The sequence below is a fragment of the Pyrgilauda ruficollis genome, unplaced genomic scaffold (assembly GCF_017590135.1).
Source record: "Pyrgilauda ruficollis isolate IOZ18807 unplaced genomic scaffold, ASM1759013v1 scaffold43, whole genome shotgun sequence".
Taxonomy (NCBI): domain Eukaryota; kingdom Metazoa; phylum Chordata; class Aves; order Passeriformes; family Passeridae; genus Pyrgilauda; species Pyrgilauda ruficollis.
In genome coordinates, this window is record NW_024525823.1 from 9,970,612 (window position 1) to 10,042,700 (window position 72,089).

General features: G+C 38.5%; 1 protein-coding gene across 1 annotated transcript; it reads right to left on the reverse strand.

Moving 5' to 3' along the window:
- Positions 1–21,127: 21,127 nt before the first annotated feature.
- Positions 21,128–53,886, reverse strand: HS3ST5 (heparan sulfate-glucosamine 3-sulfotransferase 5). Its single transcript, XM_041478078.1, has 3 exons — positions 53,760–53,886; positions 27,735–27,873; positions 21,128–22,878 (listed from the first exon to the last, which is right to left on the reverse strand). Exons 2-3 carry the CDS (start codon positions 27,839–27,841, stop codon positions 21,948–21,950), a joined length of 1,038 nt encoding a protein of 345 aa, XP_041334012.1. The 5' UTR covers positions 27,842–27,873; positions 53,760–53,886; the 3' UTR covers positions 21,128–21,947.
- Positions 53,887–72,089: the final 18,203 nt, after the last annotated feature.

Below are 72,089 nucleotides of genomic sequence, written 5' to 3' on the forward strand. Positions count from 1 at the left end.
TGATTGAGCTACTTTCAAAGTATAAACTATGGCTTCATGTGGCTGTGAGTAGACATGTGTGGCTGCCAACTATTTCCCTCCAGCTCTCCTTGTGTGGATTGAAACATTTGCAGTTCCAGGTCATAGCCCAGAGGCCACAGAATATAGAAAAGACAGGCAACATTTTTTTTTTTTTTTTTCTCAATAAATGTATATGGGCGGGAAAGGACTATCAGCTGTGGAGCAGTATAATTTCTGCTTTCCCCTCACAGTCATAAATTTGTGACTTGAGCGGCTGGAGAACCAGGGAAGGGTTTTTTGTGCTAGATAATTACAGAAAAGACAGCTGAAAACTAGACTGAGGGTTGGTTCTGATGGAGAGTCACAATAACAATAAGGTAATTCCTGAGACAGTAAGGAATTAAAAGTATTTACTTACAGTTCTAGAGATTTTGTTTTATACCATAGAAGACTAGCTTTGGTTGCACCAGTTAAACAATAATTAATTAAATTTGACATAAGTCAATTAAATCCATTCTGTCCATTTAGCTGCAACTTCTTTTACTTTCAAGCAGTTGCTACTCATGTTGTTTTTTTTTTTTAATTGAGCAAAACCCACTCTTCTCAGTCAGCAGATTTTACAGCTGTACCATACCTACAGGTAGGTAGGTAGTGTGGGTTCCAGGAAACTCCCTGGTTTCACTGACAGTGTCTGCCCTCCAGTTTCTGTTGAAAAAATATGCAAAATTACGAAGGTTTGCTCTTAGATCCCTGGTAACCATGGTCCTGAATGACTGAGCATTCAGTCCAGCTGCTTAGGAGGAATAAAGAGCGGTACCTGACTCCAAAGATTCAGGATTGAGCAACCAGAGAAGGGCAAACCTGTATGTGCAGAGTCTAGTGCAAAACTGTAAGGGCCTCCAAAACACAAAATGGAAATTCTGTGCCAAGAAAAATAGCATGAAAGGGTAGCTTTAAGGGCTTTGGTGGTATGACAAAACTGGGCCCAAGTATAATTTTGATCTCTACATACTGTGCAAAATTAAACAGAAAACCAAGTGGTAGATGTTGTGTCAGGTAAAGCTCTGTGGGTTCATTTACATCCTGAAAGAAGTGAAATTAAAACCAGGTGAAAACAGATAATCATAATTCTGAAATATACCATGGAGTCCCAAGAGCGGTCTGTCTGCCATTCCCATTTTTGCCTCAAAGTCCTTTTATCCTCTTTGATATTTTCTCCTGCTTTTGCAACATCCGTGAGGTTACTTTTGGCATGTTTTGGCCCTTTGCAGTGCCCCTCGTATCATCCTGGTCCATTTTCTTGTTGTCACTAAATTTCACAATTTTTTTTTTTTTTTCAGTATCCATGCTATGGCTCTGATATTTTCCCCTCAAAGATTTTTCTTCCTCCTTGTTTTTTTCCCATGATTTTGCAGTATCTGTGAGATTAGTTTTGGCATGTTTTTTTATTTGCATTTTACCTCAAGTAATCCCTCTGTATTTTCTTTTAGTCTCTCAATGTCCAAAATTTTCAGTTTTTTTATTCTTCACTTGTATTTCCTTCGATCTTATCTACTTTTGAGAGTGTTTGTCTGTCCTTCTTTTCTGTTTCCAACTCTTATATGGAGATTGTTTCAAGGATTGGGCCATATCCCTGTACTTTATGGCATCCCATGCCTTTTTATGTCTTTGGGTTTGGTAAATATTTTTATTTTTTTTAAGTTTCCATGCCATGGAATTGAGTGACCAGATCTCTGAAGAATCTTAAAATATTATTTCTGGTGCTCTCAAAGATCTAGTGTAGTATACCAATATGCAGTCCAGACATTAGATTTACAAAGTATGATTATAGTGAGCAAACATTCAGCCAGTGTGTTCCTCTCTGTTTGTCTCTTCCATGTAAAGTGAATTCAGAGACCTAGCCTATGTTCCTTTTAATAAAATAAAAAAAAAAATTTAAATAAAAAACCCTAGATGTAAAAGGAACAGAAGACATTAATTTCAATATTAACAAATCTAGGTATCTATCCCAGGGAGTACTGGACTCCTTTAATGTCTTACTAAGTGCTAGAAACAGAAGAAGAAATCAAAGAATAAATAACATGAAAATATGGATAGTGGAGCCTATAGGAGTCATACAGCCTTTTTTGTCTTTAATTGCTATGAGGAGGTGGAAATTGTCACAAACTGCTAGTATTTATTCAGCAGGAATATTATTTTTTTTTTTAGGGGAAAGTTCTTAGCAGATAAAATTTTTATTTAATAATAATTATACCATCTCAGTGTGCCTTAATGTGGACAGGCAGAGAAATCTGTAATGCCACTGAACATGGGCAGAGGGCATTGCAGAGGGCATCTTGATCAAATCCTAGGAATCACAGACACCTTTTCTTGTTTACAATAATTTTATAGCTGTGTGACTTGTCCTATGACAAGTCAAGTTGAAGGGACACAGAAGATACTAGAGGAACAGAGAAGGGAACGAAGTCAACTCCCATTCCTGATGATGATGTTCTCACTCATGTTCGCCTACTTAGCGACGACTGTTTGGTACTGAGTATTCACTCCTTTCCCTCACTCCTCATTGTCGGGTGTCTTCACACTATTAAAGATGCTCCAAAATTAATTCAGGCAGGTGACTGACATTTGTCATATACTATTCATTTTTCTCCACCCCAAAATAATGATGTGCTGTGTTTTGTGTGATATATACTGTTATTTTGATTGGATTTGGGTTTCTTTATACTGAAAACTATCTATATTGGAGAAGTGAGGTTGAAGAAATGCAAAATTTAAGGCTAAGGGTTGTCATATCTTGATAGATTTCCTTCCACAGTTTTTTGACACCATGCCCTAGACCTCCATGACAGAGTGTGGTAGACTTGTTCTCCTCTGTCCCTTTGTCTAGACCCTGGGTATTTTCTAGTCCATCATCTCTTCTGAATGTGGTACTTGGCTGACAGTGGACAGTGGGGCTGCTGCAGGGGTGTTCTGCTAAGAGCTCCTTGAAATGACCCATCTAGCAGGTATCATTTAAGCTGTGATGAAGGGTGGGGGGCAGGGATGAGGCAAAACACAGGCTTTTTGCACTACTACAGAATGTGGGTATCAGATATTTTATGGTACAAGAATTGGAGATTGAATAAAATCATACTTAAGTCCTCAAAGTCACTCAAATAAATTTTCTACTCTTCTCTGGCTTATGTTTCTTTATTTAAGGACAGTCTCATGTCTACATGAAATTGCTTTGCAAACTATATCTCAGCAGTGAAGGACTATTCTGAATAAAATCCCTAAGATTTTGAAGGCTAGGATATAATGATTCTTCTAGTCAAAATGAGAAATCTCTATCTTGTATTGCAAAACTGTTTTCCCATTGTATTCCTTGAGGGGGAGCTCCAGTTAATGAAAATGATGAAAGGAGAAATCTACTGAAAAAACCCCCCAACTCTACAAAGTAAAGGAATATTTTCTAAAGATACTAATCAGCCAATTGAAGGAATGAATCTCTCTCTCTCTCATTTGTAACAGGTTTAATTTTCTAGCTGATGCACTGCTTTTCCAGCTGTCCCCCTTCAATTAGTACACAGTAAAGATTTGTAACCAAGATTTCTGCCCCATCTTCAGGGGAACACAACATTCTCTTGTACCTGCAGCTCATGCTCCTTGTATGCACAGAATTTCTCAGCCTCTCCCAGTCCAGAGTGCATGTACTACTTTTCAGTGAGTTGTTAGCTGCTCTCTGGGGAATAATAGTTTTCACTAAGTTAAATGTTTAAAAAAATTTGTTTTATGACACACAAAGAGAAGTGAATAAAATCTTTTATATTTTAGGATGAGTTCTTCATACCAGCCTTTGAGAAAAAGGTTAAAAAGTGCTACAAATTCTGTATGGAGTACTAACCCCAGTCATTTTGAATGTAGAATGAACTGCATTTTAAACTGCAGGTTCAGAGGTTCTCATAGTAAGGTAGAATCTTCCAGCTGTAATTTTTAATTCCTGGAACATGTTTCTCCTTTATTGAAACAGATTGTCTCCTTCCCCCTCTGTGCCACTTCCCCCCCGCCTCCTTAGGTTTGTTTTGTTTTTCTACTTAGAGATTCATTTTAACATGGAATTATAATTGCACTCTGTGAGTGAACAGCTACATGATTAAAACCTTACTGCCTTTGAAATGCAAACAGATTGCCCTTGCAAGTGTGCCTGAGCATCAATTTTGCCTATTATGCTTAGGAACAGGCTAAGTTGCTAAACACTGAGACCTCAAGGATCCCTGTTCTTGTTATCCTGTATTTCAAAACAGCAAAAAATCCTAGTATTTGGATAAGGAAGCCATGAACCAACATAACTTTAATTTGCCTCTACATCCTTTGCAAGACAACAGGACTAGCAACTACTTAAATAATTTTATGGCCTTTATTAGTCATGCAGTTTCTGTAAAGTTGTTTCTGGCAGGCCTTAGGCATCAATGACCTTCAGTACAGCTGGAAAGAAGGAAATCTTTAGTTCTGTAAGATATAACTATTTCTATATGAATAAAAGCAAGAAGACTATAATCTCAATATGCTGTATGAAAATGGATAACATTTTCATTTGCTTTCCATGTACAAATTTAAGGGAGTTGTGCAGTGATAAGGCAGCCATTAGTCTAAAGATTAACTTTTCCATCATTCTTCTGCTGTGCAGCATGTGGACAACACAGGCCCAGTTCCCTGTGATTGAGGGAAGCTGTCTCTCAAAGGGCAAAGAGAGGTTGTAGGGCTGGAATGGGCCAGGCTTTCAGGGTGACTTGGCATTGTAAATCTTGCCTCTTAGGCAAGTGTGCACAAAATGAGAAGCCAAAGAAAAGGAAGAAGCACATTGGCCCATTTGCTGATCAAAAGTTAGTTACTCACCACATGTAGCTGGGCTGGTAGTTTCTAGCTCCTACTGGATTAATGGAGTTCATGGCTGACCAAGCTGTTCCCTACTACAACAAGAATTTAGTCTCTGAGCACTGCTTACAGTTCACTCCAAGGCATCACCTCCTGCCAACCGCTGCTCAGCTGGAGCACAAGCTACTGCCTGAGGAAGAGCTTATCATCTGCTACTGCAGAGGTGGCAGTGGTCGATGTTGAGGTCCTGCAAGTGCTTTGAAAACAGCCATTTCCTTTTAGAAAGTGACTCCTGGTGGCAGTCAATGCTGTCAGCTGTACCTCTGCAGCTAAGTCATATGCTCTGAGTGCGGTGGATATTGGCAGTGTTAACAATAAGAGGGGAAGCACTACATTATTTGAAACTGAGACCTTGGAGACAGATTTCTGTAGATTTTATAGGTCCATCCTGTTCTGTAACTGTCTCAGCTTGATGTTTTGTGTTGGGAATAAACAGAAGAATGTTTCTATGCCTTCTTTGTGACTCAGTTAAGCATTGATGCTCTTGATCTGGTACAAATCTGGTAGATATTCTTGTATGTACCAGAATATGCCTTGTGCTGAATGAAGGTAGCCTTATTGCTGCTTATCCCAGTTTTTCAGCCCAGGATGGCTCCCCAAGGGATTCTTGGTTTTTCACCTGCAAAACTTCTCCTGTCATTAGCTCTGCCATCTTTTTTATATTATGCTAGTCTTAATTATGATTATGCCTCTGGTGCTACCTGTGATCATGGCCAAAAGACACTCTCATTCTTGGAATGTGGGAGAAGACTGAAACCTCCCTACTTCATCTCTTAGGGAACATAAAGTGGCCAAGTTACAGTTAAGAGTAGTGAAGGAGGAATATATTTGGCACAGACCTGAAAAAAAAAAAAAGGCTGAGTGTTTTTATTTGTTTATGTGATATGCATTTTATGTTAAGCATATTGCAGCTTTTCTGTATGATTTATACCCTGGTACTATACATATTATATATATACCAATATATATCAATAAAGCAGGTATCTGGAGACTGTTGCCACAAATACTTCCTTGCCACAAGGAGTTCTAGCTGCATGGACCATGGTGAGGCAGTGCTCTAGACTAAGACCTACCCCGATTAGATTATTGATAGAGTAATATAATTACTTATGTAGAGTAGTCATGGCACTAAACAGGTTTCTTTCCTTATTAAAAATTCTTGATTTATTATTATACCAATAACCTTATTTAAATAACGTATTATAGAACCACAGTCTTGCTCTTTAAGCTTCTAGAATTGAAATAAAATTCAGTACAAATATATAATGGTTTATTATTTCCTTAAACTTCATTTAAAAGGTACTTTGTATTGGCTGCTTTTCACCTTTCTCTGATATGACTTTTTGTGTTTTCTGCCCTTTATGTCCCACAAGGATGGGGTGTTACTTGTAAAGAATATATTCTGCTAAAGCTGCTGCTCTTCTACATTCATCAGTACTTCCTGGCATCAGTTGTTTCCCTGACAAACAACTCAGAAATGATGAATTACATGGCCAGCTTCCTCTGTAACTAATGTCTTAAGTAGATGAGTGATGCATCTCTTGAAGACTTCATTATCAGTAACCTAAACTTTTTTGTGTTCCTCATCCATGAACCAATGGGACTCTTCATTTGACTACTGGGCTGTAACAAATGCCAAGTTAGTCTCCTCCAGCCTCAAAATCCTGAATGTGTTTTGTGCAGATTATTGGAAAATTAACATGAGCTCCATTGGAAGTATTCAGCTTTGATGAAAGATCTTGACAACCATGCCTTGGGAGTAGTTATACTGGGCCTGCTTAGGACATTTCTTTCCACAACTATATCAGAAGGAAAAAGTCTCCTGACAATGCTCCCTAAGTAGAAACATGAAATGATTCTGTGATGACAGCTTCACATACAGTTCTTGCAATGCAAAGCTGGATCTAGTCTGGTCCTGGTGGTCTGCAGTGAAGGCTGGAGGATAGAATAGCATGTAAAAGCTAAGTGCTCACACTGGTAGAGTTGGCTGCAGCATTCAGAAATATGAGAGTTTTTGTTCTGCAGTACATATGTAGCATGGACAAGATTTTGACTTCATTTCCTTGGTTCTGTGTAATTACGCCTTTATAACCCCACCAGTGAGACCTTTGAGCACCTTAAGTCCCAAAATGCTAAATGTACCTAGGATCTGGCCCTGCCTCCTTGTATTTCACTGACTTTGATGCAAAACATCGCTGTGAACAATTCCCACTTCGCAGTTAATACAAATCTCTGGACCATGAATTCCTGTGTTTATGTATAATGCAGTAATAATAAAAATTGATAAACAATAAACCTATAAACTGGGAATCTAGAATACAAATATGTGTGCAAACAAGCATAAATTAAACAGAAACAAAAGGAAGCAAACACAGCTGAATTTTTCCTTATCTCTGTAGATGTATGGTTCATTAGGCATACTGTCCAAATAAATTTTAAATGTGTAAATATGAAAAACATAAATATATATTTTTATTTTAAATATAAATCTATATTGTTTCTGTGTATTAGTAGCTTCTTCATGAAAGTATGCACTGGTCACATTGCAAAAAACTTCTAAAAAATGTGTGGCTGTTTGTCTTATGACTACTGCCAATGTTCAGATTTAGCTATTAGCATGATGCTCAAAGATAAGAGAATCACATAATTGCTTAGGTTGTAAAACACCTCAGTGATAATCGAGTCAAATTCATGACTGAACACCACCATGTCAACTAGACCATGGCACCAAGTGTCACATCCAGTCTTTCCTTAAACACCTCCAGTGACTCCACCACCTCCCTGGCAGCCCATTCCAATGTCTACACACCTTTTCTATGAAGAAAGTCTTCCTAATGTCCAGCCTAAACCTTTCCTGATGCAGCTTGAGGCAAATGCCCTCTTGTCCTGTCCCTTGCTACCTGGGAGAAGATACCCACCTCCAACTGGGTACAACCTCCTTTCAGACAGTTTTAGGAAGTAATAAGGTCACCCCTGAGCCTTCTTTTCTCAGGCTAAACAACCCCAGATCCCTCAGCTCCTCACAGAATTTGTGCTCCAGACCCTTCACCAGCTTCACTGTCCTTCTCTGGACTTGCTCCAGCCCCTCTATATCATTTTTGTAGTGAGGAGCCCAGAACTGAACACAAGATTCAAGGTGTGACCTCACTAGTGCCAAGTGGTGGGGGAAAATCTCTTCTCTAGTCCTGCTGATGACGTTATTCTTGATACAGGTCTGGATGCTATCGGCTTTCTTGGCCATCTGGGCACACTGCTGGCTCATGTTCAGCCAGATCTTGATCAACATTCCCAGGTGCTTTTCCACTGGGCAGCTTTCCAGCTACTCTTCCCTCAGCCTGTAGAACATCCTGGGGTTGTGTAGGACCCAAAACTTCGTCTTGTTGAACCTCATGCTGTTGGTCTTGACCCATCAATCTAGCCTGTCCATTCCTCTCTGCACAGCCTTCCTACCATCCAACATCCCAACTCAAGTTGGTGTCCTCTGTGAATTTGTTAATGGTAGACTCAACCCCCTCATGCAGATCGTCAATAAAGAAATTGAAGAAGACTGGGCTGATCTCTGGAAGACACCACTGGGATGGATGTGACTGGATACCAACTGGATATGGCACCATTCATCATCCACATCAGAGATGGATCATTATCTCTTTCCTAGCCCTTTTTTAAAAGTATAAATTCTCCTGTGTATTTCTTTTGTGGTGACATTTTCTGACCTAATGTGACATTTTGGCACTCCAACCATATGTCTGTTTGACCTTATGAACTTTTCAGTTTATATTTCACCATCTGGCTCCAATTAATTTACACAAAACAAACTTTCTGTTACTGCTTTATCAACCAGATTCTTGAAGAAAAAAATTATCTATAGATTCACACAGGAATGAATGTACACACTCTTGTGTACACACACACACACACACAAAATTTAATTGAGGAGGCAAGGCATACTTCACTTTGAGTTTGTTCAACGCACTCTCACTGCTTCTATGAGTAGCTCAAGATTTTGACAGAGGCAATTTTGGTAGAGGTTTGAATTTCAGGGACTGCACATTTAAGTTGTTTTGCACATAATTACCTAATGCAGTAAGGGGGCAGAACAGGTGCCTTCTCTCGTTTGGCATCTGCTACCTTATCAGACTGAAGTTCAGCTATTGAAGCTGAAAGACGTTTTGGATTTTGGTAAAAGTCCAGCAGCTCTAAATGTCAAGACAAAAAAATATAAAACATATTTATGAAATTTTTTTTTCTGTAACACTAACACAGATTTTTGTGGCCACCAACTTTTCTGATTACATGTCTAATTTATTAGCTCCTTACTGCTGTAAATTGTCATGCTCAGATGTTAATGAATTTACCTAGTATAACCTCTACACAACATAAAATCTTAATTCCCACTTTGCTAAGAAGAAACTGAGACATAAATGACCTGCCAAAGGTCATACGGGGAGAGTGAGGCAGAGCCAGAAATTCAATCCATAGTGCCTGACTTTTCAGAGAGAGCTTTGATAGTAAGATGAGCTTTTCCTTTTTTCAGATCGTGTATCTTTTTTAAAAGTCAGTAATTTCTAGCTGGAATATCTAAGGTTTGAAACATAAATCTGTATTTGTGAGTTCTTTCATAAATATTTGCTTTTCAACTACTTCTTCATCTGCTGACTTGATGCTTCTTTTGAGATTTTTGTTGATGTTTTCTCTACATTGTAAAATACATTCCTGAAAGTGGCAATACCACTGGTAAAAATAATCTTCCTATATTTTATTTTGCAGTTTATAAACTGGCATGAATATCAGTTTCTTGGAACAGTTAGTTTTTTAACCTTAAATAGGCAAACACATAGGGATATTCATAGAAGTATTATTGTTGTAAAAATCTTGTAGTATATAAATACTAGAAAAATTTCTTCCACTTTTCTTCCAACTCATTACTCTTTACAACCATTGTGAAATTCTGTTATGCAGTCACTGAAATTTTATTATGTTATCTATGTCCTTTTGATCTACTGAAGATTAATGGAAGTCAACTGCCTTATTACCTTTCTAAGTGAGACATGATTATGCTTCATTCAGGAAGCATGACTACTTTTAAATCAAGACATTTGCCTTTTTTTAAAGTGTTCCCATCTGATGTCTAAAAAAATGGTATCTAATTCTTTACTTAAAATAAATTAGGCTAATTTTTCTACTATCTCTGTAATACTCATAGGATTTTGTCTTAATTATGACATTAAACTGGTCCATTCTCAGTCACCAGAAGTCTCTGTTGAATGTTGATTCAGTGGTCTCTTTTAAAAAACTACCACTAAATTTTTCATCAAATAGTTCCTACAGCTGCCTTTAGAAACCTTGTCTGCGACAGAACATGCCCTTATTCTTGGCTCATTTTACTGTAATAGAATGTTTGAGGTTTTAAAGTGTTATTCTCTATGAACAGGAGACCCTGTCATGTGAATCAGCTGAAAAGCAAAGGATTTGAAAGGGATATGAAGACTAGATCAGCCTCTCTCCTCTTGTCCTGCTTTGTCCTGCAATTATCATAACTTATTGTAGAGAAATTCACTCTACTCTTGGCTATTTGGTGCTATTCACAGCAGTCAACAGGGCTGCCAAACAAACCACTTTGTTGTGTTCTGTGTGATATGTTCTGAGGATTCTTCATGAAATAGATGATCTTGCTCCCCTAGAGAATGTGCACTTTTTTTTTCCCCCTAAAATTTTCAATCCAGTACAGAAAATTTTGACTCATCCATCATGTAAGGATCTTGGCTGTTGTGTTGATGGTTCCTGATATTCAGCATCTCAAGTGAAGCTGTTGAGCCTAAGCCAGCTGAACTGCCAGAAGTTTGGAAATCCTAGCCTTGCCAGCCTAACTGCTGTGCATAATGGAATAGCTCATATGCTGAAGATGTTTGCAAAAGAACAGAAATATAATAACCCCCAGACAGCTATGAAAACTACCCTGCATCCTTATAACTCATCATGCAGATGATACAGAAGGGACTTGCTCAGTATCATATAAAAAAGTTGGAAGGAGGGATGGTGAAACTGAAGGAGACATAATCTAAATGCTCTTGACACTGATGGAGTAATTCTGCATAGAAGCTGATCCTGATCTTTTTTTTTGTGTCAAGTTCAATCAATCAGTGATTTTTTTTTGTTAAAATGACAATAAAATACAGTCACTGGGTAGCAGTAACTGACTTTCTGATTGTTCATTCTCTCACCAATTTTTTTATGCTATTTGGAAATAGCTGGGGAAAGACTTTTACAACCATCAGTGTTGATAAAATATTAAATATCTTTGAGCCATTGAACTTTCTGTGTTTAAAAATCAAATTAATTATTAAATAATTGTGTATTTAAGATATATTAAAAAGATGAACCACAGGAGTTATGTTCAATTTGATGAGCTTTACAGCAGAAATGCCCTTGGACAAAATGATGACCTGCAGTGTTACTTATATATGTATAGATTGTCATTTTAGTTATGACTCTGGCCTTTGAATAGAAAACTGACACCTCTGCTTCTAAGTGATGAGCAGAGAGATCTCCCACCAGGTCTCCTAGATAATCCAGCTCTTACATTCTCATTATTATCACTATTATTGTTTTTGTTGTTTTTATTCTTAGAATTACAGCTGCATTAGTTCTTCAGAATTAGGACTGCATGCCTTTGTTACAGCTTAAAGTGATCTAGCTATGAACCCACCTTAGCAGCACTTTCAAAGCAGAGAAGCAGGAGGCAAAGGCTGCTCCAGAGAGACCTGTGTTCAGCTTGGCCACAATTACCCTTTCTGTGAAATCCTGACCGTGAGGTCTGCAGGTGGAGACCAAGAGTCCAGATTCCAAAAGCTGAAGAAATTCAAACCTAAGTATCCAGTTGCTTTGGGAGGTGCTTTTTGGGTCTCTCTGTAAGAGGTAGACTGAGAACAAGATTTCTTGGAAATTGTTGGGAACTGGGTAGAAAGCCCAGCCCTCACATCAGCAGTCACCTGATGTGGGGCAGATTCTTTGAAATGATCCTCTATGACTTATAGAGGGACAATTAAAAAAAAAATAAATCCAGTATTAAACAGAATAAGTCCACTTCAGGTAAGTAATTCTTATTTACTTAGCATATTATTTTCTCTGTTGTTTCATTTCTCCCATGTACCAGTAAAAAGTCTTTTTGATTTCTCCTGAATATTTTGTCTGTCATTTATTAGTTTTGTCTATTTCCAGTTCATACATTGTACTCTCAAATATGGAAATTGATTTATTTTATTGTCCCTTCCTATAGTAAATATATTTTTTCATATTTGCAGCCATAGGCTTTTATTCTTATTTCTTGCTAAATTGCATCTGTGATTGCTTCTATACATTCTTTCTTCTCAAAAATCTAGTGCCTTTTTTCTATTACTTTTATTTTTCTCCTTTTTTAAAATTTTTTTAAATTTTATTTTAAAGTGGCTTTTATCCTGAGAGACAGAAGCTGTTTTTCCTTCCAAGACACAAGCTACAGGATTATAGCAATGATTCATTTGGACAATTCAAGTTGGTTAGCTCCACACATAAAATTTCTCACCCACAACTTTTGCAGCCTCCCTTGCCTCCTGCAGTCTGACAAGTTTCCTATGTTAGAAAAATAACACAATCCTTGCCTGAAAGGCATGCATTAACTGTACCTGAGTAAAATTCATGTAGGTCAGGAATCACAGCTTGACCATTCCTGCTTTACAATAGCTCAGATTGTGTGGGGACATCTTCCTTCACTTGAAACCTTTAGCTGTCAACTGGAACAAGTTCCTTTTTACATTGTTAATTTCTCCTATGCTTTGATTAGGAGGACAATAAACTGTCATTCATGCTCATAGTACCTCTGGCTTGACATACAGAGCTGCCTTTTCTGCCCCCCTGGAAATTTGGTAACTCATCCAGTCAGAAACTGAACAAAAGGGCAAGATTTCTCTAATGTGAGAAGTCATAGCAAGTCCATAAATACTGCTTTACCCACCACACAAAAGTCACAGTGTCCCTTCTGTACTGCAAATCCACAACAAAATATATGAACAAACACCCTTATCAAAGCAAGAGATTTTTAAAACAGCCTTAAGGTGAGACTGCAAAAGACCCACGCCAGTGTCTGTCTCCCAGTGTATATGAAAGTCTTAGAATAAGGCTTGCTCTGCATGTACAACAAGGGAGAGACTTGCCTTATATCCCTAAAAAAGAAGACAAGAGCAGTCCCCCCAGGAACCACAGTTCTTTACTGAGCAATGGCCAAAGTGCATCAGCAAACAAGACTGCTTTGCCCTTGGTCTCCCACCATTGCAGATTTTGGTTCCTGCAGGAAAATCAAGGCTCTCTGCTAGCTGGGGAGAGCAGACCAACCCACAGAGTTGCGCTGAGGCTTCTCCTCATCTCAGGATCTTCCCTGTTTTCATCTGCTTGGTACAAGTCAGCACCATCTACAACCACCCACACAGAGAGACTGGATTGGTCATTGTTCTGGATTTGTGCTTCCTTTCCGTAGAGAATACTGGGAGCTTAATGTTGTGGGACCTAGAGTGAAAAGGTGCTGGGATAGATTAGGCAGAGGAGGAGAAGAATGGCTGCACATGTGTTCCCACAGGTGCTATGCTGGCTCCCCAGGGAGGTTTCTGTCAATACTCAGGCCATGGCAGCTCAACACCAATGGATTTTTCCCAATCTGGGTGCAAGCAGAAAATTTGCTGGGATACACTGGATTTGCTAGGACCCATGTCATTACAGAAAAAGTATATTTATTACACAGCCTTGGCCTGCCTTTCAGGATATGTTATTTTGAACAATGGCTCCAGCCGCTGTCACCGTCCCCTCTTTTCCACACCTGAAACTTTCCTCAGGAAACAATCACAAAATTTGCTTTAACAGCTATTTCCCAATGTCTTGGCTATACATGTGGCAGATGTGGTCTCTTAAATTAGAGGCAGTGGAGTTTTATTTTTGTGAGGTCTGATTCTGTCCTGGGTTTGACTTTCATTTACGTGGGAGAAAATTAGCTCCTTCTAGGTTCTCAGAATGCACTTACAAAAAACTTCAGCAGAAAAACTGGAATTAATACCATGTGCTACTAAACCTTCAGCTTGATTACACACAGAGCTGTACAAGTTAAAAGGACATCAGAGCTGTTGGATTGTAACTATTAATGTAACATAAAGGAAATGAAATGAGATCACCAGTGTTACTCAAATGAAATCTAATGCTGTTTTCATAATGCATTATCAGGTTGGACGATTGCTTGGTGGCTAATAGAGCAATTCCAGCACCCAAGCTCTTGACCAAACTAGTTAGAGTGCTTAGGTTTCCCTATGCCATGTGAACTCCTACAAAGTAATTACACCCTGTAGTTCACTATTCAGAGATGAAATATTGCAAAGGACCTGGTCTCATCTCTGTGCAGGAAAAAGTGGCAGTGTTGGTTTCCCTGTGCAGGCTTAGAGGGTTTTAAGGTGGCTGTTGACTTGCAGACCTAGACCGTGGTATTCACATGTGAAATTTGCAAGTTCAAGGGTATCACTCCAAGACATTTGGGGTAAGTGGGGAACATTTGTGCAATGTTTAAACTTTTTAACCACCTCACAGATTTTGTAACACAGGTTGTTTCTGCATGAATTAGTGTCTTCTAAGGATTCGGCAACCAATACAACCAATCAATCATGCCAGATATATGAGTATAGCCTCTTACCTCCCCAAGACTTTGTGGTGTCCATTCATTAGGCTTCTGGAGGAGGCTGTACAAGATCAGCTGGTGCTAAGCAAGCCTCTTTGCTAAGAGTCATAGCACACAACCTTGATTTGCCACTGTTTTGCCTTTGTTTAAGTGACTACCTTATACTTGAGTTTCCTGAACTTAGGGAAATTTCAGTGCTTGTCTCCTGTCCTCAAATATCCTAACTATGGTGCAAGCCTTTAGGTGTAACTCAGTGCACTTGTGGGGTTGAACAAGAAAGCTGTTAAGAAGAGTCTTATAAGCTTACACTTAGGAATATCCAGGAAAAGTAGGTACATATCATTTTAATCTACTCCTGTGATTATTTTTACTATTTTATGCAACAAAAAAATGCATTGCCACTACTTTTATTTATCAAGTTACTTAGTATTTTGTGCAATTCTTATTCTAATCCACTAAAATGGATTAAAAATAGAAATCTGAATTGTTTAGGTAGCTCCAAGTCTTGAGAAGATGTCTGCATAGTTATATTCTGTATTTCTTTTAATATCTAGGTGTCAAAATTCAAAATGAACATGACAGCTGTGAAATACTCAACTTCAATTGACAGCATTTTAAAATAAAGCCTGTGTGGCTTTGTAAAGGAAATTTTGCTGGAACTTGAATATAAATGAACCTGTATAACTAGCTCTGTTTGTTCCTCTTTTTTTGTTATCAGTGGACAGAATTGCAGGCCACTGTGACAGGGAAGACCACTTGCATAAAGGTGGAAACTTTAGAGCCCAGGAAAGAAATATAGTCAGACTTTTTACCCCATCAGCACTGAGTGGAAGTTTCTTCTCCAGTTAATTCTCGGGCACTTCAGAGCAAATTGATTGAAATGAGCCTGAAGGTGTAATAGTAGCTGCCCATCGTATGGGATATGCATTGCTAATTACTACTGATGGAAATGATAATTACTTCTGGCTACCTCTTGGAAGAGTAGACTTACCATTCACTTAAAAAAAAAAAAAGAAAACAGACATTGTTATTTCCTTCATCTCCTTGGAGCAGACTGGCTGTTTCAATGCATACCAAATGTGGAGTTTTTAAGACAAATGATGATTTCACTTCACTAGCCTTGTAGGTTTTGGCTGTATCTTTGCAAGACACTGTGCTGCTACACAGACATCCAAAGTAAAAAGGTTTTTTTTCTGTTCCTATAAAGTTGTATTACTAGGGGGGCTTTGCTGAGGAGCTTACAACTGGAGCAGTTTTCTGAAGATGAAGTTAGTAACAGTGCTGCTTTTAGTTCCACCTCTTGTGAAGTGCATATAACTTTTTTTCCATATAGTAGGGAATTGTAAATTAATTCATATGTCTCCATGGGTTTGAAATGAAAACGAAGCCTTCACAGTTCAATGAAGTGGAAAGCCTTTCATCAGAAGAAAATCAGCCAAGGAATTGGATGGCAAAGACCTCATACATTACAAAACAGTTGTTTGCAATTAAGGCCAGGGGTAAGATGTGCATGATTCTGTCATGTTTCCTTTTGTCTATTTAATCAGCCTGAGGCATAACATCAGATGGCTTGAAGTAGCATTGTTTCCTTGTCATATCCTATGTTTTGCTGTATATTATGTGTACTGTATATGTACTGTATCAAAGGACTACAGTGTGTTCAAAATATAGATGTTTCATATCCTGATCAATAATCAGGACACTTTCACAAAAGCATTAACATTCTAAAGCAGTGAGCACTGCTGCTGAGGGGAAATTATTTTGGAGGTTGTTAGGGAATCATGTAGGAATCACAAAGATTTCGGCAGAGTTAAATTCCTTGTACCACAGCCCTTCTCTGTGGTCACAGTGGCAAAGACAATGACAGCCTGTTCTGATATTTCTCTTTCTGTCTCACAAGACATACATTTCAGGGAGAGCTGCAGATCATTGTGCACCATGAGAAAAAGCTTTGAAACAAATAAGAAGCTGAATGGAGTCAAAGCTGAACTGAAAGTAAACTTGACATAAACTAAAGAGTCCAGTAATTTAGTCACCATCAGCTACTAGAGTCATGCCATGCTACTTCCAGTTTTACTAAAAAATCTCAGAACAGCAGGTAATCTTATTTACCATATGCTAAGCACGGTGCAGCAGATGGACCATGGCATTCTAGTCTTTTCTGTGCTTTCCTTGCACTTGTCAATTCAAGCCCTGGGAAAAAGGCTGGTATCCAGATTGATAACACATGGATGTTCTCTAAGGGCTTGACTCTTTCATCAGTGCATTATTGCAGAAAGGACTGAAAACCTTTCTCTATAAATATAAATGAAGTTAGGGATAGTTAGTGGTTCTGAAGATGGTTTATTATGTCTGTCTCAGAGTGTCAGAAGGTAAGTCAATCTTTAAAGAACAGATTACCTGGTAGGAGAGTGTTATGGACTATCACACGTAAAGTATCTCCTCAAAGAAACTCACAAACAAAGGAAATATCAGCTTATAGGTACTGATGATGGTTAGTCTGGGCACATGCCTCTTTCACTAGCATGCATGAGCCTTCAGTAACAAAATTAAGTCTTTATAATGCAATCTGAGACTCACTGGATCTATATTATTGTGTTTTAAATTGTTTTTTTCTTTGTGAAGCAAATTTTATGTGGCAGACTCTAAATTAAATAGAAAACTAACAGCAATGTAGCTAAGTAGACAGTTGGTGTTTTCAGAATTGAAGGAGTACAATAACAAAAAATGTCTGAAATTACTATTAAAATCACTTTTAAGAATTTGCCTGAAATCCTTGTCTTTGTAAACAAGCTCTTTCAAAAGTGAAATTTATCATTATTTATTCTGCTTCTACAGTCTTTTGCAAATCTGAGGACCAAGCCTGCTCAGGGACCTTCAATAAGTATAAAGTCATGTAGCAAGTATTTTTTCAAGAAACTTAGACAATCCACAGCATTTTCGAGGTGAGTTAGGAAGGAAGATAAAACTTCTATTACCATATCTTTATGGTTACTATCAGATTTTAAAGGTATTATTTCGAAATTTCTCTGATTCACTTTGCACATCTATTCTAGCAAAATGATAACATAAGAGGGCTTACAGGACGGCTTGGGAACAACACTTCCATGGGTTCAAGGTGTTTTTGGCTAAGTACAAAAAAGAGGAAGGCACACAGTGCTGTTACCTCTGAAGGCTATTCTCTCCCTCTGGAGACATCCAACAACTGCCCACCATTTCCAAGCATGGAAATGTCTTCATGTTTTCTTTGTTTTAATGTCCTGCACAAAGCATTAATTACTGGCCACTTCTAGTGACAGATCCTGATTTTAAAAGACGTTTGCTTTAATCCAGAAGGGATTTAGTGACATTACTCATGTTTTTAAACAGGTTAGTCTTCTTCCTGCCTAGTGAACTGAAGTAGTTCCACATGGAAGGGGCAGGTAATCATGAGAGTCAGTGCAAAGGAGTGGGCAAGGGCACATCGTATGAAGACAGAGACAGGGACCTGGCAGGCATGAGCTGGGTTGACTTAAAGTGCCATGGGATTGTAGACTCCTTCTACATACCTGGTTTCTGAAGAAAGATACCACTCCCTGTAACATTCAACTCCTGAGCTCCTCTTTGTGAAGAAGGGTCCTTTGTGAACTTTCTGGTCTCTAGTCTTCTCAGTCTGTACTGAAACTAGCAGCAGTGATCTGTAGCACTGCCATTAATGAAAGAACTCTCCTATCACAGGGTTCCAGTAAGTTGAGCAGGCTTCCAGCATGACTTAGATCAGCTATCCAGGGAGTAAATGTGTGTTCTGTAGTGCTTCCATACCCTGGGTTTGAGCAGTGGCTGGACTGGCTTGTGACACTGGGATTCCACTTTCTTTGTGGTCTGTACAACACTGAACCAATGGGCAGTACTCAATAAGAATTAAATGGTATAGAGAGATTTTTCATGGGGTCACAGCATAGTTGAAGAGGAAGGGAAATGGAACCCCCACTGCTCAAGCAGAGACACCCAAAACCAGTTGCCCAGGACAGCGTGCAAATGGCTTTTGAATATCTCCAATGATGGGAAATCTGCAACTTCTCCGGGCAACCCATGCCAGTGCTTTAACTGCACAGAATAAAAGTGTTTCCTGATGTTCAGATGGTGGTCCTGTGTTTTTAGCTTGTGGACATTGCCTTTTAAAAATCTTGGACTATTATAATGAAACATGTTGTTAAAAATGGTGTGTCTTTTTTATTCTTAGAGACTGTGGCAAAAAAAAAACAAAAACAATTTTACATAGGTTATATGCATTTCCATCATATCTATTCCACTTTCCTGAAGAAAATGCTGTACAGTTGGTTAATGGTAAATGAATCTCTGATCTTCAGTTATCAGTCCTTTATTTAACTATGTACTAATTTCTGAAAATACAATTGAAAATTCATCTCAGTAAATTGATAATCCATTATACTGCAAATTGTTGTCCTATGTATTTTAAATAGCAGCTGGGACAATCTGGTAAAAATACACAGAAATATTAGCTGTTTTAATCCAAACATTTACCAGAGCTCTGAGCCTGTGATTTTAGAGTACAGAAAATAGGAAAGATGCAATGTCTTTAGAGAACTTAAATGCCACAAGTTAACAGCTGCAACTTCATGTAGCTGTGCATCATTCTGAAATCATAATCTCAAGCTAAGAATGCCTTTCCCAGACTGAACACTCATGATCAATTTGAATAGAAATGGTTCACTCAGAATTTGGAAAGCAAAAAGAGGTTGAAGTGAATTATTCAGAAATTGCTCCTGAAGAGGAAAGTACCAGGAGGGCCAGGACTTCACAAACTGGTTATGAACACTGAGGCAAAATCCTCATTAATTTAGGAGAATGCTTTGGGTGATGTGTTGTATCTATATATTATGAATCAGTTTTGAAATTTTCTCTTCACTGGGTTATGTCAAATAGACTTGACAACATTGCATTGAAGGCTTAGTGAAAGTGAATCAGTCTCCTGCTCTTTTAGTCTTCTTAATATACATTATAATGCCTTTGAACCTCTTTCCTCCCCTGCTGTTCCTGACTATTCTTCTGTGCATTTTTGAACCAGATTTGTCTAAGATATAGCCTAAATTTATCCACGTCTCTCTAAAATTGCAAATGATAAACTGGAGTTAAGCCAGTTGACTTTAACAGGAATGTGCGTAGTCGTGCCTGGTAGATCACAGTCTCTGTGGCTCTTCTAATCAATGCAGAGAGATATGAATTTCAAATGCATATTTTGTGCTTGGAGGTAACTTTGACCCAACTAATTCGTCCCTTTCATTGAAAATACATCTCAGCCTTCAGTCAGTTTGCAGCCAGGACCATATGAAGTTTCACCCAAAGTATCACTCAAAGCTGCCTGGAATCTGTCTGCCCATCTGAAGACCATGAAAATGTTAAATTGGATAAAAACTACCTGTTCAACACTATTAGATAAGTTAAATATCTGCCTTTTTTGTCTGGAAGTAGGCAAGATAAATGGCTTTTATACAGGGAAACATTGAGTTGTATTGTAGCTACTGCAGAGAATTTCACATATGCTCTGCCGTGTTGTGCTGGCACGGCTCTGATGCAGCATGAAGAAAGGGCACATTGCTCACAGTGTTAACACATATGATTAAAGATACAGCAAGACAAGAAGCAGTCTCTCAGAACAGTTTTAAAAACCACTTATTTAGAAAAACCAATGCTTCCAAATCGCTGAACAAAATAAACAGCCCATGGGGAACACTTGATCTTCTTATAATCTGAACTACCAGCCACTCTGCTGCCATAGCCCAGAATATTCAGATGTTCTGGACACCTTACAAAATTTTGGTCTCCATCAACCTCTAGATAGTGGTTTTAAAGTGGTTGGGTTTTTTTTCTTCACTTCTTTTTTTTTTTTTTTTCTTGTTTTAAAGTACTTTTTAATTTGTTTTCATTGTTTTTTTTTTCTTATGAATCTCTAACACCCATAAAACATATAATACATGAAAATATTAATTTCCTGAATGAATTTCTTGTCACTTATTGAATGGAAACATGAGCTATATGTTTATCCCATTAATAACAATACTCTGGTTGTTTTCTCAGAGCAGATGCATGCATTACCAGCCGAAAGCGAAGGTGTCACAACTGTTTTCTATGACTTCTGAAGCATCACCACCTTTTGGTAATGAAATCACCAAAATCTTTCTTCTGATTTTGTTCATCTGCCTGGTTTTTTGGTTTTAATGAGGACTCTGCTTTTTCGATATACCTGGTTACAGTAGGCTTTTGCAGTCATGCTTTAATCTCATGAGCAACTGCATTAATTTTTGCAAAGTGCCACAACAAACAGCAACAATGTTCTTTGAGGTGTGTATTACACCAGATTCCTAGAAGTATGAGCTTCTTAATAAACCCTGCCTCACCACATGTATCACTTTTCTCAACTGTCTATAAACCAAACTTACCTGAGCAAATCTCTCTCACACGTATTTATGACCTGTCTAAGCTAAGGGACCACACTGACATACATCAAGCAAAGGTGAAAAGCCATTGCACATATAGGTAATTTTAATCCATTCCATTTTTAAATACCACAATAAATTTAATTTTCACAATAAATTAAATAGCCATATTCAGTTTACAAAATAGAATTACTTAGTGTGAAACCAGTATTTACAAACATTGTACACTATGTACACCATGTTTAGCTTTGTCGACACACAAGTATAGAAGAAAAAATTATTTGACCTTTTCTTAACACATGATTGACATGCTACAAGTGACACTATGGTCCATACAATAAAACAATAGTGCAAACTCACCACAGGAACTCTAAAACAATGTAGTTTGTATGAGATAAGATAGTAATTTAAAATAATAAGAAAATAGTACTATTCACTCTCATTGTAAAAATTCAGCACTGTGTTTAAAGTGTCAGTATTCCTTTAGCAATACATATACCAAATATAGCCTCAAGATTATGCTTTCTCACAGCTTTACAGACTTTTGACAAGAATTTTTATGGCATAAACTAATGTTCTGCTTAGATCAATAAGTATGTCACATAAACACCACTAAGCGAGAGGAACACTGACCCTTTTAACAGTGTCTGACTTTGTTTCCCTAAATACTTCCTTTCCCTTTATTATTATATCTTAAAAGATGCAACTATATTGACAGTAAATTTATGTTAGTTACTACTCTGTAGAAAAATTCGATCCCACCGTATATTTGGTCACACACTGCATTATGTACACGTATGCATGAAAAAAGTTACTTTGCTAGTCATATCTATGAAAAGTGCATATTTCAGCAGAGACATCCTATTGCATGCCTCAGGTGCAACAGAAAGTGTTGTATGAAGTTTAGTTTAGGGCCAGTTAAATGTCCTCCCCGTGATCTGGTAAAATTTTTGATTAAAAGGATGGAAGAACTTGCGCAATTTGGTAATGACAGAGGTGTCCACTTCTGGATGGATGCGTCCCTTGCTACCCGCCAGGCACTTGTTAAAGACAATGTTAAATCGCAAGCAGTAAAACCCTCTGGTGGCATTGAAGTATAAATTGTACTGACTTATCCTTGGAGGAAGATTTAGGAACTTCTCAACCAGCTGGAGTTCTGGCAGTGGTTCTGTGATGAGCCGGTCTCCATCCACAATATGGAACTGCTCGATTGGGAAGTATTTTAACCACCTCTCCAGATGTTTTGTGTAGATGCTGGTTCTCACTGCCTTGTACTTAGTGTTCACTTCGCAGGTATTAGGATCAATTGCCAGCTTCTCAAATTTATAGTAAGTTTTGTTCTTTCTTTCCTTGCCTTCCAGCACCTGAGTGTAATCAGAAATAGCTCTTGTGGTAGGTTCCCTGACAATGATCAATAATTTGATAGATGAGTTCATTTTGTAAATCCTTTCAGGTACTTCCTCGGTGATAAAATACGCGGGGCTTTTCTCAATTGTTATTTGATGAGGGTAAGAAAAAGGCATTTTTTTCCGGTACCACTCAATTCCCTTGGCATAGTTTTCATCATTGTCAAAGAAGTGAATCTCTTGAGAAGCTTTGACCACTGCAGGGTGAAGGTTCAGCATCTCCAGTAGTGCTCGGGTGCCTCCTTTCCGCACCCCAATGATAATGGCCTTGGGAAGCTGCTGAACCAGATTGTGCAGTCGAATTTGTTCCTTGGTGGCATTGCCCTTTCGAAATTCATGGAGCAGACCTCGCTTGAACTGCAGGGCTCGCAACGGGATTTCGTCCTGGCCGCGGGGTCCAAAACGACCATCAATGGGGCAGAGGGGTTGCAGTCTGCAAGTAAAATAAAAGGTACTTGTAAAAAGAGGATATCTCTCAAGACAAGTTTTATGTACAAGGGAATCATGCTCTTGGGAACATATTCAAATGTAATGTGATGTGCCCATCTTTCAACTCTTATTTTATTATGCCAGTGTGTTGTGATAAGGCACGAAATGATGACACAGACACTGCTGCTCTCGAGGGGAACAAAAAGAAGCACCTTTTCTGACTCCAACATTTATAGTTTTCCAAAGGTGACAGTGGATTGGAGGGTGACAGTGCCACCTCTCCAATGCCACTGGACAGACCAAGGGTCCATCAATTCTCTCCACCTCCATGAAAGAATGCAAAACATAGGTTATTTACAGAACTGTGTGTGAGAAAGTTTGTTGAAAGAATGTAAACATCAGAAGGCTTAACAAAGTCTTACAAAATCAGGGCGACACCTGTGGGTAAATAATTTGAAATTTTTTTTTAGCTGGGAAATTACTAACTTGTCCAGTCTGCCCTTTGTCAGCATAGGAACTATGAATACTGTTCTTGGGTCTTCTTGAACCTTGTCTAAACTTCCACAATCTTCATTATTTTGTGATGGGTTTGGCAGTCTTTAAGGCATTCTAAGATGAATTATATTTGGACATTTTGATCTGAAAATCTAGTTGATTTAAGTAATATCTTTCCCATACTTTTCTCATTCTAGCCTGAAGTCTTTCCATTGTGTTGATCCAGACACGGCTTTTTTAGTGAAGAGGAGGAAAAGGGATGAAAAGCAGATTTCTAAGCATCACCTTTCAATATTCCTCCTCCTCTTTACAATATTTCCAGTGTTTCTCTACCAGTCAGAACGAGAATGTTCAAGGTTCTGATTCAGATAAGATTAGCAAGGTACAAAAAGACTGGCAAGAAGAGTTTTAAAAAATGAATTTATTGCATTGTTGCATCAATGATTTTCTTATAATCAGTCCTGTATCCTCCCACTGAAGGGACTCCTCCCACTTATTTTTTGTTTTATTCTTTCTTCTTTTGCAACCGCATTTTTGTACTATTCTTTTATATTCAGCTACAATTATTTGCTCTCTTTTCTACTTTCTAATTCTTTGTTCTTGCATCGGATACCACCAGATCCAAGAAGTGGTTCAGTAAGAAAAATGTTAAAACTTTACTTCTACAGAGCCTTGAATAAACTCTTGTCTCCACTCTCAGATCAGCACTTTTGACATTATACAAGACAATGTTTCACTGAAGATTAAGTTGGTGTGTACAGAGAGCTTCCAAGGTCCTACAAAAAAATGTTATTACTAATTTTTTGGATCCACGCTTTCCAAAATTAAGGATATGTAAGAACAAAGGTTGCCTAGGCAATTTTAGTGTGAGCTTGCTGTGCACATATATTATGATACAGTTCTTAAATTACACAGCTGAATACTATTATTTTTCACAGAACCCCTGCCTTAGCCAGTATACCAGATGGGCAATGCTCATTAATAGCTGTTTAGGTATTCAGAATTTATTTTAGTTTCTCAGCATGTGGTCCCTCACTCATTTACTATATATTATTCAATCCCTGCTTTCAGGACATAATTATTTATTTCTTTGTGGATTTTCCATCCATCACTGCTTGTTGGGGTCTCTAATTTGACACTGATTCTAGGACAATGGATGGTTGGGGCAAAGTAAGTTTGATCCCCCTGGCTGACCTGTTAGCTGCTTCCTTGATTATCCAGATGCTCAGAGATATAGCCTGTCCAGACAGAGCCAAAGAAACAATCCAGATGACATTTCTGGGCTCATATGAGCTCTAGCTAAGTCCTGCAGACTAATTAGAAAGTGTGATGAAAAGTGAGTTCCTGTTATTTCTTTTCTCAAGTGTCTAGATTCTTCTGCCCCTTTGCTCCCTGCCATCTACTGAAAAAGCCTGACTTGGTAGCAAAGACTGAATCATTGAAATGCTGATGTAAATCTGCCCATGCTGGGGAAAAAAAAAAAAAAAAAAAAAAAAGTCTTAATAATGCTACAGTTTGGTCAGACTGTGGTGTGGCTGGTGAGAGCTTTAATGCATCAGCAAGGTGACAGTTAAAAACATAAGAAAGAGAAGCTGCAATTGCTGTCTCTGTTCTCGTCCCTCTCCTTCTGTGCATTTGTTATTTGTTTTCAAGCAAAAAGGATTCCACAACAGCAGTTCCAGACCCATCTCAACTAATTTTATCTTTTGCTCAAAAAGACAGCTAGCACTGCCTTCAGTGTAACACAACAGCTTGTCAAACAGGGTGGTTTCCCTTGAAAATAAATAAATACTCAAGATATCCTCTAGCCTAAGGGAAAAGATTGGATGTTGTTAGAAGTCCTTCCTCAGCCTTTATATTTCAGTTTTTTTTACTCTTTTCCCCTGATTCTAATTTCTCTAAACAATAGAAAAGTAACTTTTAAAAGATCTTGGCAGTGGTAAGTAAAGGGCAGCTCCTCATAGTTTAATCCAAGATGTTAACTATTTACTCGTACATTGCAACATGTTAATATTCTTAATTGTCTGAGTAATTTTCCCTTTAAAAAACAGTTATTTGCTAAGAAAGAATATATGGCACTTATTATATCATTGAGTTGCTCTCCCAAAACAGGTAATTTCTCAAGCTGCTGCAGTAAAACTCTACAATTATTCTTCTTGAGATATCCCACCATAAGCCAAGTAATCTCCAGGAGCTGTATTTTTGAAAAGTTTCAAAACAGCTGAAGTAGGTCTGAGCAATCTTTATGAGCTATCTCACCTGATCCAGAGTACTTGCTAATTTTCTTCCAATGGAGGTGTCACAGCAGCAAAAGATTATAAGCCTGGTTCCAGCAGGAGTATTTTGTAACATGGAAATCAGATCAGGGAGTCAGGTAACTCAAAGACTAATCCAGATATGCTCAAAATAGCCACAGAATCTATTTGAGCTTCCACATGTGAAGCAGATCCATGCACTCAGGAGCTGAAGGAAGGTGGCCTCCCCTGGAGGGAAGTGCTCATCTTATCAGATTTTATGACTCAATTTTATGACATAAACTAGTGGTAATTTCCCTTTGGGCCTAAGGAAACTCAAGACACTGCCATTGGAGAGCCTAATCTGAGGCTATTAAACATGAGCCACCCCCAGCTTGCTTGTTCAAATTAGATCAGCATAAATTAAGCATAAATGAATCTGGATTTCTTCCTGAACAGTTAGTTATTCCAAAGTTGAAGCCACTTAGCATCCTTTTACTGAGAGATTCAACAACTGTGAGGCAGAAGAAGATGCCTAGTTAATTCATCTGTGTCTTGTCCTTTCTGGTACTTCTTTCCCTCTCAGAAAAGAGTCTCACAGGACTGCTTTTTAGCAGTGTGGTATGTTTCACACTGGGTAAAGTAAGAGAACAAAACTGAATTTTACTGCCATTGGCAACACTTTGTATGAAACCAGCGGAATTCATTGCCGCAGGAGGTCAGCGAGTCAAATACTGTGGCAAGATAATTTTATAGCCATCAGTAAATTCTGTAGATGTGCAAGCATAGATAATAGGAGAAGGTTAATTAGACTTCATGCCTCTGAGCATAAAATATACTTTTGCAGGGACCAGTAAGGATTTTCTGCCTCCATTTACTGAATCACATTAGTCTCAGTGAAGATTCCACTTCTGAAGCATCAGAGATGGTTTGACCATCAGGGGAAAGAAGATATAAGTTCCAGGGCTTAATTTGTAATGCACTTGATCCTATCTGAGTACATGGTCTCCTTCTTCTGGAGTGGATTTGAGGAGAGGAAGAAGGCACCCAGTGACCGCCAATGGAGCCCACTGTTACCTAGCAATGGACAGTAGGTAGCTGTTTTCACTTTCCAAGCACTGCATATTCACACAGCATTCTGTGACAATTTTGAAATGAACTAATACTTTGCATCATTTAAAAGAAGCATAAGAATATAGCATTAACACTTGCAAACTGTCTACCTGCTTCTGGAAATCTTGTAGGCTTTTTTTCATTAATGCTTTCTAAACAGCTTTCTTTTTTTCCTTTTCTTTGTTGTTTTTGTTTGTTTGTTTCTTTCTTTGTTTTTAAATTTGTTGTGACTTTGTGTAGCACTTACCACAGCAATCCCAGGCCATTTCAAAGCTGACAGGAACAGCAGTGTCAGTGCAGGTAGCACTACTCTTGCACTGCCAAAAACCAGTCAAAACTCACCCTGGTCAGAAGTGCCAAACACTCTTTGATTTTCTCTACTGTGCTTTCTACTACTCTCCAGGAAATCATTTGCAGAGAAAACCCACTTATTTAGCACATTCAGCTACAGAAAATGCCAGCTAATTAACATAGTTAAAATTCTCAAACCCTGAAGCAATCTTTCAAATGAAATAGTATTCAAAATTTGACGAGCTGCTCTGCAGGCTCATACTTAATTTTAACTACCACTGTAGCACATTAATTGCTTGCTCACAAATTTAGAAAAGGGGATGTATAAATACATCATAACTGTTTTGCTCAAACTAGAGGTCAACACACAGATGTACACAGGCAAAATGAGCTACTGTAATGACATTTTTACTGGATGCTAGTTTATTTCTTCTCTGAAAACAAGTGTCAGTGTGTTCAGAATACAAATGGACAAACAGAAAAACTTTGACAGGGATGACTGTGACTATTTTTTTACTCTCTTCTCCAAAGTGTAGGAATAAATAATGAATACCACATTAAAATAGCCAGTCTTTCTGTCCTCCTGTACAAGTAAAATCTAAGGAAAAAAAAAAAAAAAAAAAAAGCAAACCAAAAAACAGAGCATGAAAGCAATCAGACCCTTGAAGCAGAAACTCAGACAATCTTAGCCCATTCTGCGTAAGACAGCAGTTCCTTAATGACTTACCTATCCAAACTCCCAACTCTGGCAACTAGATATAGGAGACTTCCAATAGCAAGGCTGCCTAGCACAAAGAGCTTCTGTCTCAGCAACGCCTGCTGTTTGAATAGCATGGCCCTCCATCAATCTTCAGGACTTCTTCAGTCTGCAGAGACAAGAACACATAAAACACTCATCAGAAAGCATAGTATGTGCAGGGCAGTGTTTAATCAGGTGTTGCAGCTGATTAAGCCACACTTGCAAAATCTTTGCAAAACTGCAAAATAGGTAGTTAAATTTCTATTTTTTTTTTTTTTTTTTTTTTTTTTTTTTGCTACCATTTTTTCAGACACATGGCAATGTATCTGGGGTAGGATGATAATTCTGGAAGTGATAGTTCATCTGCACCCACCATTACTAGGGCTGTTGGATAGCCACAATGTAGTTCTTTACTGTAGAAGCTCATGTTGTAATAGGATATTTTGTTAGGTAAATATGTTTCAATTTTAAGCCTTTTGGAATCAGACAGAGTTAGATTTGAAAAGAGATTTAAATTCTCTGATGTTAAGTGAAGCTGCAGTAATGAGGAGTTAGGCTTGCAGGTCCTCTGTACAGTTTATGAAGATATGTTTACTCTGTCTCTATCATTATCAAAGTGTATACTGGAGAGAAATCCAAAAAAGATGTCCTGATTCATGCCAGCAAGTCAACTATGGCAGAACTGAGAAGCAGGTAGCTGGAGTGGGCACAATAATGTTTTTTTGGCATCAGTGTATTCTATCAGCTGCGTTGGTGCTGGACATCAGTCTGGTCTGTTCTGTGGAGAGCCATTTGAGCTCCTCACCTGTGTGACACAGCCTTGACTGTCACCTCAAGACCTGCTGGGACACAAACCATCACCTTTGAAACAAATATGTCTATATCTCTAGTTTTTAGCAATACCAAAGCATATATTTTAATTTCTTTGTCTTATGTGCTTCAGAGACCTGGGAGATAATCTAAATCCCATAGATGAGCATCGCTTCAAACACTATAGTTATAGAGGCAGTCAGGAGTAAAAAGATGTGACCTTATGCCAAGAGGATTTAACCAGGAGGTTCCCAGATGAGGCAGAAAGAAGTGCTGAGTAAAACTGTCTTCAGTTTGACTCTTCCTCAAACATTACAATTATGTTCTGGACTGGATTACATGTATGGTCTGTGCAGATGTCTTTAGGAGACTCAGACTTGGATTCCTAATATGTTCTTACATGAACTGAGAGGAAAGATCAGCTCCTCCTTTCAGAGCACAGTCAAAGATTACATGTTTTTTTATTCTGTACCAGTTCTGAGCTTTCTTGTAGATAAGCAGGAGAATTGAGTTTCAATCATTTCACTGATTCAGGAGGGGTAAAGCCACACTATCTACCTACCTACCTAAAAGAATGCTTTCACCACCAAATGGTACAAAATCATAAATATAATTTGTAATCACCTGAAATATGTATTCAAAGTCTCATTCTCTTTATCAGGGAATATTTACTCTATCATGAAGTAGTTTGAACAAATACTTTTTTTTTTCCAAATTTTGGCTGGACTTATTATGAGCAACTTTTGATGTCAAGTTTCTTAAGTTTTACTACAGCAAAGCTTCTTCTGCAGTGCATTTCCTTATTTTCCAGCCTTAGGATTTACATAAAGCAAGACTGGGATATATTATTATAAGCCTGAAACTACATACAGAGGCAGAATTTTTGGTGAGAGAGCAAGGTTTGACTGGCCACTGCTAAACACAGCCTGAAAACATTTCTTTCCATTTCTGGAAACATCTTTTTCCATTTCTGCTCATGATATTAAATTTTTGGCCCAGAAAACTCTCTTAAAAATCCAGGATACATTCAGGGAGATAATACAAGCTGGAAACCCTTCCCAGTAGGCAGCACTCACGTAGCCTGCCAGCCCCAGTGCTGGCTGGATTTGAAGGTGCAGATGCAGGTCATTCCAAACTGGTTTTCTTCAAGAGTGGTTGAAGAGCCTTTCTGAAGCACATTTATTTTACTGCTATAGAGAAAGCTTTCTAATTTTAACCCACCATTTCTTGATAAAAGAGACACACAATGCTGAAGTTCTGACTCTGACTTGGTCTCTAAAACAATTCCAGTGCAATAATAATAACTCCTTTTGCAGCCAGGTCACAGCTCAGGATAACCTATCATGTAGGATAACTAATCATACAGAATATATTGCTTTTTATGTAGATAAAAGCAACTCTATAATAAGAATTCCTAGATAAGATCTTTATTGCAAAAAGAATAATATGAAACACGGACTAAAAGGAGTTTGCAATGTAAATAGAGAGACAGAAGAAATGTTACCATCCTTTAAGAAACAAGTGAGGAGCAGAGGTACAGAGAGATTAAGTGATTTACTCAAGGTCACACAGAAAACCTGTAGCACCAGTAAGATTAATCTGAAATAATTCCTTTCTAGTGCTTTAACTACATGGTAAACTTTTGCCTTTTTATTATATTCTTTTTTTCCGTAAAAAACATGCATAAATGAGGAATCCTATACATTGAGCAAGGAAGAAAATATGTAGTCAAAGATGAACTATTAAGAAAAATATCTGTATCAATATGTTACTGTATCTGTGTCAATATGTTATCTGTGTCAATATGTTACTGCAAGGCTTAGTAAGGCTGTGGAGGTCATCAGGCCACAACAAAATCAAATTAATGATGAGCTGTTTCCTGAAATATATTCCACAAGACCTCATGACCTCAATATGAATGTTTGAAATTAGAGTAAATACAAATAAACAACCAACCAAACAAACAAACTACAAAACAAACACAAACAAAGCAAATCAAGCAAATCAACCAACCAAAAAAGCCCAAACTAGTTCCAGTTTCATATTTGCATGTATCTAAGTACAGAAAACTTTTCATTACAGAATGACAAGTATTAAGCACACACTAGAAATGTAAAGATGATATTATTTATTTGTTTGTTACATTTTTGTTTTCATTTTTAGCATATAATTTAAAGGCTATGGAAGGAGTCTTATTCCAGAGAGATGGTCTCAAAAAAACTTTCCGTAGATGTTAATTTTTTGTTGAAAAAAACATAGAAAAATAATATTTTGACTCTAGAAAAGGTTACACCTTGCAATGGACGTACTGAGACAGCTCTGTGTGCCAGAGGAGAAGACTGAAAAAACATTTCTATTTAAGACACGGAGTTAATACAATCAGAATGTGATTAAGGTGAAGCTCCCTAAGGTGAAAATGTTGCTGGAGACTAACACAGCAACACTTAAATGAAATGGAAAGAAGAAATGAAAAGGAAGAAATTAAAATTCTGGAAAGTATTATCAGGTGAACAAAGTTTCCTGTAAGGAATACACACTTTTAAACTTTACAAGAAGCTGGAAGGCAAGATAAAATGTAATCCAAAGTGACAAGATTTTTAGCAGTTATTTCAGGAAAATAAGGGTGTTTTAAAAAAATTTTACTCTCTTTTAGGGACAAAAGCTGTCACAAAAGCTGCTGACCAGTGGGAAGAGGGTTGGTAGAAAGCTGCAGGCAGAACTTTCCCAGTAGCTAAATGCTGAACATAGAACCTCCCACCCAGAGATGACAACACACTGTTGCACAGTTCCAGTGGGCTTACCTTAGAAATATCTGTCTTGGACAATTTACTTAAATATGCATACAAGAGAGTTTGTTCCTCGCTATCTGAGAGTCATAATGCACAAAGAGCAACACAAATAACTGAATACATGATTTCTAGAAATGTGTGAAACACCATGTATATTTAAAAATGTGGTTTGTAAATTCTGTGTAAATTAAAAGTAAAATGTGGTTTTGTGATTTCAGATGTACATCTGATCTGAATTTTTAGACTGACATGGTACAGTTCAATAAAGAAACATGAAAAAAGTAGCCTTACCAGTGTATTGATGTGAATGCCTCATTTAACCCCTTTCCCTACATTCCCATTTTGCTGGTGAGAGGACCAGGATTATTGAGTGGATTGCCAAGATAAGACACTACAGCTGTGTAGAACTCTGATGATAATAACAGCTGAAAAATAGGTGGACTATTCCTGACAAGATTAAGGGATCGTGTATAAAGGTAGATAGTGGGTATGCAGGAAAAATAGCATAAATTTTTTGTGAGCTGTTGTAAAAGTTAGTTTTTGGTTCAAGTTAAGGGAAAGTCAAACGGGTAGGAGAAAACAGGAGAAGAAGCATACTAGCAATGATGGCATTACTGATAAAAATCTGAATTGTGCAGAAGCACAGAAAAGAGGATCTGCTGCTATGATCACTTATTTTAAGTAAACAGACAATGAAACAAGAAATCTCCAGGAACTAGTTTGCAAATGATCAAAGGGAAATTTTTGGACACAAGGAACAGACTTGAGAAGATGTTATAGATAAATGAATAGAATGTGGTTGATTATGGATGGAAGTATAAGAAACAACAACAACAACATCCTTTTTTTTTTTTTTTTTGCACACAAGCTGAAGAGATACAGTCCTGATAGAGTTATGTGATTAATCAAAATGAAGTACAAACCAAAGGCAAATATGCACAAAGGAGGCTGGAAAAATAATAAATAGGAAGTGGTTTTTATTAGTATTTATTGTTTGGTATGTTTCTTTTTTTTTTTCATTTTTCACACCAGCAGGGGTCAGCTGTTGACCAACAAATATTTGTTGTCATACACTGCAGAAAGATCTTTGAGTTTATAGGAGATTTAAATAGGAAACAAGTCAGGGAACTTATCATTGGGAATGTTTGCATTATGCCTTTTGAATGTTAACTACATTTTCTTTAATTTCTCACAGTCACTAAAATTCATACAAATCAAGCACCTAGAGTTTTTCTGGGGTATGAAGTCATATGGTGATTGGGAAAGGAGGGAATTTATGCCTCAAACTGTGTGCATCCTCACAGGCTCATGGTCTTAGTCATGGTCTGTCCGGAAGAGCCAGTCATGTTACTGCTCCTGCTTCTCCTCCAGGTCCTCCACACTCCCTTTTTTCTGTCTCACTGCTTAGGAAGTTCTGGGCTAGCAGCAAGGAAAAGATACAGTGCTGCTGTACTTTTTCCCCAGGAGCCTGTGCTGCAGTGACTTCCTTAATTGCAACAGAACTATTGCACCACTTGAACAGTATTAAAGAACTAGAATGATCATGATAAAACAGAACATGATTTTTCATTAGAGAGAGGATTTTTCATTCCTAATAGCATTGAATGGTCTAACAAGAGACAAAATGCTTCCCTTTTTTGACACAGTAAAATGAAATGGCTAATGGGAACTGAAAGAATTGAAAATATCATATATTTTAGGGAATGATAAAGTGCTGACCCTGCAGAAAAGGAACTTGGATTTTTTTTTTAAATTCCTTAATGGTTCATATTTTAATATAAAAATGAAATTTAATTCTCATGAGTAATTACAGTTTTCAATTTTTTTCTCTATAGCATAAGACTGAGATGGGATGAAACAAGATTAATGTACACTTGCTCGACTCAGGTTTCAAATAAAGAAAAGAAGGAAACATAACATGGAAGAAGTTCACAGATTCATATGTGTCCCTGTGTACTAGACCTGTCCTTTTCTTCTCATGACTCATATTGACTGAAAGAGCGAAGAAGAAAATGTCAGCAAAGCTGATGGAAAACAATAAATAATGCAGATAAACTCCAACATAAAGATTTCCTATACTGTTATGCTACAGCTGTGACAAAAACCTAAAAATACCCTTTTTTTTTGTCAGCTATTGTAGATTTTGAGATTTAGGACTGTCTTTAAGCTGCCCTTGAAGCCAGTTCTTTGTGTAAAGAAGTGGTGAAAGCCTTTCTCCAGAAAAGCTGCTAGACTCTGAGACCACCCACAAAATCAGCATCTGTATGTGGATACTAGATAAGAAAACATATGTTTATTTCTCAGAAGCTAGCACATTATCAGTGCTGAAAGAATATTTGTGACTCACAATCCCCCATCGGGGCTGGCTTGGGTAGCCAGATATCTGTGCTCTCTCGAGTCTATAGAGTGGTAATGACTATTTGTTTAGTCCACTGCCCACAGGACATTTCACTCCAGACACATTGAAGACTCACCTACCCATAACTGTGCTGTCTCTAGGAAGCTGCTGTGTCAAGTGACAACAGTACAGAAGGCCATAACCAGCTCTTTATCACATTCCTTTCTCAGCCTGACCCTTCCCTTTCTCTTTTTTTCTCTTTTGCACCTCACTGAAAGACATTGAGCAATATGGTGTTGGGAAGAGAGAAACAACTCAAAAGCTTGCTATTGACTTTGTGGTGCCCTGTGCCAAACAGATCTGCTGCCAGATTGTCAGAGCAGTTAGGAATCTCAGGCGCTTTGATGCCCTTGAGGTCTCAGGCACATCTGCTTAGGAAAACTGCCTTATTGCATCCGAGCCGGCGAGGCGGGCGGCCGCCTTCTGCTGAATGATGGCTGGGTTGCCATGATCCATGCTTAGCTACAGTGCTCCAGGAATATTTCCAAGCACATAGATCTTAATAGGACTTATTAGTCCAAAATACAGATGCCTGTCACCTTGCCAGCATCCTGAGTATATTGCCTAATACTGCTCTTCATACAGCATGAGATTAATCTGATAGGGTTGGCCCTTTTCTGCGGATTAATGGTACTCCCCCAGCTATTTCCCTCCTTTTCCTCTGAAATTATCACCTTCCTGGAATGATCATCTTCCTTGTCTGTTCCATTTCTCAGGAATTGTGGAGCTGATGACACTGAGATAGAAAAACCTGTGGAAATGCTGTTGTGGTTATAGAGAGGTTATAATAGATACTAATTTCACAATCTTTAAAAGACAATACCAGCCTTGTTTCTTCAAGACAGCACTAAAACAACAGTAACCAAAAATAACAATAATACAGGAAAAAAGGAAGTTGAGGAAAAAATTCAGTGACATGGAAGAGGGAAGCAATGACTGCAAAAATCATAAAAGAAATCATAAAAGAAGGCCAATAGTAGTGTCATGCTAGGAATAAGCAGTTTGCTTTTCAGCTCTGGGAAAAACTTAGAGAAGAAGATTAAGAGTCTTCTGAGAAAAAGGTAAGCAGGTAGATATCCAGAGCATTCTTATTTTGTCCTTCATTTAGGGTCCAGTCCTCATCATGAACAGTTTCACTGCATTGTGCAGGATAAGAAGGCAGAGAAGTATTGCTTAATATGATTTAGTGTGAAATAAAATTACTTTTTGTCATACTAGTAATTTTGAAATGTTCTTTTCCACTACTTTGATTCATGTCCATAGACAATGGCTCCTTTTTTTTTTCTTGGAAAAAATTACCCTTTCCCAAATAATATCACATCTGAAATAAGACATATGAAAGGCTGTTTGAACATTCCCTAATTAACTGAAACCGGCAGATAAATTAAATTTCTCTTAGATATAAGGCAAAATCCATGTGGCCTTCTGCAGCTTCTTGCAGCTCTGTTTTCTGGTGACTTCCTTTCAGAAAAGCAACAAAACTGAACTAAATTCAGAACATTACTAGGAGTCAAAAGCATTGATGGGAAAACTAGCAGCAAAAACTTAACTGAGCTGCAAATATATTTTGACGGTACACTGCATTTACAGTAAATCTGCCTCAGTAAATTTTTGCTCCTGGCTTTTAGTCCCCAATGAGAAAAAATACCATTGCATGAGAGTACTCCCCATGCCTCTGTGCAGCTCATATCTTACTTACTAAGTGCACTTACTCATCTCATTTCTCCTATTCCAACTCATATTCTGAACTATTCCATTGCTGATGAATAGACATCACACTGTCTAATATGGAGCATCTACATTTGTTCTGATCAGTAGCAGCTCTGTCTTTTACCCAGACCCTTAATCTGAAACATGATCAGCTCAGACTGCTCTCTGTATGCAGTCTAAATTTCAAAACTTTGTCATAATTGTCCCAAAGATTCAGTCCATTACCCACCTATATATGTCTAAGCTTCTCCTGTGTGCTCCCTCACCATTTTATCCCAGCTACTGCAGGGGTCTTTTCTCTGCCCTTGAACAATGTAACCATGCTCTGGTCATATCCATTCTGAACAGAGCTGCAAAGGGCAGCCTACCATTCCAGCTCTCTCAATACACCACTTCTGTCTAGGCACACTTTTACCACCTTCCCATTTTCTCTGTCATACCTTTCTGTCTATTTCTGTGTCTGCATATCCCATGGGGATCCTGCTGAAAGAACGGGGACAAACAGAATCTTAAAAACTTGACCCTGGAGATCGTTATTTTTCAGAATGCAAAGTCTTGGTGCTTCCCCTGTAAGTCCTGACCACAACACTTCCCTCAGAAGTGCTGCCGATTTTAATGTGGAAATCTAAATGAAAACATTAATGACAGTTTAGACAAGAACTTGCTAGTGTGCCTCAGTGAGAGAGGCAGACCTATTAACAGCTTTCTCTGAAAATGAAAGAGTTGGGATTTTCTGCTGTGCACGTGTTCTAAGGGCCAATCTTACACTGCTGCATTGACCTGAGTGACAGAATGTCACAGACATACTGTATGAAAAATCCTTTTGCCAGGATCTTTTCTCCTGAGAAGGTGGGAAGCTTCAGCTTCTCCATGTTTTGCTGCTTTGGAATGTGATTTGGAGAATTGTTTACCCAACATGTTAAATTGTTTTTACTTGATGACCAATGACAGCCACCTGTGTCAAGGCTGTGAGCAGTCATAAGATTTTGTTATTCATTCTTTTCCATTCCTTTCTAGCTTCTGATGGATAATTTCTTTCTATTCTTTTTAGTATGGTTTTAGTATATAATTTTAATATAATATAACATCATAATATAATAAATCAGCCTTCTGAAACATGGAGTCAAGATTCTCATCTCTTCCCTCATCCTGGGACCCCCAAACACAACCACAACAGATCACAGATCATTTGGGTGGAAAAGAAGGGGGAAACCAGAAGACACAGCTTTTACAGTGTTATGGTGTTACAGAGCTGCCCAGTGCTGGAGAGCTCCCCATAAATGAGCTCTCTGGTCACTAGGCAGTCCTCTTGTTCTGGCACAACCTGTTCATTCATTTTCCTCCCCTTGGGCAGCCTGAGCTGGAGCTTAGGTCTCTGTTCACTCTCTTACATGGACTCAGACTGGCAAATATTCCTGCTTCATGGTTTTAAATTCTAAAAAAGGAACATAAAAAAGTCAACTGAAACATCTTTGCACATACTTGACTGATAGGTTTTGGACTCAAGCAAATGCCAGCAGAGACGTGCGTGCTTCTGATCTTTGCTGTCCCTCACACAAGGAAAATTATTGAAGGGCTGCTCCTCTGCTGGCATGAGATGCTCCTCTCTCTGTCTGGGCAATTTCTTAGAGAATACTTTTCAGCATACTATTCATGATCCTTATACTGATTTCTTGTTAATTGTTAAGCTTGATTGTCTTGATGAACTTGTGGAATAGAGAGGATACAATCCTTTCTTTGTGGGGGCTTGTGACTTAGTATCACTTTCCTAGAGATGTGTTTTTTAAAATTAATTTTGATTTTTTTTCCCTGACCCATCATAACCACATGGACTGTTCATAATTTTGGGTATACACATATTTTGCCTGCATGGTAAAATATTCTAGAAATCCTGCCACTAGAAGCTGTCACTTGTTTGCCACACAGTTACTGGTGAATCAGTGAAAGAGACAGAAGGCATGGATCTAACTAGATGGAAAACTCATATAGTTTATCCAGGAACTTGAAATAACTGGCCTATGCAGTTCACATTTGTAAGGGTAATTAGTCAAGGTATCTCTGGTTTAGCTTTGCTCTTGATGCTCCTTTACAGAGCCTACAAGCTGATACCTTTTGGGATCAAGGGAAGGCTGGAGCCTCAACCCTGACTATTAAGTCCAAATATGGAAAACTGTAAAATTACAGTACAAAGTGTAACAACTGTAAAATTACAGTACGGTACTGCACAATTCAAAAATATCTTGGTTGGGTGAGAATTAACCCCAGAATATCTCAGCATGTTGTCTACTTGGCTGTGAAACATACAAAACACTTCCTCATGCTCTAAAGGACCTTATATTTAAGGAAACTGCCATATGAATGTACAATAAAGTTAAACTAGTTCTGTTTGTCCATGAAAGCATAGTTCCTAAAGGGTCCTGCTTACAAATTGTACAGCTACCAGAGTGAGTGACATCTTATGAATGTCTCAACAGATGGAAGAGTTGATCTAATAATGAAGAAGACAATACTCACAAATAATTTATTTGTCATTTGGTGGGGGAAAAGAAGAGTGAATAATTTATATGGTCAATATTATTCAATCATCAATAGAACTGGTAGAATAATTTATAAATTTACTTATGAATAATTTATTCATCAATTGATGGCAGGAGAAAATTAATGAAGTAAACAACATTCACAAAACACCCAACAGGCTCTCAGAGGCAGGTAGGACAGGCAGGGAGGAACTGGGAGAATGGATCCCTTTTGTCAGGATCAGAGCACAGGGGATCACCAAAGGGCAGCTGCCCCTCAGTGATTTCTGCAGCTTGCTGGTAGCAGTGACCTTCTTTCTCATTTACCCACCCCCAGAACAACAGATCTGCAGAGGTGCCCTGAGAGCACCGTGTGATTTCTTTAGGTGTTTGGTGACCGTGGGAAGCCATGTGGAAATTCCCGCTCTGGTGTTCCACCACGTCTGCTGTGGCGGCTCAGGGCAGACACTGCTTGCTCTGACAGATGGCAGCAGAGGCTGGGGGCCCTCTCAGCCTCCCAGCAGCTTGAAACTTGTCATGCAGCTGAGAAATCTGCTGGGCTCAGCTCGTGTGCTCGGAGTAGGAGGCAGAGGGTTTCCCTCAGGAAGCCACAGGACACTATCTTCTGGTTTTGGTTAAAAAATTAAAACTCCAAGGAATCTTATAGAAAACAATATTGGTTGTGTAAGTGAATTGTGCTGTGCCATAAAATCTGTTACAAATTGCTGACATGCAGAATTGAAAACAACCCTTTTGCCTACCATATCTCTTCAGAATGTGACTTCATATAGCTTCCACCACCAAAACAATTTCAAGGCAAATCTTATCTAAATGCAACTTTTAGATTTCTTTAACTTAGAAACATCTTTCCAATGTGGCTGTGGATGGGGGAGGTTTCATTCTATGTAATTCATACAGAAACACCCCAGTGCCTTCTGATATCATTCACTAGTTTGCTCTGGGTTTGCTCTGCTGTCATTGAATGAATCCCTAAGAAATCCAGTCTGAACATTAACCAACAGCCACCACAGAATAATTTTAAAACAAATCACCTGGAAATGGATTTTTGTGTTATAATCTCACATTGCAATAGCTGTCATAAAAATATAAAGTAGACATAAGGATGTGAGTAGAAGGCTTTTTTTTTTCTGTTCTCAATGTACTAAGTTTAATGGCAAATATATGTGCAGTTTGGGATGAGAACAGATGCCCTTTATGAATAGACTAAGTGGAGGAATCAGCTGGTTTATGTTCTCCTCTCAACTCTCACCAGGATTTTTCCACTCTGTTCCTTTGTTAGCTATAAACTGTAACTACTGAAAATCAAAAAATGAGGGAAGGTTTATGAATTATACACAGTCACAGTGTATTAGTCCTCCATGCTCATCCTCTTGGGAGACACTGGAGGAAAAGCTTTGAGCAATTTCCAAATTTTCAAATGTGTTCTCTATGTCTTTATCTCATTCAGTTTTTGATATGGTGCATAAATTATTTATTTGGACTATCATTATTTTGTTAGCTTGTGTTGTCCTCTGGCACCATGTCTGTGGAATGATACTAATTTTGCATTTGCAATGAACTAAACTTAAAAGAAATCAGTTCATTCTTCCTCTATTCAGCTCTTATTCTTCAAAATTATGTGAGACAGACTGAGATGTGGACAGAATTCTTTTTGACCTTGAATCCTCATTACTGTTTTCATCCTGCCATTTCACAAGATAATGTAAATAAAGCTAATTTAAGAAATATTTCTATTTTCTTCTCTGTCTCTGTCTCTGTCTCTGTCTCTCTGTCTCTCATGGAAGAAGGAAGAGGAAACAAATTCTTTAACGCCATTAGAGCTCAGTGAATTATGTGCTTTGCTAGTTAAATTCAGAGATGGATCTTTTTTAATACATTTTAAGTCTGTTACCTTCAAGTTAATTATTGAGGCTGTCTCATAACTTCCCAGTTGCAATAACATCTGAATGGAACACCTTCTCAATTACTTCCCCTTACCACATATAAAACAGAGACTAGTCCTTTTTCACACTCAAATGTACAATATTTTCTTAAGTAAATGTTTGTTATGATTGACTTCCTCCTTTGTTAATCCCATAACACACTTATATTCTTTCCTACCATCTCTCACCCTGCTCTGCTGATATAATTACCGAGTAGCAGGCTACCAGGAAAATTTCCATTTAACAATTTATATAGGTAGCTTTACATGTAAAAGAATGTGATAATGCACTGGAGCCAGATCATAGCTTAGCCTCATGGAAAACTTTGTCCTCGCTGCTTGATACAAGAGCAGACACAATTACACCAGTCCAAAATAATTTTACTTCTGCTGGAAAGCAGCACTGCAGTGCATCCCTTTCCTGCCCTTCTTCAGGGCTCTTGGCTGAAGCCCTCTTTCAGAAAAGGAGGATGATCTAGTGGGAGGGGGCTTGTGGTCATTTCTGTCCAGCTGTGGTTCACCTTGTGCAAAGGGGACCTGGTGATATCTGGTCAAGAGTCCCAGTCTGTGAGGAGGTAACCATACTGAACAGCTGGCTGGGAGACACTGTGATGGAGCTGCCTGTGCTTCAGGGCAGTGCCACATCCCCACCTGAGACCCCTGCCTGGATGGAGGATGGATGGCAGTGCCACAACTCCTTCCCCTGTGCTGACAGCCACTCAGGCAAACAATTTGCTCCCTGGTATTTCTGCAACAGGGCCCATTTTCTGCAAATACGAGATCACAGCCTTGAATAAGGAAACAGTATTACAGCATTACCTAACTCTATTTTGCTAATGTCAGCTATGGACTAATTCACTGATGTCTTTCAAATTTCTGTCCTATCTGCAGGTTCACTTTAATCCCTCAGTCTTTGAAGATGCTTCTCTCATGAGTCTATGAACATTCCTGCTGCTAACTAACCACTTTACTTGTTTCTAACTGTATTTGTGGGGTTTGTGTGCATTAATATGCTAATGTCCTGTATTACTTTCTTGAGCAATTCTCATTCTTGAGAATGGCAGGCACTTTTACTCTTCTGTGTTTGAATAAATTTAATGTATTTAGTAGTTCTGTGGTACAGATCACAACTGAACACCCAAGCAGGTGTGGTGATGCCAGTGCCCATGTTGTTACTATGAATAGAAGCAGACTTCTGGAGAGTGCACAATGAGATGAAGCACCTCTTACCTCCAAGTTAATGGTCCTAATGATGTCTATTTAATAGTTGCCTAACAGACTGTGTTTGTAGATGTCTTATGTTGTATTAGGTGAAGTAAGGAAGTCACTAAATTCTGTTTTATAAAGCATATGTATGAGTAGATAAAGAAAAGTATCATGGAGTTGAAGTTTAATATAGCAGACAACTTTGTTTGCCAATTTGTCCTTTCTCTTTGTGTTTGTAGGAGTTTTTTTTTTTTTTTTGTGTTTTTTTTTTTTTTTTTTTTTTTTTTTTTTTTTTTTTGTCTCTGACAGGTGCTGTTTCAGTACACCCACCAGCTAAACCTGCAGAAAACAAGACAAAATAGTATCAGCAGCAGCAGATTTATCAAACTATCCCATATCAGAGGAACCATTCTCATGGTCCTGGACCAAGGCATTCAGGCAAGTACAGGTGTCCTGCTGATTTCCTGCTATGGGGTGACTGCTCCCTGCTGCTCTCTGCTTCTCCCCAGTTTCCTGCTGATAGGAAGCCTGTCCTATGGAGAAGATGTGAGACTCCTGCCCAATCCACCCACTCTCCTGGGCCACCAGGGACAAGCCATACAGCTGGTAAGACCCAGGGAGAGGGAATTTCCCTGCACTTGCCCACCTTGAGTTCCCTAGGGGCTCCCTGTGGTATTTATATCTTCAAGTCATGGATTTCTACATGGACTCTTAGGCTAGTACCACATAAAAATCATCACTAAGCCTAATTCTGCCTAACTTACCCCAAAAGCTTCCATTCCACATCAGTTTACACAGTGCCCGGCTTCAGGATTTATTCACACTGCTGTTTGAAGAACAGGGCTGAGTAAAAAGATACCATCACTCCATGTACATTCACACTCCTTATCCTAAACGCTCAAAGCTCTAGCAAGGTCTGTTGGAGAAACCAGATGTATGAATGTATTTGTACCCTTTGATGCACCAGGAAAAAAAAGAAAAGGAAAAAATGTCATCTCTTTTATCTCTAAGAATGCTAACAGTTTTTGTTCAACTATGAAAATATCAAATATTGCTTTGAAATTAAGTCTGTGAGCTGAATATTATTGAAATACTAAAAAATGACCAGCATTTAATCTGCAGTGTAAATGTAAAAGAAAGAAAAATTAAACCATCGCTCCAGTTGTCTCCAACCAGTGAGAGATAGCTCTGCACAAGGCCGAGCATCCTGCTCCTTCCAAGGTCAGCCCTGGCACACAGAGCCTCTGCAAATGTTATATCTGTTATTGCAGCCTCTGCAAAGATATAAATGTTACACAACAAGAACAGCTGCTGGGCTTATCCCTTGAACAAACAGAAGTTAATGCAATTGAGTTTGCTTTTGGCCAAGAAAGGTCTGGCTTAATGCTTTAGACAGAAATGTGCATCAGATATTTCACACCACTTTAACACCTGGAATTCTACAGCAGGCTCTAGCCACTATGTTGCTGCATTCCTTCACATTTCCCTGCAATGCCCCAGTGTCCAAGCCTTCAGAGCTGCAATGCTGTGAGAATGCTGCAACCTCTCCTGCTTGTAAATGTCTCTCAGGTTTCAACTTTGAAAAGACGAACTCATTCTACTGACAAGTTCTTCCTTTGCTCAGGATAACCATTTTCTGCCACCAAAGCCTTCCTTTGCCAGCCAACGGAGTAATGGAGCTGAGACCTCTGCTGTGACTCAGAGTGCTTTGAGCTGTACCAACCATCTGCCTTATAGGAAGGCAGATCTGTTTCAAATTCCCATAGAAGATCAATACTATTATTACTGCTAATTAATAGTAGGCAAGGACACAAACCCATTCCAGATCAAATTAAGTTCTAATCAAAAAAGTCAGCTGTGATTTCTAATTGATTGCATTTCAAAATCAATCAGTTGGGTTGTGTGTGTTCTCTTCACAAGATTCAACAGCTTACTGATGCTTGTCTTTTTAGGGGGACTGAGATTCAAGCGGAACTGAGAAGGTTTCTTTTTTTTTTTTACAGTGGGATTGACTTTTTAAATGGAAGATCTATTTTAATTAAAATTTTACAGTGAGATTTGTCAAGCTCACATTCCTCTGGAAGTTTATTATGAAGCTATGTGGAAAGAAAGATGCTCTATGTATTTATCCTCTCCCAAAAGGCCAGATGAAGTTAAAATGAACCTCTGTGCCTGCTAGCACATACAGACCCCATGGGCCTCCTAAATTCCTGCTCAGCCAAGGCTGTTTCACACAGAGAAAAGAAAATATCATCACCTCTCTTCATGATGGCAGATGAAGTTTTCCCTGGTTCCCTCTCTTTGAGAATCAGGCTCCAACATAACATTTATGGGTGCTAAAGAGCCAAGAGGGTTAGTCAAGTTTTAAACCAATAACACCAGCATTCCAGCCAAATGGAGCATGATACAGTTGAGTTGGTTCACCCCCATCAGTTCTGTGTGTTATATTAAGAGTTTAATTTAGTGATTTTGGCTTTCCTCTAGCCCAGATTTCAGGGAAGAGTTGTTGAATAGCAGTTATCTGCAACTGGCCATGAACATTCGGAATTAGGAAGAGGGGCATTGTGTGGAGCACTTTGATCCAGACTGTGACACTGACAGTCTTGGGAAGTTACAATAGTAGAACTAATGATATTGGAGTTAAATCTTTGATGCTACAGGGGAAAGCTCTTAGAAAAGTCTAAGTCCCCAAATTCCTGGACTCTGGACTGTATTATGACTGTATTTCAGAAAGGTTAGTAAGGAAGGGATATAATGTGGACTAAGCACTCTGTATGATAAAGGATGAATGAACAAATCCCAAATGATAACGACCATGGATCAGAGGAAGTCAATACCATATGACATACAGCAGCAATGCAGGTAAACATGTCGCTGAGTGAGCCTGGAAAAACAGGTCAATATTGAGCCAATGATTCATCAATATGGAATACCCATAAAAATTCTGGGTTTCAGTACCAGAACACAAAGATTTTGGTTAAAGACACATTATATTAGTAAAGAAGCCCCAAAAAAACAAGTCTACATTTCATTGAAACTGAAAAATCAAATTTATGTCTTGGGCAGAACCAAAATCAACCCCTTTGGGACTTAGCTATTGGAAAGAGTATCTTGCACTGGTGTGTATAATAATGGGAAGGTCACGTTACCTGGGACCCTGGACAATGTCTCTGTCTACAATGTACATTTTATTTTCTTATCATTATTCTTCATGTTACCAAACCAGAGTTAGATTTGCTAGGGAATCAATGTATATCTCCTCCTTGATATTTCCTCCTAAATAGAAGGAAGGACAGAAGCTGGCTGTGGTGTGTTATGTTCCAGTGTTCCTAACCAGGTCAATTCTGTGAGTTGAAGGCCATATTTCTGAGGGACACTGCAGTGCAGACATTCTCTAACTTCAGTGCAGCTCTGAGACTCACCCTCCAGAATGTGATTTTCCACTCTGAGGAACATACCTGTCAGTCAATAACTGCTCTTCTCAACCCTTGCTTTTAGGAGAAGTGGAAAACTCATTATATTCTTCTTGCACTCTCTCTGTTTTCTTTAACTAAATCATATTTGCCACTGTAAAAGACCTATTGATTAATTTAATAGATCTTTTGCTCTTTCTATAGATTAACATCTTTTTATCTTACTTTTGTGATGCAATCTTCACTTCAGTCTATTTAAGCATTCTGAAAGCTTTATAGCATTTTTAAACTCTTCATTCTTTTGTCCCCTAGGTAGCACCCTGGACAGGGGTGAAATCACACAAGCACTCAGCAACTAGCAGCCACAAACAGGGCCCTTCACCCTAGAGTGGTGTCTGGTGCAAAGATGACAAGTGCCAAAAGCACTTGTCACTCAGAAAGCTGACATCAGGATTGCTGGGCTAAAAGTTGACTCCAAACCCCAACGGGGATGAATAGGAATACATAAAATGTTCTTCTTTTTATAGTAGAAAAAATTCTGACTCCTCAGCTCTCATCTCTTCCTTGGCTAGAGCCTTGGGAAGTCAATCTGAGTGTGAAGCTGCAATAAAACCTGAGGACTTCAGCAGAGGCAAGGGGTAGACAGCTGATATGCCAGTGTGATAATGTGGTGAGTACAGTGTCGAGGTAGGAAAACCAGGATGCAATGCTTAATGATACAAGTGTCTTCTCAGTCAGTGCCTGAAATGTCAAAAAGCCTCACAAAAATAATTTATAGAGACAGAAATCTTGCTCTAGAGCCACTTTCCTCCAGATATTAGTGTTAAACCATGACCTCGCAGTGTGCACTGTTCCCATTGAACTGAATATTTAAGCTTTCTCACAAATTTCCCATCTGCATAGAGCAATTTGTTTGTTGATGTTTAGACATGATTGACATAATTCGACAATCTGGCTTATTAGCTCGCTTTGTAACTATGTAAAATGCTGACAATGATTATCCCAGTTGACTGAGGACATGCTTCCTGCGACAGAGTAAACAAATGCAGTAAAGGAGGCTTTTTTCCAAATGATTGCTCCAACCCCCTAATGAGACTGCTAACTTATTTCATCAGGGTTGCACTGCACCAAGCGTCTTAATGAATCCTCAAGTCACAAAGCTCTGTTTCCTGAGCCTGAGGTAGAGCAGCTAGAATTGTATGCCTATGGACTTTTCTCCTGTCTTTAGCTGCATGCTGCATTATAATGAACCTATTTATTATACTGCCTGCAAAAAAGACATTTCTTTCAAAAAAAAAATTGTTTCGGAGACTTAGTTTCAAAATTTACCAAACTCCTTAGAGGAGTGCTTCCTCCTATAAATCAGCGCCTCTTAATGGAAAGAACATGACGAAAGAATGAATAATGGTTGGTAAAAAAATAAGGATAAATCAACCTGATCATTAACCTGCTTGCACAGTAAATTCTCTGTGCTCTGAAGGCCAGGATTTAAGACAGTTCCTCTAAATCAAAGGATTCTTATGAATCCTATTCTGCAGCTCCCTTCTATAAGTTATGTTTGGGTAGTCAATGACCATGTGTAGGGCATGTTTCTCAGGTGTTCATAAATATCAGCAGTGATTTATTTGAATAAAATAACACATGGTGTTCCCAGGGGAAAAAATCATTACTTTAGTTTTGGTGCATCTAATTACAGTAAGTCTATCATCCTCACCCTCTCTTCTGACTGTCCAGGGAATTGGCAGAGTTTAACAATGAAGAAGAGAGTGCTCCAGTGTCCAATTAAGGTTTTCTTTGAGGATTAATAAATCATGTCTCATCAGCCTCACTGACCCAGAGGTGTTAATCTTCACCTTATCACTCTAATCTTAAAGCAAAATTCTGCAGATCAAGAGTGGTAGAATGGTTGAGTTAATTGTTCCATTAGGCTGATGAAGTCTTTATATCAGTATCCAATAATACACTATTCCCTAAGCGTGTTTTGATGCTCTCTTACAGAGCAGAAAACAAACAGCAAAAACAACTGCCACAGCTATTTGGCATAGGTGACCAGTAGCTTGAGCTCAATACTCAGCTCTTCTGCTATAACTGAGCTGCAATCACGTCCTGAACAAGGTACTGAGAACATGAGAAACAGCCAAGAGAGGTTTTAGCACATCTAAATGCAGTTGCAAGAGGAAACAAATCATGTAGTCAATAATGGAAAGAAGACTTAACAGTTATCTGCCCTGTAAACAATATCCTTGATTAGAAGACATAAAAATCCTCTTCTATTTAAGGGCAAGGATCCAAGTAGTTCACTGCAAAGAGTTTTTCTCACTGACAAGTCTACAGTAATCATGGAGAGTGTGGCAAATTGAGTTAAAATATGCTCCTAAGCACTACAATAAATTAGAAATCACATTTTAACTTGTTTGCAGTCTACATTTATTTGCTCTTTTTTCTAAGTAATCAGGCAGGTTAAATTCTTTTGTCACAAGCACTCACAAAAAGTACTGAATTTACATTAAAAATCCATTTAATAACCATTACTTTTCGAACAGCTCCTTCTCCTGTCCTGAGTTAGGCAGGAAAGGAAATGTCAATTGATACCTCTCAGGGTTACATACTTCTGTGCCACTGAACAAAGAGGGAGAGGGACAGGATCAAAGCCAGGATAATTTCATGGGGATGGTAGAGGGAAAAGGAAGGAGGGCTGGATTTCTAAAGGCTTTTGAATGCATGATCTATATTCCTATTCACACAATATTTGACTCCATATATCTGTCTTCTTTTCTTGTAAACAAAACACAAGACTTTCCTTTCTGCTTCCTCACTCTGTCCCATTCCTAAAGCAATGGAACTCAGATTCTTCCCTCTTCCAGGTACATGACTAAGGAGTTTGTGTTGAATTCAAGAGGACAGAAGCATCTCCTTGAAAATGTTAAAGAAGGTTAAAGGGTTGGGTTAGAGAGAGGAAAATGAGTAGTTTTTTCCCCTCTTTCTTTTCATGTGAGTCACATACTATGCTATTTTCTGAAATGCATGCAAAAACTCTTCATTTACACTCTGAATTTACCCCTGAATATATCACCTGAAGAAACAAAGAAAACATTAAACAACAAATTTATTTATATTGTTTGTCACAGAGATTTCTCTGAAAAAATGGACAGCTACTATTTCATCCATATTATTATTTCATCTTGTTTTGCATACTGGAGATATTTCAAAAAGATTCATCCAAAAATAAAAACAGATAAGCTATTATCATGTCTACCCTCTGCGTCCTATGCTGAGAAATTGAACATATTATTATACTGACTTCAAAGCATTTAATCTGTAAAAAAGACAAGTGGCTTACACATGAAAGTGTGCTTCTTATAAAGCCCCTAGATGGGATCATTTAAATGATTAATTTAACCAATACAGTTTTGAGATAAATTGATTTGCCTCTTTCCCCCTACTTATCACCCTCTATCCTGTTAAACAACTTAGCGTTTAACAAAATTCTACCAGACATAGAGCATTCCCAAGGTCACTCTACTAACCCTCCTTCAAGACCCCCATTGAAATCCTCTAGTATAAGTCTGTGAACAAAACAAAATTAATCCTCCCTTGCCCTCCAGCCTAAGAGGATTCAAACTCACATATCTCACCTCCCAAGAGAATTGCAACCTCTTCATCTGTGTGCTGGTGTCTTTATGTATGCACATGCATATGCCAGTACCCAGAGACAGAGAAATGGACAGAGCACTTTGTGCAGCTCCTGAGAAAGCTCTTTTGTTTTACATTAAATAATTAAGGATTCCTTGGACCAGAGAGCAGGACAGAGCGTGACCATAGGGCAGCAATTAGGGCACTCAGCTGGGAAAGAGGACTGTTTTCTGCTCTTTGCTTCAAAAACTACTTGCTATTTAAATCAGTGGCTGCTCTAAGTTCTTCCCTCTGAACTGCCTGGTGAAGCATGCGAGCCCTCACCTTCCAGGTGACTGGTTAGGTGAACCAGCAGGACTCCCAGGAAAAGAGATCTTCCCTTTTTTGCTGCAGCTTGTGTCTGCATTGGGGCAGTTCTGATACCGAGTGGATGTTAGGTCATCATGGGGTCAGGTCACTCTTGACAAATACCCCAAAAAGCCAAACAACATCTCAGAAAGCTCAGGCAGAACTCAGCTACAACTGTTGCTTTTATGCTGTACTGGTGTTAGACTGACTTCTCCTTCCATGGGTTGGAGGAGATGCCAGAACTGTGACAGTGCTTGGCTTTGGGTAAGCTTAAGAAAAGTGGTGGCACCTCAGGTGAATCCTAGCACAAACCAAGCATCCTAAAGCTGAATTCTCAAACAAGACAAATCTGTACCCATTTTGCTAGTCATACTGTTTCAGAGAAGTGTCTTCAGAACATGTCTAAGGTCGTGGTTAATTACTGCCAACAAGTAGGTCACTCAGCTGGGCTATCAAGATTCAAGTCCTTGCTCCAGAACAAATAATTAATCACAAGTCTTTATTCACACCAGGTGAATGAATGAATGAATGAATGAATGAATGAATGAATGAAAGAAACACCAAGGAAAAATGTAAAATAATGTTGTGTCTGGTTCATAAAATACAGAAAGAAGGCTAGGCACCAGTCTGTAAAGCAGGGTTTACAGTCAAAGATGTCAAGAGAAAGATGTTTGTTTGGTCAGAGGCAGATACTTCTTTCCCATTCATTTCATTCCATATTAGTTCCAGTGGTTCCAGCACAATTCCCAGGTGGAGCACCACACCAGGGAGTTGGGAGTCCAGGAGATGATAGCTAAATCCTCTGCTTCTCAGTACCTATCTTCCAAATGCCAGAGCACCTAAGAGGGTCTAACTTACAGCACCTCTCCTGTTTAATTCTTAAGATGCACAGAAGAAGTAGGTGTTTCCAAAGTTGCCTGAAGACACTCATATTCAATTGTTCCCAGAATAGAAAGGTGTGAGACAGCACTGGAAATTGTGGTGTCAACAAAATAAAATCATTTTCACAGAGAACATTATTGTGAGACAAGTAAAATGTCTGGAAAGCAGTTAATGCCAGATCACTCCCATTCATACATTTTTAAAACAGATTGATAAAATACATCCATTTTGTGAGTATTTTGTCTTTCATATTTCTTGTTAGTTTCTTCTGTTACGGAATTCCACTGAGTGACTATCTCTGAACATTATGTACAGAACATAGCAGAGCAGTGGAATAGTTTTATATCTTCTTCTGTCTCCCTCTGCCTGAATTTTAATAATAATAAATCTGAATGGTTATAACCAAAATTGAAAGCAAGCTGCCCAACAAAGCAGGCAGAATGGATGAACAACATCAATATTGCCTTACTTTCCAGATTTGTGACAAATTACATTTCGTTTATACAGAAGATGTTATTACCCTTGTGTTTCTTCAAAAAACAAACTAAAAAATTACTACATTATAGTTATCATTCTGCTTGGCAACAAAATGTTAAAAAAAAAAAAAAAGAAAAAGAAAAAAAGCAAATAAAAGGATCAAAAACCTGTCTGAGTTGATGAAAAATAAAGTGTGAGCCATGTGTACGTCTCTCACTGAACAACTTTCAGTTCATCAGCCCAGGCATCCATTTATAACATTTATAACAGTTGCAGCCTTTAATAGAAGCCCAAATTCAATTTGCTGGAGCTTAAAAATGAACTTCTATTTTAATCAGCTGAACCTTAGCAACATGAAATTGATAGGAGCATTTCCACACACTTAATATGTTTGGAGTTGCACTTTTGATTTGCCACCAGTTAGTTTGGGGCACCTTTTTCTGCCAGTAGCTGGAAGACTGCCATTTTTCCTCTGTGATACTTACTCTGGTTTCTTCTCCAAGTTAGAATTTAATTTCCCAGTTTATTTATTTTTAGTTTGAAATAGCTCTTTTGTCACCCCAGAAAGACTATAGTTGAGGTGATAATTTCTTGTGGGTAGATATAGAGACAGGAGAAATGTTTCTCTTTCATGGAAAGAAGCAAGATGAGATGGGTGAATGAAGAGAGCCACTGCCATAAATGAAGCAAATTTCTTCTGCCCAGGAAGAAAAGCTAGGAGCTGTGGAAGTATCTAAAACCCTTGAAAGTGCCAATAAAGTAAAAAACATCTCACAAGCCTTACTCCACACTAAATATGACTATCCTTTGTGGGTAGCTGCTCATTCTGAGAAGATCAGAGCTGCAAGATCAGGGCTGTCTGCCACATCCTCTTGTCACCTCTAATTGAGGTGTAAGAAATTAGTTGCCAGATTCTGTGGCACAGAATTTGAAAAAAGATTATTTTGGCTACAGAGAAGGAGCTTTTGTCAAAGGCCTGGAAGAATATTACTTGCTAAGAGTTAACAAGGTAGAAATGTTACTCAAAAGAGCCTGGCTACAGTTTATAATCTAATAGAAAAAGCTATAGCATTGATTTTGAGCACAGCAGTTATTACTGTTTGCATCTGATTCTTCAGGGGAGAAAACATAGGCAACTGCTGGCTGTATTTTCTTAAACTGCTTTTTTATATGCCTCACTAAGCATGGTGTGAAGTCAACAAATAATGTATTTGAATTACCCTTCAGGGATCACCCATTTATCTTCTGCTAGTCTTCATGTGAAAGAGGGACTCTTGTAGGTCTTCTACCTGCAAACGCCCTCTTTCTAAAGGGAACTCTTGCCAGGTTTCCTCCAGCTGAATACACACCCCTCTAGGGACAACAGGATTCCCTTTCCAGCCTTTCCTTGTCCTTGGCTCTTGCTGAATATAATTTATATTGCTACACAAATCTATTGCAAGCAATGATTTAAAAACAAAAAAATCGGTCTACTATGCAAGTATTATACTGCAAGCTCAGCCCAGCAAATTTATCTTCTCTAAGATTTGATTTCTTCTCTGTCATTTCTTACTCTTCACCTAACAATTTTGTGAAAAAAACCCAAGTTTTGTGAACATAGCTGCTCTCAGCATGTCCATATTACCTCAGTAAAAGAAGTAAATTTGATTTCTGGACATATGTAGTCTTGTGGAAAAGAATCTTACTTCACTTACTGACAAACCTAGTGGTATAGCTAACAGCATTTCCCAAGTGGGGTGGCCTTGCTTTAAAAAAAAAGAGAAGTAGAAATAGAAAAAAAATCAATATTGACTCTTGACACATTTTCATTTACATCACTGCATGGCTTTCAGACTGGGCACAAATCAATAAGCAGCTTTTAACACTGCTCAACCAGTTTGTTCTATGTAAAAGAAGAGAGATTTGCCTCAAGTGGCTTGTTTTTCCCCTTTGGGCTCCAGGCAGACTCTCCACCATTAACAGTGTGTGATTCTCTGAAATGAAGTTGAGTTTATATGACTGCTCTTTCTGTGACTGATCAGAGGGGCTTGAACTGTAATATTAATCACACAGCATTTTCTTCATCACTACTTACAGTCAATTGACTTTGTACTTAGTGAAAGCATCTCAAGCAGCCAACTCAATGTACCAGAGGGCAAGAAGTCAATAGGAGGAAGAAATATTTAGTTTCAAAATACACAGAACACAGCCTGTGTAGCCACTGACACACACATATTGGGCACTTCATCACAGGACAGGTGTGGTGCTGTCTTATGTTTTTATTTGCATGATGAAGGCACCCTCATCACCTTTTTTTTTTCAGTAGGCCCCCTCAGCTAACTGCAGCTTTTCCTTCAATCTCAGGGTTATGTGGAATGTGTAGGGACCAAGTAATTTCTCCAAATTGCACTGGGTTCAGCAATTATTTCATTTCAATTTAACTCTCTATATATTTCACCAGAGAACTGACCCATGAAGTAGACACCTTCTGCCTGAGATATACTGATGGCTCTTACTCAGATGCCAGCTATATGTCATGCTAATAGTATTATCCATATGCTTAACAAATACCAATTTGCCTAAGGCACTATTAATGCCATTTTAATAGCTGCTTGCTTACAGTGGGCCTTCTAAAACCACATCATCACATATTGATTTTTGAATATAGACGAGAGGGAGTACAGATAGATGCCCAGGAGGTACAACATTATCAGTTTTGTTTCCTAGAGTCTCAGCACACCACCTCAGACAATTTTTAGCTCATGAAACCTCCACAGAAGTTTTCACACCAAAGAAGTGCACACAACATTGAAAACAAGAGCCTGGAGGATTCATTTATTGGATGCGATTCCTTAGAAATGTTCTTTGCTAGAAGCAGACTCTGTGTGAAGTCCAACATGCCATAAAATGGGCAATTATGTCTTTTCTATGGCACATTTTAGATATGCATGATCAGAGTCCTCCCACTTGTGTAAAGCACCTCGTTGACTGCCTTCACTGCTTTCATGGGGATTCTCCCTAAATAAAATGGATTCCTCAGTAGTGTGGAACTGATGTAACACCAAACAAAATGTTGTCTCATCTTCTCTGGGCTTTTCTGGATTAGATTTCTAATTTTCTACATACATAGATACACATAATATTAAAATAATGTATAATAAATGAGTACATGCTCATATCAAACATGTTTGTGATCATTTTATTAAGCAAAAACATTGTTTTTTCTATGACTGAACTAAGGTTTATTCAGACTAAGACTGTATTAAGTGGATAAAATTAGTATCATTTGGATGAAACACACTGAGAATATTTTAGACAGATTTTGCTGGTTATTAATTTTTCAAAATTTCCATAGACTGGCCCACACCTGTATGAAATAGCTGTGGTCTTAGACATGCAAATCAATTTTGATTTAAATATCTAAGTTTTCTTGACATTTGTCTCTTACTAGTTTAGAGTTGTAGGACAGTATGTGTTTCCCAGAGGAAAAGAGTGCAGTCATACTTAGAATAAAGAACGACTTTCAAGGACACTCACAGAGATCAGTCAAAGACAAGACTTTAAATCTGCATTCTTATTCTGTTGGGAGGGCATTCGAATCAAATCAGCAAGTGAAAAAGTGAAATTAACTCTCCTTTCAAATCCATCCAAACATTAATATATATTGGTAGTATACAATTCTGTATACTACCAGTTTTGCACAACTCTTTAGCCCTCAGTTCCTGATGCAAATGCAACAACCACTTGTTCTCAACTTTATCCCCTGACATTTGTGAAATAGTAGGCAAAACTAAATTAATTGCTCAATTAGGAAGCATAAAATTGTATTTCTTGTGGAACGGATCCATTTCATTACGGTTCGTACTCCATGTACCAGTACCAGACACATAAGGCTTGTATCACTACTCACCAAAAAGCCCATTAAATGCCAAGTCCACAAGCATGCTCCAGCTGATCTATACTGCTCCACCAGTGGGAACTGGGGGAAATTACCCTGCATGGTGTCATGGGCTCTCGCCCAGAAGATACGAATGTAGGCGGTGCACAGCCACAGCAGCCAGCTCCATGGAGCAGCAGGAGGGTGAAGGATGAGGGCAGGACTGCTGGAAGTCAGCTCTGTCCCTATCAGATGACAAACACTGGGCACACCAGAAAAGCTGCAGTCAGGCTGACCAGCTGCCCCTACACCCCGTCTAAAATTCACCAGGTACTTAGTTGCAAAATGTGAGCAGTATCTTCATCCCCAAACTTGTAGCAGATAGAAAATTTCACACCCACGATAAGAATACTTGCAGCTTGATTTCTTTTGTAGATACTGTGTACTTTCAAACAATATTCTGAATACCTACTACACCAAATAAAAACAGGCACTATATAGCAGTTAATATAATCACAAGAAAATCAGAGGTCTAAGAGGAAAGGTCACTTGAATAACCTTAAATTTGATTTTCCTGTCAATTAAATAGTCTCATCCTAATTACTGAGACTACTGCTGAAGATCTTTCACCAGGATAGAAGACCTCACTTTTATAATTTCCCCGTTGTATAGGGGCACAGGCAGAAAGGTAATAGAGTTGAAGCATCTTGTCTGGGTTCATCCATCAGCCCAATGACCAAGAGATCACAGAGCCAACCATGCCTAATTTTCCACTAGATCTGTGAGAAGATCCATAACTCTGGAGCTGAAAAGTCACTGGGGAGAGCTGAGGGAAGTGATGGATACATGGAGCTGGGTGTAGAGGATAGAGAGAAACTAGCCTTGCCTTTGTGAATCTTGCATGTCTGTTGGATTAAGAACAGCATGACAGACTGTGTTTCAGCTCTGACTGTTCCAGTTTAGCGGTATAGTCTAGCAGAGATAATGCTAGGCAGGGTTTCAGTGGCCTTGGGGTGAAAATAAATTGTCCTAAACTTCCTGTAACAGAGCCTAGCACTCCCTCCCAGAGACCACACCACTGAAGTGCAGCATACGTTTACGTGGACAGTCAGAGTTCAAACATATGCAATCACGCTGCTATTTCACAAAGGACTCCATTTGGAATGAAAAAGAACATGAGTATAAGGCCATGGGAATTTTTCACCATCTGTGATAATAACTCAGAAAAAGCTTGGCATGCAATCTGCAAAAGATAATTCTCTTTTGGGGATACAATTCTAGGATTTACTTCCAGGATTCAAGTATTACATTTTTTTAACACCTTATGATCATTCATGGAGGTAAATGATTTCTGTGCATGGCACAACTCTCTGAACGGGTTGCTAATTGGTGTAAAACATCTGGCACAAGGTACTTGGTCCAATATTTGAAAAAGACCAGACCCAATACTATGCTTAGGCTGATTTCCAATACAATACTCCACTATAAGTTGTCCTGTTTTTTCATATTATGTTTTCTGGATCACCTGAGTAAAGGCTGATGTGACACCAAAAAAAAAAACAAAAACAAAAAAAAAATTATTAAGCAGTTTTCTGAGTATTTTTTTTACACCTGTTTACAAGTAGAAAAATTTGTAACTGTAAAACCACAAATCTCTGCAGGTGTACATGAATTAGGATTCTCAAAATCACATTGTTAAAAATCCCAGAAACTGCCGTTAGGAACAGGGATATTACCAGACTGACAGCTTGCCTAGGTAGTGGTTGTTTATCTGTGGTCAGGGTAGAGCTGTTCTCTGGGCAGGTTGGAAAGTTCAGATCAAGTTTGGAGCAGTGTCTAAAGTGCCCAATAAATAATACATCCCTTCATAAGGTGTACCTGACGCAGTGCTAACTCTGCTGCCTCTGGGCACACAGCATCAGACTCCCTTTCTCAGGGCTGTTCTTTCCCCCTATACTGAGAGAATCTGAGTGAGTTATTCCTAACAGTTTCCATGGGAGACCAAAGTCTGCAGGCCCTTCCTTCTCTCTACTTCTCCCGCTCCCTGAACTGAAGGGCACAAAATGATTAAGAAACAACATGGTGAAGTATGATCAAAATGTTCATTTGTTGATGAACTTGCTTAATGGGGAAATTAGTTCCTGACCCTCTCAGTCAGTGATTGGGCTGTGCTCAGGATATGGTATTTTTTGCTTTCATTATTTAAAAATCTGGTGTCAAATTTAATCCTATTCAGTTTGTGTCCTCAATCATTTCTTTTGACAGCAAGATCCATTGCTAATCATTTATTCCTGAGATGGTTGGGGCTTGCAACACACTGGTTATTAATCAGGTGCAATGCAACTGAAAAAGCATTCCCCTGCCTCAACCAGACTAATTCCAGCACAAATGTGAATGTGGATTGAAATGAAACCCCCACAGAGCTGAAAAATTCTGGACTCAGCAGGAACATCAGAGAACCCAGGACAAAATCCTGCTGATGACTCATTCTCTGCTTTGGCTTTGTCTGAAGTTCAGAACTGCAACAATTCTGATCCTGAGACCATAGAATGCAAGGTCAGTCAAGATACAGCTAGAAGAAAAGTATTTGGAGAACATCTCCTTTTCTATTCTTTATCATCACTAAAAAAAATCTCATCTTTCAAACTTTTGCGTTGTATTGGTGTTAGAAACTGGAACACTTTGTGTGAAGCCATGGCAGCTTTGGACATTTGACAGTTTTGTTGGCCTGGGTGTCCAGTTCTCATTACTGGTGTCTGCTACTTGCTCCTCCCCAGCCAGGCTGGCACAGCACCAGTGTACAAGTACCTGCCTATTTATATTTATAATCCTGGACCAGGCACACAGTGGCAAGCAGGGCTACATGAGTGTTACAGGAAGGGACATAAATAGGTAAGGACATGCAAAGGTACCAATGAATGTTGCACATCCTGTGTCTGCTGTGATATCTAAGACCTTTGATCTCAAGTAAAACTTGTAAAGCAAAACAAGGATATCAAACATCTCTGCAATGTAAACATCTATAAGGGAAACATATTGGGGTAATATTTAAACATACTTTTATGCAGAAAGAGTGTTTTTAAAAGACACAATTAAATGAATTCTGTATTGGTTTGCAACAATTAAAAGTCTAATGCTGATGAACAAGTCTCTGTAGTATAGTGACAAAACTGCAATAGCATCTCTTCAGAGTCCAGGAGCTAATATCAATAGCTTTATTTCTTTTATGCTTCTCAGGAGTACAAGATTAGAACAATTTTCCTGCCACAAAGACTACTAAGAATTACTGAGCACAATATTGCATCTTTATGCTGCTAAAAAACATTTTAAATAGCCCTCTGGAAATACAATTTAAGGGAGATGGATTTTCCACTAAAAGGTGCACATGCTTGCTAGTTTTACATAAGCATTTCTCCCAGTATATTCTCATAGCAGTCACACACACAACTGCATGTGTCACCCGAGACTTAATTTCTTCATGCCAAAGGCTGATATTCCACCATGTGGTAACACTGCAAGGCAGAATGCACATGGTGCCAAGAGGTGTTAAAGCCTTGAAGTGTCTTTGCTAATGTAGTATCCAACACTACATTGGGACTGGTAAATTAAGAAGTGCATAGCCTGCTCTATAGCTTGTTCTCTGATCTTAAAAGAAGTTTACAACCTGAAGGCTAAATACCTTCTAAACCAGGGTGACCACAGCTATTTTACAAACAACCTCCTGAACAGTGCTGGAACATTGGCTTAGGGAATTCTAGGTGGCCTGAACCCAAGTGCATGTCAGGAAGAATGCTCTCAGCTACTGAACAACCACAGGACAGTGTTGTAGCCTCTCTCCTGGTGCTCTCTTACCAGTGTGGGTGCAGCCCTTGATACTTGTGATTCTGAGAGATGATATAAAATGAGAGGATACGGTAACCTTGGACCTGTACTGAGATCAGATTATATAGGGTGTGGGACAGGTGCAAGTAAGAAAAAGAAACAGACTTTTCATCAAAATCTTCATTAATTTCTTGCCTGGAGAAGTTACATAATGATTACCAGGTACTACAACACTTCTATCACTTTTTGAAATTGATTTAGTGAAAGATTCATTTTGTGTTGCCTGACACTAACTTTTACACATATGGTTGCTGGTTTATGAGCATCAGGTATTTGTATTCATTATATAAGCATAAATATACATAAAAAAGATCCTTTTGAAAAAAAAAAAAACAAACCCAACAGGTTTATGATTTCACAATACTACTGCAAAACCAAAAAAAAATTTCTTCTGTGCTTAGCAGGCCTAGGAACAAACTTGTTGAGGACCATCAAATATATTCCTTTAGGAAATAGATTTGTGAAAGCCAAGGATAATTTTAATTCAATGGAGTCGTACTCTAGGAGGGAAAGATTAAAGTGACTTGCTATCTTGTGTTTTTCCCATGCAGGCTTTCTGCTAACAATCACTTTTTGATGAAGCATCCAATTTAGTTTCAAAAATCTCTAATCAGATTTGCCCAGCTGTTCCAGAGGGAGGTGCATTTGTGTAAGAATTACCTGTTGTTTTTCAGTTCTTGCTGCTGTCTCCATCCAGAGATGGATAATTTTAAAAAGTAAGATGCATGTAAAACAGTTGTTTTACTAGGTATATCCTAGTTCTTGTACAATTTCTGTTGTATCTGCCATTGTCACTGTTCATGCAGATACTGATCATTTCAGGCAAAGATTTTTTTTGTTATCAATACTATGATTAGCTGTTTACTGAGTTGTGTGAACATAGCCTTGTTGCAGAAAATATAGAATCAAGGAATCACAGTTATTGAACAATTTATGTTGGAAGAGACTGAAGATCATGGAGTCCAGCTGTCAGTGCAGCACTGCCAAGTCCACCACTAAGCCACGTCCCCAAGTGCCATCTCTGCACATCTTTCAGATACTGCCTCTGCCAGTTCTCTGGGAAGCCTGTTCCATGGTTTGACAGCACTTTCCACAAAGGATTTCCCCAGATATCGAATCTAAACCTCCCCTGGCACAACTTAAGGTCCTGTTCTCTTGTCCTAACAAGAGATGATCCTTGTCTGTAGAATGATATAAGTAAGGGATCAGTAAACCTTGCAAAGTTGATCTTATCATGCTGCAGTTACCAGACTACCAGAGATGTGTAGAAGAGACTGAGGGCTGTGGGGCTCTCAGGACAAGCTGCTGCAGAGGCTGCTGAGTGAAGGCTGCTTGCACGGGTGCCCAGAATTGCTCCAGGGCACTGCCAGCACTGCCACAGCAGGAATCCCCCTTTTTCTCAAGCAGAGTGTGGGTACTGGAGGCAGCAAAAGCAGCTCTACCAGCAGCACTCTGCGCTCTCTACTTTCCAGCTTTGTTTTTCCCTTGATGCACAAAGGTGCTCCTTTCTTTTATCTGTCACAAGGACAACAACTCCTCCAAGCGGGCTTACCATGCTATTTTTCTACAACAGTGCCTGAAATTTCTGTTTTCCCACCAAACTCCTGAAGCTAGGGTCAGAACTTGGAAAATTGCTCTGAAGAAATCAGGTGTCCTGTTTCTACTGTCCATTCTTTAAGGTGCTGTCACTCTCCATGAGAGCAAATGATCCCTCACCCTGCTGTTGCTAGGAACTCAGTGAGTGCCATGCTTGCCTTGCAGCCCAACTTAGAGGAAACCAAAACACACAGGCAGAATGTAGCCCATAGCTTCGAATTTTTGGAAGACAGCCATTTTCAAGGAAAAATGTTTTGATAAATTAGTGTGTGGTGGGAGGGTGATATTAGGATTTTGTAATGCATCAAATTCCCAGATTTTTCTCTGTGAGAAGTAGGGAGGTCACAGAGGACATAATATACACATGTATATGAAGAAAGGTCTGTATATATTTTAAAAATATTTTCCTGAAAAATTGTATCTGCTTCTATTGAATTCTGGAGACACCTTATTCTTATTTATTATCAAGAATTGTTTCAAAAGTATCATTCTATGTGAATATATAACATTTTAAGAAGGTAGCAGTACTTAGGAACATAACAAAAACTCCTATATTTGAGTCTATGTGAAAATTTCTGCTGAATTCCTGCTCAAATATTTCAAAATGTGCTATTTTCCTTTAATTTCTCATGTCATTTAAAATGGCAAACCATTTATATATATATATTTATATATATATATATCTATATATAGTAAATAAAGTCGCAGAGTTAGCTTCTGCTAACACAATTAAAAGGTATTTTTTATTCTACCCTCTCCCAATAATTGTTTTGCCCTGTACTTACTGATACAACCTGTGCTTAGACTAATTGAATATCTAAATCACAGTAAAAAAAATTACATGCTGTAGGCTCTACCTTCCAAAAATGCCAAATGTCACCATGTGAAATGACAATTGATGTGCAGACAAGAGAGAAAAGAGGTGTTTTAATTACAGGACAAGGAAACCTTTTTCCGATCTGGTAGAACTGTGAGCATTTGTGTGGAACAGAATATTTGGATAAAACATAAATAGGAAATAAAGTCCTTCTCTCAAAAAATTAGCATAAAAATATTCTTCAAATTTCAGCTCCATTTGAATTATACCTGCTGGCCATACAAGCCTAAAATTGCTGTTTGTCTCAGTAAGAGCTGATTTTTCTCTCTCTATCCCACCTTCATCCTTTTACAGTGCATATTCAGGGACTAATTTCTTTTATAAATCCTAGTTTCCTAGATGCGTGTGATTAAAGAGGAGAAACAGAATGAAAAAAAACCCCACCCTACTCAATGTATCAGCAGCCTATTGATCAGCTTTAATGGCCATGGAGAACAGCTTGCAAACAGTATTGATGTGTTGTCCAAAAGATAAGCTCAAATCTGATAGTAAGCCAATTTTTTTTCAATATTTTTTAGCAAATTATGGTTTTTATGACCTAACTAGATATTCTGGCTGACCATGCTGTGTCCAAGCAAATCCAGTGTCAGAAGGCGGCTATTGAGCCCAGTAGGACTGTCAAAGGCTTGTGGTGGTGCTTTAAATCTTCTTCCTCAGTGCTGGTACCCAAGGTTACCTCTCCAGTGCACCTTTGAGAGACTGCAGGATGGGAGATAGAGTAGATCATTGGAAGGTGTCCCACAAAATACAAACTGCAGAGCACTGGGGTCATTACAATGCTGAGCCTTCAGCACTTTAGCCCCATATAACATCAGCCAGCTTGATGCCCTGGGCTTGTTGCTACATCTTTTGAGGTCTAATTGGGGAAATATAAGTTCCCTCTTAGTTTTCTGCTGCCAGATCTGCAGTCTTAAGTAAATAAATTGGTAACATCACCTGACATCATCAGCTTGTTAATGGAAATTGTATCCTCTGGCACTTCCGGTATTATCTTTGACCATTATATATTGTGGTTGAAAAAAAAAAAGAAGGATAAGAGCAGAGTAAAGAGCAGGATAAAGAGCAGGATAAAATGAGATAAAAAAGGGGAATAACAGAATAAAGTGAACATTAGCAGAGAAGGATGGTCACTGAATTTAGGACTTCATTAGGACTCAGAATGTCCAAATGAGTTTCCCTTTCACTTAATGACTATTTGCTAACAACAAAGTGTTTAAGAATATCTGTGCCCCAGCTCCTTGTCTTAAAGTATGTTCTTTCTTAATTTCATCTAATTTCATCTAATCTGTTCAAGTTAGGGGCTTTCTCTAGCCCTGTACAGTGATTAACATGAAAAGATGTGTTGTACTGAGTGCATTGACTACATATGCACTAGTAAATTAAATAGTGACATCTACATCTTTAATAATATTCTCTTCACAGAATTACAGAATCACTAGATGGGAGGAGACCTTCATTGAGTCCAATCCAGCCCTAACAACTCAACTAAACTATGGCACCGGGTGGCATATCCAGTCTTTTTTAAAACACATTCAGGGATGGTGACTCATCCACCTCCTGGGCAGACAATTCTAGCACTTTATCACCCTTTTTGTAAAAAACTTTTTCCTAATATCCAACCCATGTTTCCCTTGGGGCAGCTTGAGACTGTGTCCTCTGGTTCTATCTGTTGTTGCCTGGAGAAAGAGACCAACCCCCACCTGACTACAACCACCTCTCAGGGAGCTGCAGAGAGCGATAAGGTCACCCCTGAGTCTCCTTTTCTCCAGGCTAAACAACCCCAGTTCCCCCAGTTGTTCCTCATAGGGCTTGTGTTCTTCTAATAGCAGCCACATGTGCAGATTTTATTTAAGCCTTTAAGTAATGCTTAACATAAAACTATATTGTCCCAGTCTACAGAAATCATATATAAGATGAAGTATTGTCATAAGGTTATATAGAATACTTATATTTTTGTTCACTATTGCTATACTTTTGTTACACTCTTGTTATAATTTTTGATATATAACTACATATCATATTTTATATATATATATATATGTATATATGTAAGGAATTGTATATTAAAACAAGAATATGAAACAACACGCCTTATATACAATCTCTAATCTCACTCTAGACTCTAAACCAGAATAGTTAGCTGCAAGTTATAACTTCTACGTATGGTACTTTCGTATGTATGGTTTGATAAGAATTGTGTTTTGCTGTTTAATATTTATTAATCTAGTGAAAATTTTTCTGTCAATAAGATAGTACTGGACACAAAAGGAATATGTTTCTCCTTTTTGTTAAATAAGTCTTTGACTTACACACAGTTACAAGAATTCTCTCTCTCTGATGTAAATAAACCCAGAGAGGTTTCAAGGAAGGTATTGTAAGAACTCCACATTGAACTTTGTGTAGTCATTTGGGGAATGAATTGAGATGATTTCTTCCCCCTAAAAGCAGCTTCTGGTACTTCTATCTGCTTCTGGAAAAGACTGTGTAGTGGTATGGATTTGATTAGCTCATCTCTTTTCTTTTGAGTGAGAGACAGGGGAAATAATGAATGACTAATCACTTCAGGTTACTGTTTTTTACACTGAGACTATTACAAAATCAATTTAAAAAGTCATACAGAAAGCTATAGAGATGTGATTAGGTTATAATGCAGGCAATTGTGTATAGATAATTATTCTGCAGTACAGATAATTCCAACAAAGACTAATCAGAAGATGTATCAAACACCTAACAATCACAATTTTGTCTGAATTCCTTTCAAAGGTTCATTTTAAAAGCTGCAGATATATTGTGACTTTTTTAAAAAAAAAATATGCTGGGCTCTTTCCTTCCTTGCTTTGCACAACATTTCCATGCAGTTTTCACAGAAGCTCAGCTCTCACTACATTCCTACATTCATCACAGCTGGGGTGTAATTCAAATCAGCTTTGGACTTTCTTTAAATTCCACCAGCTGGTAACAGTTTTCTAGGGGCCAACCCAGAACTACAGGCAGCACAGGCCAGAGCTCAGCTGCTGAAGGGGATCACACCTCTGCATCCAGGGCTGCTCAGTGAGAGGCCAGCAGTAATAACACACTTGTACAGCCCAGGTGCAAAAGGGAAAATGACTGACTGTAAATCGAGATAGTGCGGTGCCACCCTTTTTGTCTGATTTCTAGGAATGGGGAGAGGGCTGGAACAAACTTGCTTATACTGTTATAATCAAATATGGCTACTGTGCTTACATCATATTTTGAAATGCAGAAGAGGAATGCTTGTCATGTGTGTGACTCCTCCTGACCTCCTACACTGTATCTCCTTCTCTCCTCCCTTGTCACTTCTCTCTTCTGAGTCCTCTCCTCTGCAGCTGTGCTCAGAATAGGTCCTGCATCTCCCTGCCAGCAACTCATATCTTATCTCAAAACATGTGACTCAGTAGGATGTCTCCTTCTCTTTTTCATTATTTATACTGTGTGCCCTACACAAAATCGTGCTACTCAGTTCTGAAAACCTCAGTGCTATTCAATTCACATCAAATCAGCCAGTTTGTCAGCTTCTCCATCACCTAAAAGCTCTATATTCACTGACTGACCTCCCTGAGCATATCTGCTACCTTCCTGCCTTCTGTCACATAAAAACCCCCAACACTACTGCCGTGGTACTTTCAAAGAATTGACTGATTTGATATATAAATTGTCTGTTCCCTTTCTTCAGTGTCTGCTGACTGTTTAGCTGCTTCTTCTTGACATGATTGTTCCTCAGGGCAGAAACACTGCTCAGAAAGCATTTAGCATGCATGGTGAAGTGTTTAAGTCATGACTACTACATTGTGTGGCTGCATAAAGCCAACATTTTAGTTTCTGTTTTATTCCAAAATGTGTTTTTAGATCAGTCCTTGAAAGGTTTTAAATAAAAACCTTTTCCCAACAAACAATGCTCTGTGAAAATTTTTCAAATAAAACCTTTAAAGAACTGCTTGTTAGGATCCATTAGTCAGCAGACTTGTCCAATATAAAGACAATTTGAAAAGCTTAGCACCAGACAAGCACCTGTGAGCTCAACAAGGCTGCCACATCCTGCTTCTTAAAGTGTCCAACTGGAAATCCTTTTCTGGCTAAGCATGAGCTGTAGTCTGAATGGCTTTTGAGGGTGACACAAGTTGTAGCATAAAGTACAGTAAGAACTTAATAAACATGTAGAAAATTGCAGTCTTCTATCTTTCTGAGGTCATCTAAAAAGATAAATTCTAAATATAATTAAGCCTTGATTTGACCTGTTTCATGGACTTTATCTTTCAGCAATTTTTTTTCCATTTTAATTAGTATTTAGCATTTATGCAAGTCAGTGTGATTTAAGAGGCTGTGTGATATATGAGTTCAACAGAGTCCTCAGCTGAAGGACAAGTATTTTAGTGAATGTGAGACCTGACCCAAAGGCTATTTGCAGCAGTTTGTCATTTAGTACAGGGAAGGTTAGGTAGGTTACAGTGATATATGATCTCTCATGCTCTGGACCTAACAGCACAGTTGAGCTGCTCCTGTGGCTTTTATTAACTCTGTGCAGCTCTTTTCATACACAGAGTAAACTGAAGATGTGACAACCCTTATCCCCTTGACTGAAAGAAAAGGGAAAACTTCTCATAAGTTTGGTCAGTCCATCAAAACTCCATGCTCAGTCCATGTAAGCCTGAATGCAAATTTCTGCTGAGTTTATTTTGCACTCGTTCATCCACCAAGGGGGAGAGAGGGGAAATCTTGGCGAGTGCTCCACGTGGAGCACTGCCAACATGCTGTATTAAATAGTCACCCTGGTGCAGGAGCAGCCCAGGGAATGCCAGGGAAAAACAGCACCTGCAAATGTTCTGCAAATGGCATGGGGCTATTGAAGGGGTGGAGAAAGGATGTAAATGGGCAAAATATGATGAAAACCTGCTAGCAGCCATGGGCAGGCAAGACATATGGGCAAGATTTTCTGCTTAAGGGGACATGTTAGTGGAACAATTCTTCTCTTCCTTTCACGTATACAAAAGAAGTAGAACTGTTGAAATTTCAAGAAGTGAGAAATGGACATTTTTTCTAAAAAACAGTATTTTGAAAAATGCTGGTTTTTTTCACATTTTTGCCATTTCCCCCCTCAACATTTTCCATCAGAGACTGATCAAAAAACATAGAAAGAAAAGCTGAAAGACAATTATTTTTCTCTAGCCAGCTGGACAGGTACCAGCAAAACCAAATAAACAATCATACCGAGAGGCAGTTCATAATGTAGTTTGTAATCACATTTTCATCAATAATGCGCCTGGTTTATACTGAAAATCTTTTCAGTTGAAAAATTTCCAGCAAACTCTAAATATAATGTTGAGTGCCTGATTTTCCCTGTGTGCTGGTGAAATTGTTCAGTAGAACTCAAGTCACCTTGTGTAAAACTAAGCTGGATCTAAGCTGGATCACACAACTAAGTCTGTTGTGTGCTACTACATCAACTTGGGGGTTAATACATGAAATTCCTCATTAGTGGCAGGCCTTTTAAAAATTCTTCCAGTGTATGGCAACAAGAGAAGTAAATGTTCAGGTATGAATATGAGCAAAAAAGGAAGCAAAGGCATAGTAATCTTTCTTTAATGGCAATTTTATAATTCCTCCTCACTCCCAACCCCCCAGGTAACAGCTGAAGAGGGAGACCAGTTTTCAGGAAAAAGCAAACTCAGTCCCAAAGGCAGAAAAATTATAAGAGCTATAAATTAAGAAAATCATCAACTGGCTTACAGAAAGTCAAGATGTGTGCAAACAAAATTTGTGTCCTTTCCATCCAGTCCATAGTGGGAACGGGCTTCCTCTCTCTGACCCTTGCCTAGCTAATGTCCCCTTCCACAGCAGGACTGGGAGGAATATGAGGGAAAGCCATAAGACTTCACTCATCCACATCATAACAGTCTCACCAAGGCAAAACTGAGAGTAGCATGCTGGCAACAAACAGTGAGAGATCCCTTCCACTCCTACATTTACACACGGGCAGCTGATACCATCTGATATTAGCACCAATACCAATTAGCACCAGAATCTGTCTGGTGAAGCTCTGGATGGCATCCACAGGACAACATTGATTGTTTCATTCAAGCAAGTCATGTCAGTGAGAGCATGAGTCAGGCACAGTGTGGAGGGGCACATGCCAGCTTTCAGCCTCTTCCTGCTGCATGGCATCAATTTGCTTACAGAGCAGTGTTTAGAATCCCTTTAGTTCTGGGTAACCGTTTTCTATAATGATTTTACTAAAGTGACTGAAATAAGCTGCTCTTGCTTCTTATTCTTGTAAGGCTGATCGTCACTAGTTGTGTGTGACCTTGCAGCATGCAATCCCTCCTTTGCTCTAAGATGCTGACTCAGTGCCAAGGAATGGATGAGTCAAATGCATTATTGCTGTTGCCTAAACTTCTGTAGCTTTGGAAAGCAGCTATTCCACAGTGCCTTCCACCCCCTCACAGCAGACATCTGCATTACTTCTATATATAGACCAGAAAGAAAGCTTTAGAAGGAAGGAAGAACACTGGCATAGTGAGCAGCTGGAGGAACTCAGGCTGGGAAGCTCCCCTTTACATAATTGGCTACTCCCAATCTCTGCAGGGAGTCCTTGGGTGCACTTCTCTGATGCCAGAGGGGACTGTAGCAGCACTGGTTGCACCTCTATTTTTCCAAGATATTGACACTTGTGGCCAGCAGTGTGGCCTGAGGGGTGTTGCCTTTCACTTGTCTTGCATCAAGATAAAGCTCTTGTGTTTCTTTACTTTTTTTTTTTTTTTTTTTTTTAATTTTTAAAAAAATTTTAGCCCTGAGGTTGAAGTACATTAGGCAGCATGATTTCTAGACTCCTTCCCTGGCTCTGGTAATTCTGTAATTGTTACTTGGGGTGTATTATGCCCTTCTTATAAGGTGAGGACATATTCTTTTCATTCACACAAAGCAAGCCTATAAAGCCTAGCTCCTATAAAGATTCTAGTATGGGACTTGATGTGAAACAAATTTCCTGTATAGTGGACCAGAATCTCAGACAAAAAACAACACTGGGCAGAGCAACCTGTAGCTGTTGTTATCTGCATAATTTCATGCAATGTGCCACTAATCATGGTCAGGGACTGCCTTGGTGCAGCAGTGAAGTGTGGGAGTCCTCCCGCAAAGCGAAAGGGGAACCTCCTCCATTTCCACAGCATTCTTCTGGGGGTCCAATATTCTTCATTAACAGAGAAGCAACTGCAGTCGTGGAAATCTGGACTATAACTGTGATGTTTCTTATTAGATTCCTTGCAAAAAGGGGTTGTGTGGAGATTTAAAGGACTGTTTTAGCAGTCTACCTAAGGAAGATTTAAAAAATAATGCTTGGTAGACAAGGCACTCATTTAAGAGTGTTATCCAAACCAGTGAAAATAATTTTTGAAGTGTCTGAAAATTAAAATGTCTCTGCTTTACTGCACCAGTCCTCCACATTGCTTTTAAAATTCAAAAATTCCCTGAATTTCCTTTACCAATTTATAACATTTTTACTATTTTCATTATATATTTGTTATTTCTAACCTAAATCTTCACAACAGCTTTGCTGAGAAAATTCAAGCACACAGAACCACTTCATGATATTAGAATGGCCATCAGGAACTAACAAATCTACAAGGCTTTAAATAATATATGAAACTGTTTCAAACTACTTTTTACAGTGGAGTGATAAGACAGATCATTTTTGGGGATTTAAGCCTCTAAATACTTTTCAAAATTTCAGCTTATGGAAAACACAAAAATGTAAAATACATAATCTGAGAGGTTTTTTGTTCACCAAAAGAAAGTGATTTGGCGTTTGCCAAAACAAAAATTACTTTATCTTCAGACAGTTACCAAGGGGAAAAAAAAAAAGTTTGAATTAATCAGAGAAATTAATCCAGCAAATTTTATTGGCAGAAAATGTCACACCTATGAAACTGCTCTCTCTCATGACACCCAAGAATGAAGCCCGGTGTCTCAGTCCTGTGCCATGTCACACAAAGCTGCAGAGCACCACCCCAGATGTCACCTAGGAGGTGTGTTGCAGGTGGCTGTGCTGAGTGCTGTGGAGGGGGATGAGGTGGTGGTGCTCTAGCACGGACCAGGGATGTCTTCTGAGGAAACGCACTGCCCAGCTCAGAACAAGGGACCTGTCGATTCCCCGCCTGCCTGCTGATGTAGGTCTTCACAGTAAGTGGTCCAAGTAAGTGGTGTTGGGGATAAGAGGCTGGATTGGTTTTGTCCTTTCTGTTTTGGGAGCTGGAGCACTGTGCAGCAGGATCCAAAGGACTGAAGGCAGCCCTCAGCAGCTGGGTCAGCTGATGGTGAGGGCAGAGCTACCTCAAGCTGCACAGCCAGCCTGTTGCCAAATGTGCTGAAAAAGGAGTTTTCAGCTTTCCCTAACAGCTGTTTTCCAGGGTGCCAACCCTGAGACAAACATTTTATCTCCAGGGAGCCAGACCTCTAAGTCCATAGGGATTTCTCCATTTGGTCCTATCTCTGCCTGGCCATCTTGTTTGTTAATGTTCACTTGTAGAAGGGGCTGAGAGTCATTAGCTTCCTTTGAACTCGCTATGAATAAAAATAATTTAGTATTACAAGCCTGAGATGATTTTGTGTGAAATCCTGGCATATTTCAGGCAATTAAATGAATGGGTTGTTATTGGGTCTTTCGTCCAATTGATGCATAATTTTACCACCTGAACAGGAACCTTCTCTGTTCTTGCCTCTTTAGGAACATCCCCTGTTCCACCAGAACGGAAGGACTTAGAGGTGGGGTAGAAATTGCTGATCCAACAAAAAATTTCCTGATGTTTCCTAACAGTAGAGGATGCTTTTTGTGTCTTCAAACTCTCCTAGATTTTGAATAAGCAGGCTTGAGATGTCTGTCTCGTGTCTTAGCCTCACTTTTGGACATGGAAATTTCATATTCAAAATAATTAATCAGTTTCAGAAAATGAGAACCAGCATGGAACTGAGCTTCAAAATAGAATAAAATTGGAAAAAGCATGAGGAAGTTATGATACAAAGAAATGGGCTGAAGTATAGGAGCCAGCAAGGAGAGTAAGTAGAAAAGTGAGTATGAAAGAAATATGCATGCCCAGATACGGAGCAGAGAATATGAATTGAGTGCTAGCATGCTCATAAAGTGAAAATAAATTGTATTGCCAGTTTTCTAGTATATGTCTAGGAGTTATTTCATGCAGTCTTTTATCAGAGTTGTGCAAGGTGACTTACAGACACAAAGGGATAGGCAATAAAGGACATTGTCTCATCATCATCTCCTCCTGATTGCTTTTGAGGGAATATTAAATAATTGTTTCTTTTGCTAGCAAAACACATCTCTGCTCTAAATATAGTCAGTTTTTAAGTCTGTTTAAGTGACAATGGCTGCTTGCTTTTTGAAAGTAAAAATCATTATAGGTGTGCAAACTATTAATTTTGTTTTAGCATGACTTCTGACATCTTGGGGACAACTCTAATATGCAGACCAGCTACAAGATTTGAAAAAGAGGGAACATGGAAGACAATATATTCTTGACAACTGCCAATAGCAGTTTTTAGATTAGTATTTTCTCTTAAAATCTCTTTCCTCCCCTTTACTACTATACTTTATGTGTGCTCTACACGTTAATATGTCTTTTTACCTGTATGGGTAGAAAAAGTTGAGTCCCTTCCCTCATTACAGAGGAAATTCCTCTTGTTTATGTTCATTGTATTTTATTTACATTGGAGTATTTTCATGACTTCACCTTAGCACAAAGTCCTTTCTCTTAGCGGGAATCACACTCTTTTTTTTTTTTTTTTTTTAATCCCTCATGGCATTGAACAAAGTCATTTCACTCAATGTAGGATTTCTGAGAAAGAAAATTATCTAAATATTTGCTTTCAAGGAAAAGCTTTTTATAAGAATGAAGGTTATCTGAAAGGATATTTGGAAGGATTGCTGTGAAAGCACCTGTAAAAACACCTGTGAAAGCAGAGTAATTAAGTGATGATGTTAAATATGCTGTTAATTGTTGTTGCTCTCATTGTGGGCAGGACATTGACACATCTGAAATAAGAAACCCTTTTCCTTCACCTTTAATTGCTTCTATGTTAGCTAGACATCCTACAAATATAAATTTGCTTTTCTTGACACCACTCTCAGGATTTCTATTGATATGAAGGTACATTGAAGAGATTAGAAGAAACACAGGGTCATAGAAATTGCCAAGGCAGATTAAATCAGAGGTCTATGTAATTCATTGCCAGCAAAAGGTATTAGGTAATCCACAATCCTTAGGTAACTTTTCTTCCATGGAAAGTTGATGTCTAACTGTAAAACAAATTGGATGAGAACTGTGACCTCTTTCTTTGAAATGAAAGTCAACATGTGAACAACCAATATTTTTTGGGAGGATATCTTAATGTGCACATTTTTAGATATAAAAGCCTCTTGAAAGAAACCATTACTTTTTTAAACACAAACTCACACATATCATGGTTCATGCTATCAAGAAAATGACAGCTCTTTTCATTGGCATCTAGTGTTAGTTGTGTTTCACATTTTAGATGAAAAATTATATTAAAAAAGACAGTTTTCAGTTTTTAGCAATCCGGTATTTCTAACAGGAAAATGTATGTGGAAGCCTTTAATAAAGGCTGTTCCTAAATGTAAGGTCTGTTACAGTTTCACCAGCTTGAAACATTTTTACTTTCATTATTTTTGCAGATGTTGCTCCTTGCACCCACCAGTGCAAGTACAATCTTGCAGTATAATCTTGTGATTTGTTGGAGAGAAGGATAAACTGACCCAGAGGATATGATACAACACACATGGGACAAAAATCTGTTCTTTAGATGTAAAAAATTTCACAGAAATTGAATCAGTTCAGTATGCACCTTGCTTTACATGTTTACCTCCAGATACAGACAGATTTGCTTGAAGAAAAATTAAACCTTTTGTTTTCCTCCTTCATTAGGTTTTTATTTTTTATTATTTTTTTAAATATATCACTCTAAGTATGTTTTTAAAGAGGGTAACAAAATTCAATAATACCTTGATATTTAAGCCTAAGTATGACTTCTAATACTTACTATTTTGATTCAGGCACACAAACATTTCACATAGTAGAAGCAAATATTCTAATAACAAAAATGGTCACTTTCTATACCCAAATTATTTTCCCTTTGTAGTTATTACCGACTTCTCTATCTTCTGCCAAGTCTGGTTAAGGGTTTCAAAAACATATAGGAAGACATAAGAGCCCGACAGACAAATATTTAAGCATATTTAAGTAAATCACCTTGTCTTCAGAAAGAAAGCTATTAAAAAGCAGATTTCATTTATATTAAGGAGTAACTCACATAGCCTGTTGTGTTTGGTGTCAGTTCTTATTCAGGAGACATATTCACATAGAGGACAGCTTTTTACTGAAGAAGTGTACCTCCCAAATTTCACATGCCAAATAAACTGAAAAATGCCTCACAAGTTTTTGACTTTGGTGGACCCCTGAGAAAGAGGTGTTTCTCATCTGCTGGCAAGGCATATTTGTCACATTTCAGGCAAGAGTATCTGACCATGTTTTAGTTATCTATTTGCTTGCCAGAAAGAACAGATGATGTTAATCAAAGCAATGATGGAAGAGAGCATCCAAAAAGTCCACATGGCTTCTGATTAAAGTGTGTTAGATAGTGTTTTAACTTCAAGGGTTTGGATGTTGTCACAGATCCCCACAGGGATCCCCTAATACAGCTGTGCTTTTTCACCAAGTATCGTATACAGTACAGTAACTCTCTTGCTGTTGTTTTTTTCAATATCTTTTTCTATTTTTGTTCAAATGGTTACTAGAAACAGTTTTGCACAACCCCCAAAATGTGCCACCCTGTCCAGAATGTGTCAAATGCCTTGCTCAGACAAGCTTTGCTGGCAGTACTAATACGGTCTCAGAGGCACTAAAATTTTCATTTTATGGTGAGTGCAGTAAACACAGTCCAGCTTCACTGGAGAGTGGGACTATGGC

Coding starts and splice junctions, on each gene's coding strand:
- HS3ST5 (XM_041478078.1), bottom strand. CDS start 27,841: ATGCTATTCAAACAGCAGGCGTTGCTGAGACAGAAGCTCTTTGTGCTA. Junction 22,879..27,734: donor AGAGTTGGGAGTTTGGATAG/GTAAGTCATTAA, acceptor TTTTACTTGCAG/ACTGCAACCCCTCTGCCCCA.